Source organism: Eurosta solidaginis, chromosome 2 (assembly GCF_040869045.1).
Source record: "Eurosta solidaginis isolate ZX-2024a chromosome 2, ASM4086904v1, whole genome shotgun sequence".
Lineage (NCBI taxonomy): Eukaryota > Metazoa > Arthropoda > Insecta > Diptera > Tephritidae > Eurosta > Eurosta solidaginis.
In genome coordinates this window covers 274,487,185-274,559,273 of record NC_090320.1, presented here as the reverse complement: position 1 = coordinate 274,559,273, position 72,089 = coordinate 274,487,185, and the positions used below count along the sequence as shown (strand labels likewise).

The 72,089-nt window shown below is 38.8% G+C and overlaps 2 protein-coding genes across 2 annotated transcripts; both read left to right on the top strand.

Moving 5' to 3' along the window:
- The first annotated feature begins 15,004 nt into the window (after nt 1-15,004).
- LOC137241863 (putative nuclease HARBI1) lies at nt 15,005-16,517 on the top strand. The gene is made up of 4 exons (XM_067769233.1): nt 15,005-15,229; nt 15,300-15,632; nt 15,696-15,840; nt 15,895-16,517. The coding sequence occupies exons 1-4, from the start codon at nt 15,005-15,007 to the stop codon at nt 16,269-16,271; spliced, it is 1,080 nt and encodes a 359-aa protein (XP_067625334.1). The 3' UTR covers nt 16,272-16,517.
- Nucleotides 16,518-26,448: 9,931 nt separating this feature from the next.
- LOC137242797 (apolipoprotein D-like) lies at nt 26,449-60,863 on the top strand. Its single transcript, XM_067770049.1, has 6 exons — nt 26,449-26,574; nt 46,250-46,364; nt 46,489-46,607; nt 48,514-48,593; nt 48,658-48,744; nt 60,568-60,863. The coding sequence occupies exons 1-6, from the start codon at nt 26,552-26,554 to the stop codon at nt 60,735-60,737; spliced, it is 594 nt and encodes a 197-aa protein (XP_067626150.1). The 5' UTR covers nt 26,449-26,551; the 3' UTR covers nt 60,738-60,863.
- The last annotated feature ends 11,226 nt before the right edge of the window (nt 60,864-72,089 follow it).

The following is a 72,089-nucleotide window of genomic DNA, read 5'->3' as shown; positions in this document are numbered from 1 at the left end:
GGACTTGCGTGACCCTGTGATATAGAAAAACTTATGTACCTATGGTCAGAAAAGGAGTGCTCCTTTAGAACTCTCCATGAAACGATTAGGTCACTGGAAGAGTCTGTGACCAGTGTTATGTCAAGGACCTCTTCGCGGTTCCTCGTAATGAAAGTGGGATCATTTCCCCTATTACATATACTTAGATTAGTGCCTAACAGATAGTTAAATAAAGACTCACCTCGGTCATTTGTATCACTGCCCCACTGGGCGTGATGAGCATTGGCGTCGCCTCCGAGTAGGATGAAATCTTTTCGTGGATTTGCCGCTCTCATGAAATCCCCTAAAATTATCCGGTGGTAATGAGCCTTGGTGATTATGCGCTAGGTAGAAGGAAGCAATTTAAAGATCCTCTCTAGCACCTCGACGCTAACCGCTGTCAGATCCACATCGCTAAAATTGGGTAGAAGAAAAACATTAAAAGTAGACTTAGCCAATATACATGTGCGAGGCTTACCCTTTTCCTGAGCGCTATAAAGCTTATACGTTGGTGTCCGCAGGCCACAGATCTTTTTGCCAGCGATCCACCGCTCCTGGACTAGTACGATGTCTACCGCACCTGAAGACAGGTGCAGTAGGAGTGCAGCTGATTCTGCTTTGCAGTGATGAAGGTTTATTTGGAGGTCCCGAATCACTGTTTGTTTGCGCTCTCCTCCGTGATCGTCGCTTCCGAATCGCCATCCTCCAGAAGCTGACCCCCAGAGTACAACCCTCTGAGAACCAAGCTTCCGCTCGAGCCTGACGACTACCACCATGTTGTCTTCACAGGGGGGGGGGGGGGGGGGAGTTCAGCCACCTCCGTACCAAGATTTACCAAGGCTTCAACGTCAGCCATATAAACCTTAAGGCTTATATTTTTGAAGCCGTAGCTTACCCTGAAATCCTGCCTTTTCAACGCTTCGACGCTTGCACTGTCGAGCAGCAGGACTATCTGCATCGTGGCTCATTTAGTTTTCTCCACGTTAACCACCTTCCAGTTTTGGGTCGGTAGACCCGGATTGTACTCCTGGAGCAGCTCCAGGCTATCAGCGGGGTCCGTTGGCGTCACTGGAACCCAGGCTCTCGCCCTTGGTCGTGAGGGGATATCACACGCCGCCACTACCTTGAGGCGCGCGCCCGGATACACCTCCCCTATCAGCGAGACAGCGGCTTTGTAAAGCTTCGCCGACCTGACGTCGTCACACGCAATTAGTTTGATATTGCCCTGGAACCACCCTACATCGGTATAAGAAGGCGGCGGACCAGGGTTATCTTTTTTGACCTTAACGGCCACAGTAGCGAGCACTGCCTCAATCCACTTCCACTGCTGTTTCGGGATCCTGCCATCTTCGCTGCTGTCGTCCATAACACCAATGATCAGCCGATCGTTGACTATTTCGGCGAAAGAACGAGTCCAGAATCCCTGCGTCTTGGCCATTTTCGGCGCCGTAGGGTTGGATTCATCCATAGACCGCTGGCGCTTCGATGCTTCATCGCTCTCGACCCAGTCCAGCCTGAACTGCGGCAACATCTGCTTCGCCCAAGCAAAGTCACGCTGAGCCTTCGCCCAGTCCTCCGCGGAAACTTCCCCCACCCTTATCGGCGAGGAGGTATTCCTACGCAGGATCCGGCCCGCCCAGCGCTTGCCCTGATGACTGGGCTTTTTAACTCCTTTGACCCTAGAGCCGGCCACCCCCACACGCCTGGAGCCCCCAGCAGCCAAACCGTCAGACGCGTGGAAAGGGCTGAGTGCCGAGTGCCAGCCGTGCTGGTGGCTACGAGATGGGCGGCAGCCGCCCCAAGGGCCTCCCGGTCGGTGGCCCCTCCCCGAGAGGTACCGGCCTTTGGAATACCAAGGCTGGATTTTCCCTCAGCCCTTTCCTGCCTAGATTGGCCCTTGGCCAATAGCTGAACCCCCCCCCCCCCCCCCCCCCGCGAACCTCTGAGGAGTATAGCATTTAGCGACTTTATTTTATAAGATTTATAGAAGATTTGCAGATAGATTATAAACGCCTTAAAGTAAAATAAGCATATTAGTAATAGTAGTTTATACAATAAGCATATTTAAAAAAAAAATATATATATATATAATAATAACGGCTCACTTCAAACACAACTTTTAAATTATAAAGATCTAAATTTTAAATTTTTTTAACTATTTCACTCACTCCAAACTCAAATTACATAAATTAAAAACATCTAAAATAAAATTTTTTAAATATTATATATTGTAATATCAATTTTTAATAATATTTGCAAAAGTTGCACTGTGGTGAATAAACCACCCTAACGCTAGCAAACTGGTCCATTCAATACAATACAACAATGCGTTAAAGTTTAAAAAAGAATGTGGTTCTTCTTTTCCAAAGGGGGATGATGTAGTCTCAGTGTTAATTTGCGGTAAACTAGCTGGCAACTCCCCAAATATAAAAAGGCAAAACACTATCAGGCAACTATGCATGTATGCCCTTGGTGAAGGAGTCGAATGACAGAGAGAATTCATATTGGCTGAATCCTCCGTTATTCGACTCCATCATGCAATTTTACCGGTATGCACAAGTTCATAGCGACAAGGTTGCTGTTACAGTTTTCTTCAGTGTGAAGTGGACCGGCCGCCGCGCTAGACGCGCTAATTAAAAAACGAAAAGATAAACTAAATTTGTAATGATACAAGTAAAAAGACTAAAACTAAATCATTATTTATTTATTTGGATTAAAGTCGACATAGACACAAAGCGGTCGATTACTAAGATAACATTAACATAAACTAATTTTACAATTAACAAGTAAGGAAGGTTAAGTTCGGGTGTAACCGAACATTACATACTCAGTTGAGAGCTATGGTGACAACATAAGGGAAAATAACCATGTAGGAAAATGAACCGAGGGAACCCCTGGAATGTGTTTGTATGACATGTGTATCAAATGAAAGGTATTAAAGAGTGGGGTGGACCCCATTTAGGGATATCGCCATAAAGGTGGACCAGGCCTGACTCGAGAATTTGTTTGTACGATATGGGTATCAAATGAAATGTGTTAATGATAATTTAAAAAGGGAGTGGGCCTAAGTTCTATAGATGTACGCCTTTTCGAGATATCGCCATAAAGATGGACCAGGGGTGACTCTAGAATTTGTTTGTAGGATATGAGTATCAAATGAAAGGTGTTAATGTGTATTTTAAGAGGGCGTGGGCCTTAGTTCTATATGTGGACGCCTTTTCGAGATATCGCCATAAACGTGGACCAGGGGTGACTCTAGAATTTGTTTGTACTATATGGGTATCAAATGAAAGGTGTTAATGAGTATTTTAAAAGGGAGTGGGCCTAGGTTCTATAGGTGGACACATTTCGGAATATCGTTATAAAAGTGGACCTGGGTTGACTCTAGAATGCGTTTGTACAATATGGGTATCAAATTAAAGGTGCTAATGAGTATTTTAAAAGGGTGTGGGCCTTAGTTCTATAGGACGCCTTTTCGAGATATCGCCATAAAGGTGTACCAGGGGTGACACTAGAATTTGTTTGTACGATATGGGTATCAAATGAAAGGCGTTAATGAGTATTTTAAAAGGGCGTGGGTCTTAGTTCTATAGGTGGACGCCTTTTCGAGATATCTCCATAAAAGTAGACCAGGAGTGACTCTAGAATTTGTTTGTACGATATGGGTATCAAATGAAAGGTGTTAATTAGTATTTTAAAAGGGAGTGGACCTTAGTTCTATAGGTGGATGCCTTTTCGGGATATCGCCATAAAGGTGGACCAGGGGTGACTCTAGAATTTTTTTGTACGATATGGGTATCAAACGAAAGGTGTTAATGAGTATATTAAAAGGGAGTGGGCCCTAGTTCTATAGGTGGATGCCCTTTCGAGATATCGCCATAAAGGTGGGCCAGGGGTGACTCTATAATTTTTGTGTACGTTATGGGTATCAAATGAAAGGTATTAATGAGTATTTTAAAAGGGTGTGGGCCTTAGTTTTATAGGTGGACGCCTTTTCGAGATATCGCCATAAAGGTGGACCAGGGGTGACTCTAGAATTTGTTTGTACGATATGGATATCAAATGAAAGGTGTTAATGAGTATTTTAAAAGGGCGTGGACCTTAGTTCTATAGGTGTACGCCTTTTCGAGATATCGACATAAAGGTGGACCAGGGGTGACTCTAGAATTTGTTTATACGATATGGGTATCAAATGAAAGGTGTTAATGAGTATTTTAAAAGGGAGGTTCTATAGGTGGATGCCTTTTCGAGATATCGCCATAAAGGTGGACCAGGGGTGACTCTAGAATTTTTTTGTACGATATGGGTATCAAATGAAAGGTGTTAATGAGTATTTTAAAAAGGCGTGGGCCTTAGTTCTATAGGTGGACGCCTTTTCGAGATATCGACATGAAGGTGGACCAGGGGTGACTCTAGAATTTGTTTGTAGGATATGAGTATCAAATGAAAGGTGTTAATGTGTATTTTAAGAGGGCGTGGGCCTTAGTTCTATATGTGGACGCCTTTTCGAGATATCGCCATAAAGGTGGACCAGGGGTGACTCTAGAATTTTTTTGTACGATATGGGTATCAAATTAAAGGTGTTAATGAGTATTTTAAAAAGGCGTGGGCCTTAGTTCTATAGGTGGACGCCTTTTCGAGATATCGCCATAAAGGTGGACCAGGGGTGACTCTAGAATTTGTTTGTACGATATGGATATCAAATGAAAGGTGTTAATGAGTATTTTAAAAGGGCGTGGACCTTAGTTCTATAGGTGGACGCCTTTTCGAGATATCGACATAAAGGTGGACCAGGGGTGACTCTAGAATTTGTTTTGTACGATATGGGTATCAAATAAAAGGTATTAATGAGTATTTTAAAAGAGCGTGGGCCTAAGTTCTACAGATGTACGCCTTTTCGAGATATCGCCATAAAGGTGGACCAGGGGTGACTCTAGAATTTTTTGTACGATATGGGTGTCATTTGAAAGGTGCTAATGATTATTTTAAAAAGGAGTGGGCCTTTTCGACGCCTTTTCGAGATATCGCCTTAAACGTGGACCAGGGGTGTCTCTAGAATGTGTTTGTACGATATGGGATTCAAATTAAAGGTATTAATGAGGGTTTTAAAAGGAGTGGCCCTTAGTTGTATATGTGAAGGCATTTTCGAGATGTTTACCAAAATGTGGACCAGGGTGACCCAAAACATCATCTGTCGGGTACCGCTAATTTATTTATGTATGTAATACCACGTACAGTATTCCTTCCAAGATTCCAAGGGCTTTTGATTTCGCCCTGCAAAACTTTTTCATTTTCTTCTACTTAATATGGTAGGTGCCACACCCATTTTACCAAGTTTTTTTCTAAAGTTATATTTTGCGTCAATGGACCAATACAATTACCATGTTTCATTCCTTTTTTCGTATTTGGTATATAATTATGGCATTTTTTTCATTTTTCGTAATTTTCGATATCGAAAAAGTGGGCGTGGTCATAGTCGGATTTCGGCCATTTTTTACACCAATACAAAGTGAGTTCAGATAAGTACGTGAACTGAGTTTAGTAAAGATATATCGATTTTTGCTCAAGTTATCGTGTTAAAGGCCGAGCGTAAGGACAGACGGTCGACTGTGTATAAAAACTGGGCGTGGCTTTAACCGATTTCGCCCTTTTTCACAGAAAATAATTATCGTCCTAGGAGCTAAGCCTCTACCAAATTTCACAAGGATTGGTTAATTTTTGTTCGACTTATGGTATTAAAAGCATCCTAGACAAATTAAATGAAAAAGGGCGGAGCCACGCCCATTTTGAAATTTTCTTTTATTTTTGTATTTTGTTGCACCATATCATTACTGGAGTTGAATGTTGGCATAATTTACTTATATGCTGTAAAGATATTAACTTTTCTTTTAAAATTTGAATTTAAAAAAATTTTTTTTTAAAAAGTGGGCGTGGTCGTTCTCCGATTTTGCTAATTTTTATCAAGCAGACATAAAGTAATAAGAGTAACGTTCCTGCCAAATTTCATCATGATATCTTCAACGACTGCCAAATTACAGCTTGCAAAGCTTCTAAATTACCTTCATTTAAAAGTGGGCGGGGCCACATCCGTTGTCCAAAATGTTACTAGTTTTCGATTCTGCATCATAAGCTGAACTCACCTACCAAGTTTCATCGCTTAATGCGTATTTGGTAATGAATTATCGCACTTTTTCGATTTTTCGAAATTTTCGATATCGAAAAAGTGGGCGTGGTTATTGTCCGATATCGTTCATTTTAAATAGCTATCTGAGATGAGTGCCCAGGAACCTACATACCAAATTTCATCAAGATACCTCAAAATTTACTCAAGTTATCGTGTTAACGGACAGACGGACGGACATGGCTCAATCGAATTTTTTTTCGATACTGATGATTTTGATATATGGAAGTCTATATCTATCTCGATTCCTTTATACCTGTACAACCAACCGTTATCCAATCAAACTTAATATACTCTGTGAGCTCTGCTCAACTGAGCATAAAAATAATTAAATACAGATGTATATATTAAATTCAACCATACATATGAAAGAAAGTACAAAATATAAGGCCAGACGTGAGAGTATTGAATTATGCAACGCGGTAAACATTCAAAGCTGATGCAGTTATACAAGTTGTTGTAGTGCGAATACCAGTTACGCAGTGGATTATTTTTGGCAAAATTTTTCCGGCAAAGTGGTAAATGAAATGGCACAAAGTGCCTTGACGTTCTACCAGGAACAGCAAAATTTAATCAACTAACAAGATCAGATGAGTCAATCTCCCCCATAATGAGCTTATGAATGAGCGTTGCCTTTAATAAAGTTCTTCGATTTTCTAAAGTTGACAAATTAATAAGGAGAAGCCTATTTCTATATGGTGGCAAATGAACACTTGAATCCCAGTTAAGACCACGTAGTGCAAATACAATGAGTTGCTTCTGTACCGACTCAATACACTTTATAAAGTTTTGATACCCTGGGCACCAGACACACGAACAATACTGTAAGATTGGTCGTATCAACGATGTGTAGAGCGTCTTAGTCAGATACGGATCATTAAACTCCTTAGCCCGTCGCTTCACGAAAGCGAATATAGCCGTTGATTTGATTACCATTGATGAAATCTGCGTACCAAAAATTCAGTTTTATATCAAAAAGTACGCCCAGATCACTTGCAACAGATATACGCTCCAAAGGCATGCTGTTCAGTTTATACGATGTCAAACTTGGCTTCACTCTGTGAAAAGTCATTAGTCGAGCAGTTCAAAACTAGTAGATTTGCAGTACACCAGCATTGAAATGAGACCAAGTCTGCCTGAAGAAACTCCACGAGGGGCGACTCCGAGTGCAGGTATGAGTAGCAAAGTTTAACATCATCCGCATACATAAGAGTTCGGGAATGTACAAGCGTTTGTGGTAAGACATTTATAAACGAGGTAAAATGTAATAAACCCAAATGACTACCCTGACGCATGCCAGACGTTACATCAAACAACCTTGAAGGACTGTTTTTAAACAAAACTTGTTGAGTCCGATTCGCGAGATAGCTTTGAAGCCATACAAGTAAAATCAAGTTTGTAAACTAAAAGCGCATGACTGACAGAGTCAAACGCTTTACTTAAGTCGGTATAGATCATATCCGTTTGCCTATTGTTTAAAAATCCATCCATTACAAAAGAAGTGAACTCTAGCAAGTTGTTAGTGGTTGATCTACGCGGCACAAAACCATGCTGGCAGGGCGATAATATAGAGCTACACAAGTGTTGAAGTTGACAAGTAATTATTTGCTCAAATGTTTTGGGAATAGCTGAAAGCTTAGCTATACCTCTATAGTTCCCGATACTAGACCTACTACCTTTTTTGTGCAAAGGTATAATAAATGATTTCTTCCAAACCCAAGGGAAAGTGGCAGATTCCATAGATATTTGGAATAATTTATATATCGGCTCAGATAAATTAACTGCACAGTATTTGAATACACAACTAGGAACACCATCTGGACCTGGAGAAAAAATTGGTTTCAAACCTAGAAGGCTCTGAAGGACAGTATTGTTATCAATTGCTGGAATAGGAATACAATTGAAACTTTCCAAGTTGTACGAGTATTGGCCGGGTTGAAAAGGTTTGGATGAGTAAGTCGACTTGAAGAATTCTGCAAATAATTCCGTAATGTCATTATCAGAACTGGCATTCTTGCAACCAAAAGAAAACGTAGCTGCAAAACCAGACGTTTTGCTCTTAGAATTAACGAAACTGTAAAATCTTTTCAGATTGTTGAAAAATTTAAATTTACAACTGCTTCAGTACAACTTATAACATTGTTTGTTTAGACAATGAAAGTTGCAATGAGTAACTGAATATTTAGAAAAATCGGCAAAATAAAAACTTAAAACATTTAATTGTACAACAAAAATAAAAGTGAACTTAAATAAAAAGAAACTAAAGTTAAACAAGTAAAGGTGTCTAAGTTCGGGTGTAACCGAACATTATATATTCAGCGTGAGCTTCAATTGTACATTTCATTTCAGATAAATTACTTTTATACATAACACGTGACACTGCCCGTTTAAAAAAATGTCTCCCCATTTCCTCTTACAATAAAACTTGATAAGTGAAATATCATTGATTCCAAACTATTTTTGCTAAGTTATAGCTTATTATTCTAGTCTACGACCCTTCTAAACATGTTTTATATCTGAGTTGCCGTGGTCTTTAACCGACCGCGTCCATTTTTACTAGAATTATTTTCTGCTATAAGGAAAATATATGTATACAATTCCATTACGATATGTTAGTTTTTCTTCGAGTAATGGCTCCCGAAATATAGAAAATTGCTTAGTCATAAAAGGGGCGTTGCCACACCTATTTCCAAATATTTTAGTGTTTTTCAATTGTATGTTATAATTCAGTTTATAAAGTAAAATTCTATTGCCACAAAGCTCTTTCTTGCTAAGATATAGCTTATTATTTTCGATCACGACCCATTTAAATATCTTTTATATAAAAGTGGGCGTGGTCTTTAACCGATCTCGTCCATTTTTCATAGAAATATTTCGTGCTATAGGGAAAATTTGTGTACCCAATTTTATTACGATCCGTTAATTTTTCTTCGAGTTATGGCTCCCAACATAGAAAATTGCTTAGTAATAAAGGGGCGGTGTCACGCCCATTTTTTTAAATTTTAAATTTTTCCTATTTATTTTTATAAATCCATATGGGAAATGAAATATCATTGATGTAAAGCTCTTTTCTGCAAAGATATAGCTTATTTTATTCGTCCTCGACCCTTTTAAAAATCTTTTATATAAAAGTGGGCGTGACCCTTAACCGATTTCCTTAATTTTTCTTCAAAGCATTACTTATAGGAAAGGCAACCTCTGCCGAATTTTGTTACGATAGGTTTAACGATTTATAATTTATGATTAATAATATTTGTAAAAATGATTTTATCAAAAGTGGGTGGGGTCACGCCCATTTTAAAAAATGTTTCAAAATGTTTATCAAGAGTCTCAATATCAGTCCACATGTCAAATTTCAACATTCTAGGTGTATTATTTACTAAGTTATCAGGTTTTTTGTGTTTTCCAAAATTTTATATATATAAAAAGTGGGCGTGGTTATCATCGGATTTCGCTCATTTTCAATACCAATCTACTCTGGTTCCAGATAAGCTAGCCTACCAAATTTGGTGAAGATATCTCAATATTTACTCAAATTATCGTGCTGACGGGCGGACGGACGGACATGGCTCAATCAAATTTTTATACTCAGTTGAGCAGAGCTCACAGAGTATATTAACTTTGATTGGATAAAAGTTGGTTGTACAGGTATAAAGAAATCGAGATAGATATAGACTTCCATATATCAAAGTCATCAGTAACGAAAAAAAATTTGATTGAGCCATGTCCGTCCGTCCGTCTACCCGTTAACATGATAACTTGAGTAAATTTAGAGGTATCTTTATGAAATTTGGTATGTAGGTTCCTGGGCACTCATCTCAGATCGCTATTTAAAATGAACGATATCGGACTATAACCACGCCTACTTTTTCGATATCGAAATCGATTCGAAAAATCGAAAAAGTTCGATAATTCATTACCAAAGATGGACAAAGCCATGAAACTTGGTAGGTGAATTGAACTTATGAGGCAAAATACAAAATGAGTAAAATTTTGGACAATAGGCGTGGCACCGCCTACTTTTAAAAGAAGGTAATTTAGAAGTTTTGCAAGCTGTAATTTGGCCGTAGTTAAAGATATCATGATGAAATTTGGCACGAACGTTACTCCTATTACTATATGTATGCTTAATAAAAATTAGCAAAATCGGAGAACGACCATGCCCACCTTAAAACAAAAATTTTTTAAGTCAAATAAAAAAAAAAAGTTAATATCTTTACAGTATATAAGTATATTATGTCAATATTCAACTCCAGTAATGATATGGTGCAGCAGAATACAAAAATAAAAGAAAATCTCAAAATGGGCGTGGTCACGCCCTTTTTAATTTAATTTTGCTAGGATACGTTTAATACCATAAATTGAACAAAAATTTACCAATCCTTTTGAAATTTGGTAGGGGCTTAGATTCTAGCACGATAACTGTTTTCTGTGAAAAAGGGCGAAATCGGTTGAAGCAGCGCACAGTTTTTATACACAGTCGACCGTCTGTCCTTCCGCTCGGCCCTTAACACGATAACTTGAGCAAAAATCGATATATCTTTACTAAACTCAGTTCCCGTACTTATCTGAACTCACTTTGTATTGGTAAAATTTATGGCGACATCTCGAAATGGCGTCCTCCTATAGAACTTAGGCCCACTCCCTTTTAAAATACTCATTAACACCTTTCAGTTGATACCCATATCGTACAAACAAATTCTAGAGACACCCCTGGTCCACCTTTACGGCAATATCTAGAAAAGGCGTCCGCCTATAGAACTAAGGCGCACACCATTTTAAAATACTCATTAACAACTTTCATTTGATACCCATATCGTAAAGTCACCCCTGGCCCACCTTTATGGCGATATCTCGAAAAGGCGTCCACCTATAGAAGTAAACCCAAGCCGTTTTAAAATACTCATTAACATCTCTCATTTGATACCCATATCGTACAAACAAATTCTAGAGTCAGCCCTGGTTCACCTTTATAGCGATATCCCTAAATGGCGTCCACCTATAGAACTATGCCCCACTCCCTCTTAAAATACTCTTTAACACCTTCCATTTGATACACATGTCATACAAACACATTCCAGGGTTACTCTAGGTTCGTTTTCCTACATGGTGATTTTCCCTTATTTTGTCTCCCTAGCTCTGAACTGAGTATATAATGTTCGGTTACACCCGAACTTAGCCTTCCTTACTTGTTTTTCGATACTGATGATTTTGATATATCTATCTCGATTCCTTTATACCTGTACAACCAACCGTTATCCAATCAAAGTTAATATACTCTGTGTGCAAAGCACGCTGAGTATAAAAAATACAATAGTTTAATTGTGCGTGTGTGTGCGTGCGTGGGGCTGCATGCCCAAAAATGTGTGGCGTTAAATGCCCACTTTATAGTTCGTGTCCTGCGCTCGCCAGGTTACGGCTCCAATTCTGGCTTTTTTTATACTCAGCTAAGCAGAGCTCACAGAGTATATTAACTTTGTTCGCGTAACGGAAATCCGTAACGGTATAAATTAATCGAGATAGATATAGACTTCTATATATCAAAATGATCTGGGCGAAAAAATAAGTTTATTTAGCCATGTCCGTCCGTCCGTAAACACGATAACTTGAGTAAATTTGAAGGTATCTTGATGAAATTTGTTATGTAGGTTCCCGGGCACAAATCTCAGACCGCTATTTAAAATCAACGAAATCGGACTATAACCACGCCCACTTTTTCGATATCGAAAATTTCGAAAAATTCAAAAAGTGCGATAATTCATCACCAAAGACGGATAAAGAGATGAAACTTGGTAGGTGGGTTGACCTTATGACGTAGAATAGAAAATCAGTAAAGCTTTGGCCAATAGGCGTGGCCCCGCCCACTTTTGAAAGAAGGTAATTTGAAAGTTTTTCAAGCCGTAATTTGGTAGTCGTTGAAGATAACATGATGAAATTTGGCAGGAACTTTACTACTATTACTGTATATGTACTAAATAAAAATTAGCTAAATCGGATGAAGAACATGCCCACTTAAAAACAAAAAAAAATTAAATTAAATTAAAAAATTATTGATAAGGAAAAAATGGAGATGGTGAGATACACACTTGAAAGCTTACACATTTTAAACAACAGACAAAAGACGGACAGCGACAATATAGCCGCTGCATATATGCTATGCCTGATTAAATAAATTAGTAAAGACAAGACTACCACGCAGGGTGGTACCGATTTTTTACATTTATATGTATGTTCATATTGTCCTATATTGTTGTAAGTGTAATTTAATGTTTTCATGTTAACTTCTATGTGTTGTGACATTTTATTTCTTTATTTATTTGAAAATAAAAATAGTGTAGCCCCTGAAGAGGCTGAAATGTTCAGCGAAACGTCGGGCGAAAGGTAAAATAAATCTTTATTTGTACCAGGAAATATTAGATCAGACTAGCCTACGCAAAAAATACAAGTACATAATCGAACTGATCGCAAAAATACAGCTAAAAAAAAAATTAAGTCAAATCTTAACAAAAAAGTTATTATCTTTACAGTATATAAGTAAATAATGTCAACATTCAACTCTAGTAATTATATGGTGCAACAAAATACAAAAATAAAAGAAAATTTCAAAATGGGCGTGGCTCCCCCCTTTTTCATTTAATTTTTCTAGAATACGTTTAATTCCATAAAAAATAAATAAATAAATGTAAGGCGCGATAACCTCCGAAGAGATCTAAGGCCGAGCTTCTCTTCCAATTTGCGTCGTGCTTCTCTTGATTTTCCCTACAAATTGGCCGGACGGGACCTACATGTTTTATGCAGAAATACACTCGGAGCGCTTGCCAAACACTGCCGAGGGTTCACCCCGCTTAGAAAATTTTCTTCTAATTGAAAAACCTTATTTCTAAAATTTGTGATGTTGCTTTGCAAGGGGTGTGAACCCAGGGCATACGGTGTGGCAGGCGGAGCACGCTACCATCACGCCACGGTGGCCGTAATGCCATAAGTCGAACAAATATTAACCAATCCTTGTACAATTTGGTAGGAGCATAGACTCTATGACGATAATTATTTTCTGTGAAAATGGGCGAAATCGGTTGAAGTCGCGCCCAGTTTTTATACACAGTCGACCGTCTGTCCTTCCGCTCGGCCCTTAACACGATAACTTGAGCAAAAATCGATATATCTTTACTAAACTTAGTTCACGTATATCCGAACTCTCTTTATCTTGGCACAAAAATGACCGAAATCCTACTATGACCACGCCCAATTTTTCGATATCGAAAATTACGAAAAATGAAAAAAATTCCACAATTCTATACCAAATATGAAAAAAGGGTTGAAACATTGTGACTCGATTGGTTTGTTGCCGCATAATATAAATTTAAAAAAAACTTATCCTTCCTTACTTTTTTTAACTGTTTTTATTGAAGAACTGTTTTTATTGGTAATGAATTTTCGCACTTTTCGGTTTTTCGAAATTTTCGTTATCGAAAAAGTGGGCTTGGTTATAGCCCGATTTCAATCATTTTAAACAGGGATCTGAAATGACGGCCCGGGAATTTACTTACCAAATTTCATTAAGATACCTCAAAATTTATTCAAGTTATCGTGTTTGTGGGCAGACGGAAGGACGAACGGACATGGCTAAATGAATTTCTTTTTTCGCCCAGATCATTTTGATATATAGAAGTCTATATTTACCTCGATTAGTTTATGCCGCTACGGGGTACCGTTATACGAACAAAATTAATATACTCTGTGAGCTCTGCTCAGCTGAGTATAAAAAGAGTCGCCGTGTGTAAATATAATTAGCAACTCCAAAACGAAGTTGCCGGTAATCAGCATCCAATTTAATTATCGCTTTTGACAAGCCGTTTTTATTGATCTGACCAAATTAGTGGTCAAATTCAACCAAGTGAAAACCAAGCATAGATTGTTGTAACGTTAATTTAGTCATTTACTAAAGAATTTGATGTTGCGAATAGGTGAGATTTTCGAAAGGTTTAATGCCACTATCTTTATTTTCTAAGAATTGGTTCTTTGTTTATATTTGAACAGGTGAAAAATATTTTAAAAACATGTTTTTGTTTTTTAAGCAAATAGGTGATTAATTTAAAAACCTAATTGAAACCATAATTAATGTGCTTTGTTTGCTTTGTATAAACAAACGGCAAAAACTAGAGAAATAATAACTTAACAAGTAAGGAAGGCTAAGTTCGAGTGTAACCGAACATCACATACTCAGTTGAGAGCTATGGTGACAACATAAGGGAAAATAACCATGTAGGAAAATGAACCGAGGGTAACCCTGGAATGTGTTTGTATGACATGTGTATCAAATGGAAGGTATTAAAGAGTATTTTAAGAGAGAGTAGGCCATAGTTCTATGGATGGACGCCATTTAGGGATATCGCCATAAAGGTGGACCAGGGCTGACTCTAGAATTTGTTTGTACGATATGGGTATCAAATGAAAGATGTTTCTGAGCATTTTAAGAGGGAGTGGGCCTTAGTTCTATAGGTGGACGCCTTTTCGAGATATCGCCATAAAGGTGGACCAGTAGGCCGATTCTGTAACAAATTTAAACAACATTTCTTGTTGTTTTCTCTGTTTAGCAAATTTTTTTGTTGTTATGTGATTCTGTAACATTTTAGACAATACTTGAACTTGCTTATTGGCAACAATAACAACCAGCTGATTTTCTTTGTTTATTTTTGTGGCTAGCCTAAAGACATTTCATTTTGTGTTGTTAATGACATTTGCATTGTTTACACAGTTTTGAGGATATAAAATAAATAATTACAAATTTTGTGAATATCGTGAAAAATGGCATTCGAGTATATTGGATTGCATCTGTCCCGTAATGAGCAACTAAATATGCTTACTGTTGACCGGCGCCAGCTTCGGGAAGTTGATGATCCATTCGATTTAACTTCAACGGAGTTCCGTAAATTGTATAGATTGAGTCCCGGTATAGCTAAGGATATAGTGTCGCAGCTGAATATACAGTTAAAAGGATCAAGAATAACAGCGCTATCACCCGATAAGCAGGTAATAGGTCCTATAGGCTATAAACTTATTTTTATACATGCATTATATGTGATATTTAAAATGGTGATAGGTTCTAGCAGCGTTAAGGTTTTATGCCCCTGGATGCTACCAGCGCCCGGTGGGAGAGCAGTGGGGAATTTCCATGAGCCAAACCTCAATAAGCCGTTGCGTACATCGTGTGACTGATGCAATAAACAATTCGCTGTTTTTCAATCACATAAAATTCCCTATGACCCAAATAGAGCGCCAGGCGGCAAAGGAAATTTTTGCATCAGCGCCTTCACCATTTGTACCGGGCGCTATCGGTGCAATCGATTGCACTCACGTGTCAATTTTGGGTCCAAAGGATAATGAATCGAATTACGTCAATCATCATGGGTACCATTCGATCAACGTGCAAATGGTAAGAATAACACAGTTACCCGAAAGAACTTTATCAATAGTGCCTGCTTGTTAAAATTTGCAGATATGCGATCCCCACCTTAGAATTTTAAACGTGAATGCGAAATTTCCTGGAGCAAGACATGACTCGTTTATTTGGACCTCCTCTGCAGTGCATCGGGTATTGCAACGCTCATACGAAACTGGAAATTTAAACACGTTTTTGATAGGTAAGTTGTTTTAATTCCGTTTGACTGTGCAATATCAAAAGCAACAAATTACAGGCGATTCTGGATATCCGTTGGAGCCATGGCTGATGACACCTCTACCAAACGAGACTGAAGGAACGCCTAAATTTCGGTACAACGAGGCGCTGTGCAAAGCACGCAATCCTATCGAGAGACTCTTTGGCGTCCTTAAAAGTACATGGCGGTGTTTATCCCGCCAAAGAGTACTCCTCTATAAGCCTAGTTTTGCCGGAAAAATAGTTAATGCGTGCGCAACATTGCATAATATACAGCTAAGCGATCAGACACCCGACTTCGACGATAGGATTGTTTATGATCCCGAAATACAAATACAAGTTGGTTCCGATGCTGGTGTGCCAAGTTCAATTGCAAAACATGTCCAACAACGGATAATTGCAAACTTTTTTTTATAAGTAATATTATTTTTACACTCGCTGGATATTCTCCAAGGATTCCCAATGTTTTCCCTTTACTATTAAGAGACCTTAAAAACGGATAATATTGACTTGAGATATGATTTTGCTGAGAAACTTTTTTTTTTACTGAAATTCCGTGATACAACTTTTAAACATATCCGCCCAGTTACTCCTTTTTTTATATAGGGTAGATCGATATGTTTCTTGTTTTTTAAACATTTTTTTATTTGAAGTTTAGACATATTAAGCCGGAAATTCGAAACAAAAATCACTTCGAAATTTCTAAAAAAATGTTCTTCATTCCGAAGCCTTAAATTCCTAATTAGATATCGAATTAGGAAAAAATAATATCAATATGTAACAAAAAAAAAACGTTTCTTACACTAAAACATGAAAATTTGAAAAAAAAAACAATGGATTTGTATTAGTTAAGTTTCTGACCAAAAACCGTGTGAACACTTTCGAAAAACTTTTTGAGCTAAATAAAATTTGGCTTTCGAATTTCGATTTTCTTGAGAAGCCTTTATGGAAATATGTTAATATTTAAAAACGTGTTTTCAGGTATAACAAGTAAGGAAGGTTAAGTTCGGGTGTAACCGAACATTACATACTCAGTTGAGAGCTATGGTGACAACATAAAGGAAAATAACCATGTAAGAAAATGAACCGAGGGAAACCCTGTAATGTGTTTGTATGACATGTGTATCAAATGAAAGGCATTAAAGAGTATTTTATGAGGGAGTGGGCCATAGTTCTATAGGTGGACGCCATTTAGGGATATAGCCATAAAGGTGGATCAGGGTTGACTCTAGAATTTGTTTGTACGATATGGGTATCAAATTAAAGGTATTAATGAGGGTTTTAAAAGGCGTGGGCTTAGTTCTATAGATGGACGCCTTTTCGAGATATCACCATAAAGGTGGAGCAGGGGTGACCCTAGAATTTATTTGTACAATATGGGTATCAAAAGAAAGGTGTTAATGAGTATTTTAAAAGGGAGTAATCCTTAGTTCCATAGGTGGACGCCGTTTGGAGATACCGCCATAAAGGTGGACCAGGGGTGACTCTAGAATATGTTTGTACGATATGGGTATCAAATTAAAGGTATTAATGAGAGTTTTAAAAGGGAGTGGTGGTAGTTGTATATGTGAAGGCGTTTTCCAGATATCGACCAAAATGTGGACCAGGGTGACCCAGAACATCATCTGTTGGATACCGCTAATTTATTTATATATGTAATACCTGCCAAGATTTTAAGGGTTTTTTATTTCGCCCTGCAGAACTTTTTCATTTTCTTCTACTTAATATGGTAGGTGTCACAACCATTTTATTATTTTTTTCTAAAGTTATATTTCGCGTCAATAAACCAATCCAATTACCTCACGATGTTTCATCCCTTTTTTCGTATTTGGTATAGAATTATGGCATTTTTTTCATTTTTCGTAATTTTCGATATCGAAAAAGTGGGCGTGGTTATTGTCGGATTTCGTTCATTTTTCATACTAAGATAAAGTGAGTTCAAGTAAGTACGTGAACTAAGTTCATTAAAGATATGTCGATTTTTGCTCAAGTTATCGTGTTAACGGCCATGCGGAAGGACAGACGAACGACTGTGTATAAAAACTGGGCGTGGCATCAACCGATTTCGCCCGTTTTCACAGAGAACAGTTAACATCATAAAATCTATGCCCCTACCAAATTTCAAAAGGATTGGTTAATTTTTGTTCGACTTATGGCGTTAAAAGTATCCTAGACAAACTAAATGAAAAAGGGCGGAGCCACGCCCATTTTGAAATTTTCTTTTATTTTTGTATTTTGTTGCACCATATCATTACTGGAGTTGAATGTTGACATAATTTACTTATATACTGTAAAGATATTAAATTTTTTGTTAAAATTTTACTTTAAAAAATTTTTTTTTTTTTAAAGTGGGCGTGGTCCTTCTCCGATTTTGCTAGTTTTATTAGGCGTACATATAGTAATAGGAGTAACGTCCCTGCCAAATTTCATCATGATATCTTCAACAGCTGACAAATTACAGCTTGCAAAACTTTTAAATTATCTTCTTTTAAAAGTGGGCGGTGCCACGCCCATTGTCCAAAATTTTACTAATTTTCTATTCTGCCTCATAAATTCAACTCAACTAGATCAATTGGTAGAAACATACTCCTGTAAAAGCCAAACAAAACGATGGCCCGTAGCTTTGTTGAGCAATATGATTGATACATATATCTGCTCTCAGTGGATTTGTTTTGTGGACTGAAGTGAACCCCGAATGGAATTCGTCCAAAACTTATAAAAGGAGGCTTTATTTAGAAGAGCTTGGATTAGCTCTCGCGTTTGAGCATATGCAGCGTAGAGATCGTGTTCCAAGATCACAAGCATCGGCACCATTTATCCAAAAAACGAGAACCGAGTCTGAGCAACCAAACACACCAACGACTGATCTTAGCCGTAAAAGGAAAGCGAGTCAAAGAGTACCTTGCGCTATCTGTCCATCGGGTGAACGACGGAAGACTTATGAGCACTGTAAGGTATGTGGAACTGCTGTATGCCCTCAGCATCGGACTACGGTCTCTATCACAACGTCTTATTGCGGAAACCATGCTCCATAAACTTAAAAATAATTTCTTTAATGAAATAATATGAAACCTTTTTATTTTAATGTGTTTAAACATGAATTCAATTTTTTTTAAACCTATGTTATAATTTTTGGACTGAAATATATGCGTGGTCATTTCTTGAACTTAATGACTAATTTATAAGTTTTTCTTAATAATGCAGAAGGGTTAATATGGTAGGTGTCACACCCATTTTGCAAAGTTTTTTCTAGAGTTATATCTTGCGTCAAAAAAACAAATGAATCACTATGTTTCATCCCTTTTTTCGTATTTGGTATAGAATTATGGCATTTTTTCATTTTTCGATATCGAAAAAGTGGGCGTGGTCATAGTCAGATTACCCCCATTTTTATTACCAATATAGATTGAGGTCAGATAAGTATGTGACCTAAGTTTAGTAAAGATATATCGATTTTTGCTCAATCGTGTTAACAGCCGAGCGGAAGGACCGACGGTCGACTGTGTATAAAAACTGGGTGTGGCTTCTATCGATTTCGCCATTTTCACAAAATCCAGTTATCGTCATACAAGCGACACCCTTACCAAATTTCACAGAGAATTGGTAAATTTTTGTTCGACTTATGGCATTAAAAGTATTATAGACAAATTAAATGGAAAAGGGCGGAGCCACGCCCATTTTGAAACTTTCTTTTATTTTTGTATTTTGTTGCACCATATCGTTACTAAAGTTGAATGTTGACATAATTTACTCATATACTGTAAAAATATTAATTTTTTGTTGAAATTTCTCTTTAAACATTTTTATTTTTAAAAAATGGGGGTGTTCGTCATCCGCTTTTGCTAATTTTTATTTAGAACACATTTAGTAATAGGATAAACGTTCCTGACAAATTTCATCATGATATCTTCAACGGCTGCCAAATTACAGCCTGAAAAGCTCTTAAATTACCTTCTTTTAAAAGTGGGCGGTGCCACGCCCGTTGTCCAAAGTTTTACTCATTTTCTATTCCGCGTCATAAGGTCAATCCACCTACCAAATTTCATCGCTGTATACGTCTTTAGTAATGAATTATCGCACTTTTTCGGTTTTTCGAAATTTTCTATATCGAAAAAGTGAGCGTGATTATAGGCCCATTTCGTTCAGTTTAAATAGCGATCTGAGATGAATGCCCAGGAACTTGCATAGCAAATTTCATTAAGATGCGTCGAAATTTACTCAAGTTATCGTGTTTACGGGCGGACGTACGGACGGAGGGATATGGCTAAATGAATTTCTTTTTTCGCCCAGATCATTTTGATACATAGAAGTCTGTATCTATCTCGACTAGTTTATGCCGTTACGGGGTACCGTTATGCGAACAAAATTAATATACTCTGTGAACTCTGCTCAGATGAGTATAAAAAGGGTCGCCGTGTGTAAATATAATTAGCAACTCCAAAACGAAGTTGCCGGTAATCAGCATCCGATTTAATTTTCGCTTTTTACAAGCCGTTTTTATTGATTTGACCAAATTAGTGGTCAAATTTTACCAAGCGAAAACCAATCATGGATTGTTATAACGTTAATTTAGTTATTTGCGAAGCATTCGATGTCGGGAATAGGTGAGAATTTCTGCAGGTTTAATGCTACTTTATTTATTTTCCAAGTATACTTCTTTGTTTACTTTTGAACAGGTGAAAAATGTTTTAAAAACAGTTTTTTTTTGTTCGAATAGATGATTAATTTTAAAACCTCATAGTTGAAACCTTAATTAAAGTGCTTTGTTTTCTTGGTATAAACAAATGGGAAAAACTAGAAAAATAATAACTTAAAAATAACAAAATATATCCCAATGAACCCATAGCAAAAAAATAGTTTTACGGTCAGTGACTAAAGTTGAAAGGGTTTCGGAACATTCTTTTATTTTTTTGTATCCTTCGAATGATCCTTTACTGTACGAATGAATTAGGTATATTAACTAAGCAAATGTAACCCAAGATACTAAAGCATCGAGCTCCGGGAATTCCCATCCCTTCATAGCCTTCTTTAATAATAGATACCCAAATAGAACTTTGAATGGCACCCGTAAGAAATTGCATTATGGTTTTTTTATTGAACTTTCGCTGACAACGCACATTCGTATGTATTACTCGCAATCTTGCATTGTTTCGTGGCTGACCCAGAAGTAGGATTTGCGTCTTGTCATTGCGATAGTATCTATGCATATATTTATGAAATTAATTAAATAAATAAATTAAGAGAAGTATTATTTTTCCACAAATAAAAATGTTTTCTGTGTTAAATGCGCTGAAAATTTCCTGAAAATTTAAATGAAAAAAAAAAAACAAAAGCAATTGAAAAACAAATCAAGACAAACATATTTGATGCTTGTTTTTCATTAGGTCAAAATGACTGACATCAAAACTGCCTCAAGCTGACCCTGCGGTCAGTTGGGGTCAAAGGCGTTTCATTGTGACGCATTACTAACTCAAAGTCGATAAAGAAGTTCATGGTCAAAATCCAAGCTAGATTTTGTGTTCATTTATCTCACAGCCTATTTCATTATTTTCCGTTGTTTTACATGCTGTGTTATTATATGATGAACGAAAATAAAATGCCAACATGTTAGCAAATGAAATTTTAATGGTAAATGGGCAACGGTAGTTTTCATTTATTGATGAACTTAGTTGTCACTTTGTAGTCAAAATAGACGGCAAACCACATTTGACGTTGTATAAAAAACCTTTGAAATGGTCAAGCATTACAATGGTTTTCAAATTCAGTTGAATTGCGGAAAAGCGAACTCACTTAAACTTGATTTCGTCATGGCTTAACTTTTAAAAAAAATCACTATACATATGGGATAGTCCAAATCCGTATTTTCTTTTTCATTTTATTAGTTAGCTTGCACCTACTTCAACAGAACATAAGGTTGTTGATTTACGAATCACACAATCATATTTCTTTGTCACTACAGTACTGTAAAAAAATTTAAAGTTAATTTTCCTCTTAAGTAGCTATTTTATAGAGCTACATGTAAGGTTGTTTAAAAGCAAGTTGCAATCTAATACGTTAAGTAGTGTAAGAGATTACATCTTTCAAAAAATTCAAGACTTTATTATCTATCTATATCTATAAATCTTATAAAAAAGGCCCTAAGTGTCATTGTACGCCCATCACTTCACACAGAATGCTCCGCTTTAAAACGGGTTTTTGCATTTGAAAGCTTAGCAACGTGAGATAGACATTTTCGATATAGAGTGATGCTATATATTATAGGGGCGTGGAAAATTGCCAAAATGTCAGGATAACGCAACATAAATGGTTAAAAGTCATCATAACTTGAAAAACACTCTTTCGTTAAAAATTTGTTTTGTAATGTTTGTGCACTAAGGAGAATTATTATATCTATAAATATACATATAAAGAAGCATGTATGTTTGCAGGCAACTTGTGGACTCCAAAATCACTCTCCGATCAAATTTTGCAGGGTCGCTTGATGGCAGACCTTTTACTTCCCGGAAAGGGGACCCGGGGACGATCTATTCGAACAAATTCTATTCGCGGTTGGTTTTGCCTGGAGTTTGGTATTGATGCTTTGTTGTTGATACTTTGCATGGATTAGCATTTACGAGACTTTTTTCTGCAAATCGGACCAGGGACCGATTGGGTCAAGGAGAGGGACTGGAACTGGGACTGGGACTCTAACTGGAAATGCGACTGGGAATAAGGGATGCATAAGATAAGAAATGGAAAGAGAAAAGAGTGACGGAGAAAGAGACTGAGAAAGAGATGGAGTTAGACGAAGATAGATCGGAAAAGACGGAGAGGGAGAAAGAGATGCATAGAGAGAGAAATGCAGAGGGAGGAGATTCTTGAGGACAAGAAAGAGTGGGAGGGAGAGTTAGAGATAAAAACTTCTTCAAATTTATGTAGATAGAAAATTTATGTAGTTAGGGCAGAACAATGTCTGCCGCGTCTGCTATATTTATAGTTAAAAGAGATGGAAATTGATTTTTTCACCTCATAGAACTTTTTATGTTCCGCTTGCTTGGCTCATTTTCAATATATGCAAAAAAGTGTACGACTGAGATAAATTAAACATTACGTGTCTCTTAAAGGCAAATAATTTATTTTTGAAGCTTATAATTGCGTTTTCAAAGCACTTTAAGGAAACCAAAGTAGTATTGTGTGTTATTGAATCATAGCAATTAAGGAAGGTTAAGTTCGGGTGTAACCGAACATTACATACTCAGTTGAGAGCTATGGTGACAACATAAGGGAAAATAACCATGTAGGAAAATGAACCGAGGGAAACCCTGGAATGTGTTTGTATGACATGTGTATCAAATGAAAGGTATTAAAGAGTATTTTATGAGGAAGTGGGCCATAGTTCTATAGGTGGACGCCATTTTGGGATATCGCCATAAAGGTGGTTCAGGGTTGACTCAAGAATTTGTTTGTACGATATGGGTATCAAACGAAAGGTGTTAATGAGTATTTTAGAAGGGCGTGGGGCTTAGTTCTATAGGTGGAGGCCTTTTAGAGATATCGCCATAAAGGTGGACCAGGGGTGACTCTAGAATGTGTTTGTACGATATGGGTATCAAATTAAATGTATTAATGGTGGTTTTAAAAGAGAGTGGTGGTAGTTGTATAGGTGGCCGCCTTTTCGAGGTATCGTCATAAAGGTGGATCGCGGGTGACTCTAGAATTTGGTTGTACGATATGGGTATCAAATGAAAGGTGTTAATGCGTGTTTTAAAAGAGAGTGGGCCTTAGTTCTATAGGTGGACGCCTTTTCGAGATATCTTCATAAAGGTGGACCAGGGGTGACTCTAGAATGTGTTTATACGATATGTGTATCAAATTAACGGTATTAATGGGGGTTTTAAAAGGGAGTGGTGGTGGTTGTATAAGTGGCCGCCTTTTCGAGATATCGGCATAAATATGGACCAGGGGTGACCGTAGAATTTGTTTGTGTGATATGGGTATCAATGAAAGGGGTTAATGAGCATTTTAAAAGGGAGTTGGCCTTAGTTCTATAGGTGGACGCCTTTTCGAGATATCGCCATAAAGGTGGACCAGGGGTGACTCTAGGATGTGTTTGTACGATATGGGTATCAAATTAAAGGTATTAATGGGGGTTTTAAAAGGGAGTGGTGGTAGTTGTATAGGTGGCCACCTTTTCGAGATATCGGCATAAAGGTGTACCAGGGGTGACTCTAGAATGCGTTTGTGGGCCTTAATTCTATAGGTGGACGCCTTTTCAAGATATCGCCATTAAGGTGGACCAGGGGTGACTCTAGAATGCGTTTGTACAATATGGGTATCAAACGAAAGGCGTTAATGAGTATTTCAAAAGGGTGTGGGGCTGAGTTCTATAGGTAGAAGCCTTTTCGAGATATCGACCAAAATGTGGACCAGGGTGACCCAGAACATCATCTGTTGTATACCGCTAATTTATTTATATATATAATACCACGAACAGTATTCCTACCCAGATTTCAAGGGTTGTTTATTTCGCTTGCAGAACTTTTTCATTTTATTCTACTTAATATGGTAGGTGTCACACCCATTTTACAAAATTTTTTTTCTAAAGTTATATTTTGCGTCAATAAACCAATCCAATTACCATGTTTCATCCATTTTTTCGTATTTGGTATAGAATTATGGCATTTTTTCATTTTTCGTAATTTTCGATATCGAAAAAGTGGGCGTGGTCATAGTCTGATTTCGGCAATTTTGTATACCAATACAAAGTGAGTTTAGATAAGTACGTGAACTGAGTTTAGTAAAGATATATCGATTTTTGCTCAAGTTATCGTGTTAACGGCCGAGCGGAAGGACAGACGGTCGACTGTGTATAAAAACTGGGCGTGGCTGCAACCGATTTCGCCCTTTTTCACAGAAATAAGTTATCGTCCCAGAATCTAAGCCCTTACCAAATTTCACAATGATTGGTAAATGTTTGTTCCACTTATGGCATTAAAAGTATACCAAACAAATTAAACGAAAAAGGGCGGAGCCACGCCCATTTTCAAATTTTCTTTTATTTTTGCATTTTGTTGCACCATATCATTACTGGAGTCGAATGTTGACATAATTTACTTATATACTGTAAAGATATTAAATTTTTTGTTAAAATTTTACTTTAAAAAAATTTTTTTTTAAAGTGGGCGTGGTTGTTCTCCGATTTCGCTAATTTTTATTAGGCATACATATAGTGGTAGGAGTAACGTTCCTGCTAAATTTCATCATGATATCTTCAACGACTGCCAAATTACAACTTGCAAAAATTTTAAATTACCTTCTTTTAAAAGTGGGCGGTGCCACGCCCATTGTCCAAGCTTTTACTAGTTTTCTATTCTGCATCATATGTTCAACTCACCTACCACGTTTCATCGATTTATCTAAATTTGGTAATGAATTATCGCACTTTTTCGGTTTTTCGAAATTTTCGATATCGAAAAAGTGGGCGTGGTTATAGTCCGATTTTGTTCATTTTAAATAGCGATCTGAGATGAGTGCTCAGGAACCTACATACATAAATTTCACCAAGATATCTCAAAATTTACTCAAGTTATCGTGTTAACGGGCGGACGGACGGACATGTTTCAATCAATTTTTTTTTCGATCCTGATGATTTTGATATATGGAAGTCTATATCTATATCGATTCCTTTATACCTGTACAACCAACCGTTATCCAATCAAAGTTAATATACTCTGTGAGCTCTGCTCAACTGAGTATAAAAATCAATAAGTTTTAGAACAAAAACGAATACCCAGCAGAAAAAACGAACAGATGCTGAACGGAAATAAATCGGATGAAGAGCGCGACATTTAGTATTCACACTTGTACGAATAGCACTTAGGTTCGAGCTAGGTATATACATATATTTAAATAAATTAATCAAGGGCTGCGACTATTTCACCACCTGCGATTGAATTAGTTAACGACGCGTTCAAAGGGAAAGTTCAGTGTAGCCTTTTTAAAGCGTTCCTAAATGGTTCAGTCTTAGGTGGTTCTGAAATAGTCGCAAACTTTTATTTATTAATTTAAATCCATATTCTTAAGGCTTCAGCGTTGTTAATACAAGTGTGGCTACCCACTATCCCGATATGCATCCGATTAGCACCAGTTCGGAAATAGTCATTGAGGGCCGCTTTACCATCTCCAGTTAAATTAGATTTAGATCTGGAGGATAGCTACGATAAGTAGCTTCATTTGACACTTACGTTTTCAACCAAGCAAGGGTTAAATCGATAAATTTGACAATTTTTTAGAACAATGCGTCTTTTGTGAATACACGAAAATTGGCCAAACAGCTTACTTTTTTTTTACACTGTGCACATAACAGAGACGAGAGTATGTGGAAAGTGGAAATTTTTATATGTATCTTAGAAAAAAGTGGCGGACCTAAACCTATTGTGTAACTGTCGCTTTGCGTGACTGTCTCGTTTTTTCTATAGGGTATGTACAATGTTACCCGAACTTAGGCTACATACTGTTCTTGATTTTGTATTTGGAATGGTATAATGTGCTTTGTGTGTGTGTGGAGTTTTCGCTGAAAAAATCGGCTGAGAGTCAAGTATAAAAGGTGTGAAAAATTTTAATATCACATTGTCATTTTTAGTGTCGAAGACGTAAGTGATATTTTTTGATCTTTGTGGTTTGTGATTTGTGTTTTCTTCAACATAATACTATAGAAAATGCTGAAACATCAGTTTGATATGTAAGTACCCAAATTATATTATCCTTTCAGAAAAAAAAAATATTGTAAATTAAAAGATATCTTAAGAGTCAAATCGATATATTAGTAAACGACATACTGCTATAGGTCTTTAAATTTTGAGCAACGTCTGCCGCGTATGCTTATATTTATAGATAAAAGAGATGAAATTTGAATTTTTCACTTTTAGAACTTTTTTTGTTCTGCTTGCTTGACTCATTTTCCATACATGCAAAAAAGTGTACGAATGAGATAAATTGAACAATACGTGTCTCTTAAAGGTAAATAATTTATTTTTGAAACTTATAATTGCCTTTTTAAAGCACTTTAAGGAAACCAAAGTAGTGTTGTGTGTTCTTGAACCATAAAAATCAATAAGTTGTAGAACAAAAATGAATAGCCAGCAGAAAAAATTAACGGTGCTGAACGGATGCTAATCGGATGAAGAGCGTGACATTTAGTATTCACACTTGTACGAATAGCACTTAGGTACGAGCTAGGTATAAATATTTAAATAAATTAATCAAAGGATGCGACTATTTCAAACCACCTGCGATTGAACTAGTTAACGACGCGTTCAAAGGGAAAGTTCAGTGTAGCCTTTTTAAAGCTTTTATTTATTAATTTAAATCCATATTGTTAAGGCTTCAGCGTTGTTGATACAAGTGTGGCTACCCACTCTCCCGATATGCATCCGATTATCACCACTTTTGAGGTAGTCATTAAGGGCCGTTTTACTATCTCCGGTTATGCTAGATTTTATCCGCAGGATAGCTACCTATCAGATAGATTCATTTCACACTTATATTTTCACAAGGGTGACAAACCAAAGGTTAAATCGATAAATTGTAAAATTTTTTAGAATAAACCGTCTTTTGTGAATACACGAAATTTGGCCAAAGAGCTTACTTTTTTTACTCTGTGTTAGGAAGTGCACGTAACAGAGACGCGTGTATGTAGAAAATGGAAATTTGTATATGTATCCTAGAAATTAAAGGCGGACCTAAACCTATTGCGAAACGGTCGCTTTGCGTGACTGTCTCTCATTTTTTCTGAACGGTATGTACAATATTACCCGAACTTAGGCTACTTACTCTTTCTGTTTTTATACTCAGTTGAGCAGAGCACACGTTGTTGTACAGGTATAATAAAGGAATCGAGATAGATATAGACTTCCATATATCAAAATCATCAGTATCGAAAAAAAATTTGATTAAGCCATGTCCGTCCGTCCGTTAACACAATAACTTGAGTAAATTTTGAGGTATCTTGACGAAATTTGGTATGTACTCATCTCAGATCGCTATTTAAAATGAACGATATCGGACTATAACCACGCCCACTTTTTCGATATCGAAAATTTCGAAAAATCGAAAAAGTGCGATAATTCATTACCAAAGACAGATAAAGCGTTAAAAAATTTTTTTTTTAAAGTGAAATTTTTATAAGTAAATTATGTCAACATTCAACTCCAGTAATGATATGATGCAACAAAATACAAAAACAAAGGAAAATTTCATAATGGGCGTGGCTCCGCCCTTTTTCATTTGATTTGTCTTGGATACATTTAATGCCATAAATCGAACAAATATTTACCAATCCTTGTGAAATTTGGTAGGCGCTTAGACTCTAGGATGATAACTGTTTTCTGTGAAAAAGGGCGAAATCGGTAGAAGGCACGCCTAGTTTTTATACACAGAAAATCGTCTGTCCTTCCGCTCGGCCGTTAACACGATAACTTAAGCAAAAATCGATATATCTTTACTAAACTCAGTTCACATAAAAAATGACCGAAATCCGACTATGACCACGCCCACTTTTTCGATTTTGAGAATTACGAAAAATGAAAAAAATGCCATAATTCTATACCAAATACGAAAAAAGGGATGAAACATGGTAATTGCAATGGTTTATTGACGCATAATATAACTTTAGAAAAAAACTGTGTAAAATGGGTGTAACACCTACCATATTAAGTAGAAGAAAATGAAAAAGTTCTGCAGGACGAAATCGAAAGCCCTTGGAATCATGGCAGGAATACTGTACGTGGTATTACATATATAAATAAATTAGCAGTCATGGGTCGCCATGGTCCACATTTTGGTCGAAATCTGGAAAACGCCTTCACATATACAACTACCACAACTCCCTTTTAAAATTCTTATTAATATCTTTAATTTGACACCCATATTTTACAAACACATTATATAGTCACCCCTGATCCACCTTTATGGCGATATCTCGAAAAGGCGTCCACCTATAAAACTAAGGCCCTTTCCCTTTTAAAACACTCATTAACACCTTTCGTTTGACACCCATAATATTTTACAAACGCATTCTAGAGTCACCCCTGGTCCACCTTTATAACGATATCCCGAAAAGGCGTCCACCTATAGAGCTAAGGCTCACTCCCTTTTAAAATACTTATTAACACCTTTCATTTGATACCCATATCGTACAAACAAATTCTAGAGTCACCCCTGGTCCACCTTTATGGCTATATCTCGAAAAGGCGTCCACCTATAGAACCTAGGCCCACGCTCTTTTAATACATTCATTAACACCTTTCATTTGATACCCATATCGTACAAACAACACATTCCAGGATTACCCTAGGTTCATTTTCCTACATGGTGATTTTCCCTTATTTTGTCTCCATAGCTCTCAACTGAGCATGCAATGTTCGGATACACCAGAACTTAGCCTTTCTTACTTGTTTCATTTGGAATGGTATAATGGTATAATGAGTTTTGTGTGTGTGTGGAATTTTCGCTGAAAAAATGGCATAGAGTGCAAGTATAAAAGGTTTGAAAATTTTTAATATCACAATATCAGTTTTAGTGTCGAAGACTCAAGTGATATTTGGTTGGGATTTCTTCAAGATAATACTATACAAAATGTAGGAGAATCAGTTTGATATGTAAGTAACTAAATTAATCTTATCCTTTCAGATTTATTGAAAATACAATAGTGTTGTAAATTAAGAGATATTTAAGGGTCAAATCCATATATTAGTAAAGGCCAAACTGCCATATGCCCTTTAGGCTTAAACTTAGAGAAATATACACATCCTGTTTTTGAATTTTTCCTGTGTTTAAATCGGATCTTGAAACTGCTATTTGGTATAGGTCCTAGAATGCTTTATCAAAAGGACGGAGTCCTGGTTTTAAATATTACTTCTCAGTTTGGTCGCTAAACAAACACAATGGACGGATATAAGTAGTCCATGTGGGTTCGGGTCCTAACGGACCAGCCAGATCACCCTAACATGACCTTATTGAGCCCGATGATTTCTGATAGGATATTGTCTACATTCACACTCAAACAAAATTAAAAAAACCAAGAGGATCGATCCGGCTACGTTATCAATTCAATAGTTTATTTCTGCCGTCGGTTGAAAAACATATCAAAGTTCCCCTGCCAGAAATTATTAGATAATTTCATCGTCTATCTCCAAGAAGTAAATAAGTCAATACGGTTTGCAGGTACTAAGGCGATATAAATATTCATTTCATAAACAGACAATAAATACTTTTTAGAAATTTTTCCTTCATGCAGATATCATCAGCTGCAGCGATTAGAATTTTCCTTCGTTATTAACAGGCTTTTATTAACTTGGCCTGTATGTAACGGAGTTTTTGAGCATAATTTTCACCGTTTTCTGGAAGTCTGATTAATTTGAAACTTTGCATACGTATCAAGGATCGATGACAATGCATTAATGTGGTGGTGTGGTGACATAAGGTCAACGGCCATAAGGTCAATTGGCCTTATTTCCACTTTGAATGGCCATAAGTTTGATTGCAACTTTGCACACGTATCAAGGCTCGATGACAATGCATTAATATGATGGTGCGGCGACATAAGGTCAACGCCCATAAGGCCAATTGGCCTTATTTCCACTTTGAATGGCCATAAGTTTGATTGAAACTTTGCACACGAATCAAGGCTCGATGACAATGCAATGATGTGATGGTGCGGTGACATAAGGTTAACGGAGATAAGGTCAATTGAACTTATGACCACCCCAAATGACCATAGATTTGAAACATTGCACATAATGCGAAAAACGCATTCCTTTATTAATGATAGAAGTGGATGCATGGCACATCTGCGAAAGAGCATACTGGAGCCTTTTTTAACACGCTTTTATTAGCTTGGCCTGTATCTATCTGTGTATCTATGTATCCATGTATGTATGTAACGGAATCTGGAGTGGAGGCGAGAGCCCCGGTAATGCAGAGCTCCGAACTCTTTCGCGCCTTTTGAATCAATTTAAGGTAGGTACTTTTAGATAGTGCAGGCCACCAGACCAAAGCACCATAAAAAAGAATCGGGCGCACAATGGCTGTGTAAATCCAGTAGGTCACCTTAAGGGAGAAGGACCAGGAGGTGCCAATTGCCCTCTTGCAGGTGAACAGCTCTGCTACTGCCATCTTTGATCGCTCCACTATATGGTCACTCCATAATAGCTTCCACTACCTTGAGGCGCGCGCCCGGATATACCACCCCTATCAGCGTGACGGCGGCCCTATAGAGGTTTACCGACTTGGCGTCGTCACAGGCAATTACCTTGACATTGCCCTGGAACCACCCTGCGTCGGTGTAAGATGGCGGTGGACCAGGGTTGTCTTTCTTAACCTTAACGGCCACCGTAGCAAGTGCGGCCTCGATCCACTTCCACTGTTGTTTCGGGATCCTGCCATCTTCGCTGCTATTGTCTATAATGTCAATGATCTGCCGACCCTTGGTAATTTCGGCGAATGACCGCGTCCAGCCTCCCTGCGTCTTGGCCCTTTTCGGTGCCGTGGGGTTGGATTCATCCATGGACCGCTGGCGTTTCTAGGTTTCATCACTCTCGACTAAAACTTTTAAAATTATTTGAACTAAAAAATTTAAAATAAATAATAGTTTAAAAAAGCTAAAAAACACACTTTTGTAGCTCACAGAACTAAAAAATAGAAAATAATTTTTCAGTTAAAAAGAGTTTATATAATAGTAGTAGAAGGTCAAACAATCATTTATAGTTAATCACCTCAAAATAAAATTATAATAAAATTTAAGTTATTAAGAGAATAATTTAATTCACAGTAAAAAGCGTGGGGTGCTTGATGTTGAATGTTACAATCATTCTTAAAATTTTGGCAAATAAATATGTGCAAGAGTTTTATTTCCTCGTTTTGATGCTTTTCCATATATATAGTTGTCTTCTAAAAATTTTGCTAATTTCAAATAATCTTTGCCCCATTGCTAATAGCTTCAAAATATTCTGGAATCTCATCAGCGGGAACAAAAGCAAGAGCCTTTAGTTGTCTTATTTGAAGTGCAAAAACTTCATCCGTTCCATATTACCTTTCCAGTTTCTCTTTTTGAAACCTACGCTATAATATCTAGCCAAAATGGAAAAAACAACCTTTATATTTGGCATCTGGAAAATATGATTGAAAAACTTTAACGCTTACTCATTCAAAAACAGAAAGAATAAGGTTGGGCTGAAGGGCAATGTTATGACTTGAAGCAACATTTAAGAGTTCATTTACGAACTCAAAATAGCACTGCTCGGTCTTCTCCGACATTAAACAATAAACTAATGGAACTATTTCATTGCAGTTATCGGAACCAATTCGCCCTTGAATGGTAAAAATTTGCCTTAGTAATGATGGCACAACTTTAAAAGTACCATCAATAATCCATATATTGGATTTCGACAGCAAACGTATGTTCTCGAAAGTAGCCATTAAAATGATGCACTGGCAATCAAATTTTTCCACTGACAAAATAAATAATTTTTCGTTGACACATTTTAAATGGTGCGGTATTTCTAGCTCTTCAATGCATTGTGGGTTCCTTAATTGCAATTTTTGTCGCGATCTATATATTTTTTGTTGTTGTGCACGCGCTGAAGGCAAATATTTTCTGCTATGTTGTTTGCACTCGGCGGTTATGGTGGAAATTATCTAACATGGTTTTGCTATCGAATCTGGCAGCCTTACCAACATCAAGATCATGGCTGTGTTCCAAAATAGAATTAATTAAAGTGTGCTCTCCATTCTAATCAATTAAGGTAGTTGCTCTACCTATGCAGAAATTAGTCTTGCGTTTGTCACAACACCAATGCACTCTGCCATCTCGTTGTGTGTCTACATGGTACATATAACCATTAACTCCGAGCGTGATTCCTCCTTTGTTGGATTTTATAATAGTCACTTCGTCCATTATTGCTCTGTAAAAGTATTTATCCTGAATAAGTTATGAGTATGGGTTTTAGTTTGCAGGCCGTGCCATATATATTTACCTCAATTACAGAAATTACCAAAATATCAGCTCAAATTTTATATATTATTTCTTTTTTGTAGCAAATATCAAACTAAATTTATTTCGAGAACTTTCGAAGTAATGGCATTTTTCTGATAAGTATTTATGTTAAAACCATATTTAAAATTATAAAGTTATATATAGTGATTTAGGGTAAAGTGTAACACTAGTAACAATTTATGCGACGTGCAATAACGCCAGTGGAATCAAATGGGGCCGCCTACGCAGAAATACTGTAGATCGCGTAGCCGGTGTTGGGTCGTTTAAGGGTTATATTTATGAAGCGCGGCCGAAGGCCTCCTACGCAGTAAAGTATTTTACGCAGATATAATGTGGATCGCGTAGCCGGCGTTGGATCGGCTAAGGGTTATTTTTTTAAAGTGCGGCCGAAGGCCGCCTACGCAGAAGGGTGTACTACGCAGAAGGACATCACCGTGGCGGTAGCCACGGTTATACCACACACCCGGACTTGGCATAGCGTAGGCCAGGGTTATTTTTTATAAGCGCGACCGAAGGCCGCCTATGCAGAAAGGTGTTCCACGCAGAATTACTATGCATGGCGCAGCCGGATTGGATCGGCTAAGGATTATTTTTATGAGTCTCGGCCGAAAGTAGCCTACGCAAAAGGGGTGCCTAAAATAATAGAATAATACCGAAGATGTGTATTTTTTATGGAATCGTTTTATCACTGAGTGAAAACTGAATCCAGCTTATTCAAAAATACTAACAAACTATATAAAAAATGTTAAAGCACCAATTTACATATTGTCGGGATTTTTTTGTCGGGATTTGGTCGTCTCGGCATTATGTGTTTCAGGATTTAGTGTTTCGAGATTTTGTAAGTTGGATTAAGTTATACACCCATCAGTAAAACGAAAAAAAATTTAATTTCTGTCAAAGATGTTTTGTGTTAAACCGTTGACAAACACATATTTTCGGTTTGGTGAAAATGTAGCATTAGCCCTACATTAATCAATTGTTCAAAGTAAAAATAATTTTTTAATATAGGTTAGGTTAGGTTAAAGTGGCTGCCTCCGCTGTCCGAGCGAAGACTCGCGTAGGCCGTTGTGGCCCGTTTTGCTACCACGCGGGGCCCCTATTTCCTGTTACCCTACTTTTCGAAGAAGAAGAAAATTTAGACCCCAGTGAGGCTAAACCAACGCGTTTGCCTATTGAAACGCAAGATGTCGTTTGGGTTTATAGATTCAAGCTCCGCAAGGCACCCAAAGGAGTGTCTGTGGAAGCATTGGTACCGGGTTTTTGACAGTGCGGGACAGTGGCACAGATAGTGCTCTACGCTTTCTATCTCCTCCTCGTCCCTACAGCTGCGGCAGAAGTCATTTGTCTGCAGGCCCATATAGGCACCGTGAGTGCCCATGAGACAGAGACCTGTAAGAAGGCCTACTAGTGGGCTTATAGAGATACGGTTTAACAATATCACCGCTTGCGATCTCTTTCCATCCAGCTCAGGCCAGATTGCAATTTTCAGCTAGTTTTTTGAGGGTTTATCTGCACTTCAATGCCACTGGTGACGAGGTGTTACTGCATTGCAGGGATTTTATGGCAGCTTGGGTGTCAGAGAAAATTGAAATAGAATTGGTCACCTGCAGGTTAGCAAGACAGAGGGCTGCTTCCCAGATAGCTATGAGTTCAGCCTGAAAAACACTGCAGTGGTCGGGTAAGCGAAAGCTCTCACTTAGATTGAGCTTCTCCGAGAATATTACGCTGCCGGCTCTGTTGTTTAGTTTAGAGTCATCTGTAAAAACAGAGATTTCGTGAGATCCCGGCTCCACGCCGTTTGCCCACTCGTTCCTCTCTGGGATTCTTGTGGAAAATTTGTTGTCCCAGCAAGGGGACGATGATGCTTCAGGATACGGGTGTGATCAAACCTGCAGTCCCTCCATGGTACGATAGCGTTGAGCCATGCCGCGTTGCAGGAGGCACAGTATCTACCATATAGATCAGTTGGGAGAAGGAATAATATGGTTTCAAGAGCTTTGGTGGGAGTGGAGGAGAGGGCACCGCTGGTAAGCATTGCCGCCATCCTCTGTACTCTCGTTAATTTGCTCTTGTTAGATTCGATATCGAGTGCCGTCCATCATACGGTGACGGAGTAGACGAGTATGGGTCTCACCACTGCCGTGTAGATCCAATGGACTATGCGTGGCTGGAGGCCCCACCTTTTTCCAATTGCCGACTTACAAGCGTAGAGAGCCATTGTGGCTTTTCTGTATCGTTCCTCCACATTTCGCTTCCAGTCAAGCTTCCTGTCTAGAATAACTTCGATATATTTAACCTCGGTAGAGAGTTTGATTTCCATCCCATTTAGGGACGGGAGGGTAAATTCCAGTATAATGCGTTTGCGGGTAAAAAGCACCATCTCAGTTTTTTCACTGCTGATGCTGAGTCCACATTCCCTAGACCAAGTGTTTGTTAGATTACGAGCATTTTGCAAGAGTTCGCCAAGCAACGGAAGGTGTTTGCCGGTAACTGTCAAGGCTATGTCGTCGGCATATGCAATGACTTGGCATCCGGCGGGCTGTAGTATAGATAACAGAGCGTTCACCGTCAGGTTCCATAGTAGTGGAGAAAGAACGCCCCCATGGGGAGTTCCTCTGTTGGTATGCCTTATTAACGATGAGTTGCCCAGCTCGGAGATAATGCTTCTCTTGTTTAGAAGGAGCTCGGCGAATTTCACACGAGGATCTTCCACCCCTAGTGAACGTAGAGATTTTGTGACCGCTGCTGGGAGAACGTTGTTGAAGGCTCCTTCTATGTCGAGAAAGATACCCAGCGTAAATTCTTTAAAGGCAAGACCCTTCTCTATCTTAGTAGTGATAGCATGTAGAGCTGTCTCTACGGATTTGCCCTTAAAGTAGGCGTGTTGGTTGTTGGATATTAGTGCCTTATTTGCCGATCGTCTAATATAGGCGTCCAGAAATCGTTCTAGAACTTTTAGGAGGAAGGAGGTCAGACTTATTGGTCTGAAATCCTTTCGACAGTTGACCGATATCCTGCCTCCTTTGGGTATGAAGACTACCTTTGCCTTGGTCCATTCCGTGGGGATATAGACCAGATTGAGGCAGGCCTTGTAGATTTTAGCTAGCAGCGGGCTTATAAGATCGCTTGCAGCTTGCAACTCAGCGGGAAATAGTCCATTCATTCACTGAGATTTGAAGGGTTTAAAGGACATGATTGCCCATATTACTCCTTTTTCGCTAACTATGTGGTCCAGCGGTCGAAACGGCCCTGGGTTAGATTGCGTATTTAAGAGGTATGGTTGAGAGGTGCAGCCTGGAAAGTGAGTGCTGACCAGGGTATCTAGAATTTTCGTACTAGAAGTGGCCCATTCGCCGTTCGCTGCGCGAATACAGCTGGGAGGTATGGGGTTTTTGGAGAGGACCTTTCGTAGGCGATTGGCCTCTGAGACTTCTTCGATGTCATTGGTGAAGTTCTTCCAGGAGTCCCTTTTGGACTTCTGGATTGACTTCTTGAAAGATTTTAAGGCGTCCTTATAATGGGACCAGATTCCAGTGCGCTTAGCCTCGTTAAACAGTTTTCTGCTGTTTTTCCTCTGCTCGTAGATTTCTTGATTCCACCAATAGGGTTTCTTTTTGCCCCTTACCGTAACCTCCGGGCAGGCTGCTGGGAAGGCAGCGTTACAAGATTTGGTGATAAGATCTACTGCTTCTTCTATTTTGGACAATGAGTCTAGCTCACCGAGAGAAGCAAATGTTGTGTCTAAAGGAGGCGCTTCATCAGTTCTTAGCGGTAGGCTCGACCTACCGTGAGAAGCGTTTCTTAGGAGAGTAGAGGATAGGACTTTTTTATAAAGGTTCCAGTCCGTACGTCTCCTATTCCTGTAAACCACCCTAGGCGGTGTATGCAAAGGCATATTAAAAGTGATATACATATTATCAGAGTAGGAGTTTTCGAAGGAAACTCTCCAATTTTTGACAAGGTCAGAGAATGGCCCTGAAACTAGAGTAATATCTAGAACCTCCTTTCTCTTTGAGTTGATAAAAGTTGGTTTGTCTCTAGAGTTGCATATATTAGATTGTTGTTAATAATAGAATCAAAAAGAGACTCACCCCTAGTGTTAATGTCGGTAGAGCCCCAAGCGGTGTGATGTGCATTGGCATCGGCTCCGATTCGGGCGGTGTCACCAGCTGGTAGGCCTTAGAATAGAGCCAAAAGACATTGCTGCCAACGACCCAAGGCTCCTGGACTAGAACGACGTCCTCATCTGTTGCGCTGACGCGTAAAATTAGAGCATCCGAGGCTGCCTTAGAGTGGTGCAGGTTTATTTGAAGTACCTGCGCGCCCGTTAAAGGTCGGCTTCAGCATCGACGTCCATCCTCTGCTGATCCGAAACGTCGGATGCCTCCTCTACGATAGTATCGTCGAATTCGGCATCCGACGGGTCCGACTCCAGCAGAAGCTGCTAGTCCATTCCAGTAAAGAACTGGCCCACAAACTCAAATACCGAGAGTGTATCGCTCTCGGCATCCGGAGTGCTGCGTGCCAGTTCGATATCGGACCCATGTTCACTCAAGGTGATGCATGGGTCCCCGATATTCGTTGTGGCGGTTGCGGATTCACTCGAGGCGGTATCCCCACCAACCATATCTTCCGACGCGGAGGTCGTTCCTTCATCAGGGCCAGGGGCAGCAGATCCACTCGGGGTGTTTCCATCTAACTCCTCGCCCTGAGGTAGAGGCTCACCTTCGTCCGGTGCTTCTTCGTTAGTACCATCCTTTCGAATCTTCAACGTGATGGAGTAGAAGCCGTAGCTTAAAACTCCACCGCATTCGTCAAGCCAAGGGAGAGAAGCCTCGTTTATGATGAAACCAACATAACGCTGCTTCGCCCTCGTCTCGCCGACCCGGACCACCCTCCAATCACTCGAAGGTAGCCCCTTATTCGATTCTGCGATGGTTTCTAAAATCTCGCCAGGATCCGCTAACCCGTCTGGGACCCAGGCTCAAGTTCTCGGTCTCTTCGGAATTTCTTCCAAACCGACCTCATCCAAGCTGGCCCCAGGCCACAGCTGTCCTAGCGATGGCGAGTTTGTAGAGCTTGCAAGAGCTCTCATCGGCGCAGGAAACAAGCTTGACCCTGCACTGGTGCCAGCCGGCATCACGAATAGTGGGAGCCGGCCCCGGATACTTGGTCATGATGTCCTTAAAGATCTTGAGAAGGCCGTTAAGGACATCCTTCCAGTTATCCGGGGTCATGTTCCCATCGGGGTGACCGCGGTTCAAAACCGCCAGCGTAAAGTTGGTCTTAGCCACCTCGCTGAAGGTTTTGGTCAGGGCAGGGGTAGTAGTGGCCGAAGGTTTGTGCCTTTTTGGAACGCTCGAGGCATTTCCCATAGACCTTTGTCTTTTAAGGGCCGGCATCTTCGGGCCAGAAGATTGTTTGATGGCAGAAGAGGTAGTCCCAGTACCTTGGGGGATGGGGTTGTTATTGCTGCTCTTCTTGGCAGCAAAAATCTTCCTGGCCCAGGCTAGAGAACTTTTTGCTCTGCCGTCAATTTGCCGCTGGGAGAGTTGCCAAATCTCTCACCGATTTTGGCGGCGTTGCGGATGTTCCGCTGGTTGCGGACCTAAATCGGGATTCGCTTGTTTGCCTTGGAACCCTCAAGGGGTTCAGCCGGCTCTCCAGATAGCTTTGCAGCGGTAGAGGCATTACTTTTGTCCGTGTAGGACTTAGTGCTGTTTCCACCCTGATAGCGAGAGTTGCCCGGTACGGACATGGGACGGGCCTCCTGTGCTTGCTCAGTCGGACGCTGCTTTCCCTCTTTGGGGCTAGCTCTGCCGGCTGCCGCGGGATTGGACTTGCTCTCAAGGGGTTTAGTCCTTCCACTAGCTTGCACAGGTGGCCGAGAAGTATTTTGAGGCCGTGGAGGCCTGGTCGCCGCCGTCTGTGCGGTTCCCGACGGATTGGTTGCTTTTTTAACGCATAGTCGAAGGGCGGCATCTTTACCCGTGCAGGGCCCCGAGGCTTGGTTTTTTGGCTTATTCATATTAACTGGTTCGTCGGCCGCCTACTAAGATGAGGCCGTTCGGCAGCCTGAAAAAAAGGGAAATTGGAACAATGCGGTCGACTGCGGTAGAGCCCCATGCCGCAGCAAGTCGCCGTTACTCCCAGAGGTGGACCGGTATCCGGGAGGCTCCGTAAAAATACAGTCGGATACCCCTGACTGCAAACCATCCAATGGGCACGGAAACGCATAACACCCTGGATTAGGGGTGGACCACCTTTTCAACTGGGCGTGGTCCGGTTCCCACCCTGACACCACGTTTAAAAACCATTTCCATATGCCTGAGCTATTAAGGATCTGGGGCACAGATGGAAATGATTCCCAAACTTAGCTAGCACTCCCCTGGAAGAGGAAACTGTTGACTTATTACCAGCCGGCAACGTCTGGGAGGGTTCAGCCCAAGGATTTTCGCCAGCCCATTTTTTAATATAAAAAAATATTTTAACGAAAAAAGGTACTAATATGTGTACTTAATATGCCCGAATTATACAAACAAAGCTTAAAAGGTAAATAAAAAATTAAAAAAAAAGTTTTAAGTTAAACGGTTTTATTGAAAACAATACTTAGATAAAGTAATAATAATACTAAAAGCTAGAAAATAATTAGGTAGGTCCAAGGTACTAGTCTTCACACTCCTCATCAATCTAGGGCGTTGATCAGACAATTAAATAAAAGCATTGGGCGCGTGAAATTTCTAAAAATGTGAGGCGTAGTATAACCTGATTAAGGTTCAGTTGGTCTTATATATGATTATCAATAGAAATTTGACGCGTCCAACGCTTTTATTTAATTGTCTAATCAACGCCCTAGATTGATGAGCAGTGTGATGACTAGTACCTAGGACCTACCTCATTAATTTCTAGCTTTTAATATTTTTATTACTTCATGTAAGTATTGTTTTCAATAAAACCGCTTAACTTAAACATTTTTTTTAATTATTTTATTTTCAAGTTTTTAGTCTTTATTTAATTGCCTATTATTTCTCATTATATTTAGTTCATTTAGAGGCTCATTGTTACAAGTACTTTACTCGACTCTGCGCCACGTTCTTGAACTCCAAAATATTTTGATATCACTTCTACCGGACCATATGTAATATTTCTTCCAAATACGAGCCAAATTGAACATCATAGGTCGCTTTCTATTGATGTATGTATTACGTGTTCCAAATATGAGCCAAATCGGACGACAAATACGATTTTTTTAAATATCTCGATGCTTGCGCTACCTAGCGGCGATTTTTTTCACATGTCGATGTCTATTCATGTGTGTATTATGTGTTCCAAATATGAAAAAAATCGGACCACAAATACGATTTTTTGAAATATTTCGATCCATGCGCCACCTATCGGAGTTTTTGCTTATTATTGTATTGTCATCGGTTTCTGAACTATATTCCAAGTTTCAAGCTTGTAGCTTCTCGGGAAGTTACTTAAATTTCAATTACAAAATTCGTGCCAGCCAGCCAGCCAGCCAGTCAAGCTAGATAAAACCGTTTAAAAATAAACTTTATCGGACTAAAGGTAGCGTGAAGATGTGTAAATGTGTGTTAAGTCAATCAAATAGCATCGTGATCAAAATGACTACAGAGTAGCACTTAAATTGACTATTCAGTGAAAACCACAAATTGACCAAAGCTATAGAAAATATGGCTTTTAAACTTTATTTTGCCAACACGTTGGCAATTTTCGTTCGCCAACTGACGTCACACCAATTTAAAATGCCACAGCATGTGAAACAAAGGGAAACTGCGAAACAAATGGAAATTGTGAAGCGGGTTTGTAAATAAATTAACACACAAATTTTTAGTTTGGGCAGTGCGCAGCCAAAACCCACGTTAAAATCTTATATTCATTTATTTCATAACCCAATTACACGCTTTGGCATTATTTATTTATTGGAGGACTTTGGGCAAACGAAAATAAATTGGCAACATGTTAGCAAGGGAAATTTGAATGTCAAATATGCTGTACCATTGGACAATAGCTTCAAGCCAAAGAAAAAGCAATATCAAACGCTTTAGAAAAAAGTTTTATTTAATCAGAAAAAAATTTCGTTTATGTTGATTTGACTGTTGAAACACTTAATTCAGAATCAACAACTAGTGCGAAGTTTGTTCAACAGCTAATTGTGATGGATAAAAATGTACAACTATATCGGTTGCAGGGACGTGTAACTCGGTTGATTTTACCAGCTTTTTCTTGAAGAAAACTTCTTTGATCAGTGTTGCCGTTATCACAGAAATTTAGAATTTTCATACGTTTTCTTCTAAATATTGTATTCGGTGACTTGAGTAACTTTTTCCTAAAGAGCTGTCAATTTTGAGACTTATTTTCTCTTTTAAATAATATTTTTTTGAAAAATATCATTAATTTAAAATGCTTAATATTCTAGTGAAAAAAAAAATACGCAAACTGATATCAATTCCAGCTTAAATTTCATTAATATTTGAAAAATCCAAAATTCACCTCTGGTACTATTTGGATCAAGATTTATTAAAATAACAAACAAACAAAAAAAAATGAAGTGTCTTTATTATATTGTCACGGATATTAGCATCACTAAGTTATCCCATCACTAATGCGATGCTAAGGCCATGCCAAGCAGTATTTACGTTAATAATCAAATCAAGTATACACATATATAAGGCAGCCCAGAGAGATGTCACACACAGATGCATTTACTTATACGCCTCTGTGCGCGCGAGAGACTGTAAACTACAAACATTCACATCAATAATTCAATCTTTATGTATCTACATAAACGAATAAATAATTGCGTCTACACATATGTACCATGTACGAATACGAGCAGCGGAGAGTCAATGCGCAAACACATGCATATATCTGAGAAGTTTGAGAGCTACTGGACTAGTGAATTCTGGAAGCGCCTAAAAGATGTATAAAATTGTGCAATTTTAGTTATAGCTGAGAAGTTTGAGAGCTCATGGACAATGCTAGTACATTCTGGAAAAATGCGAACGAGGAAACCAAAGGGTATAAAAGGCAACAGATGAAGAGGCGCTGTAATTCAGTTTGATTTGAGTTGTCAAGCAGTTACGACTAAGACGATATCTAGCGAGCAATAGCAGTATTATTTTGAAAGTCAGTTTCATTCAAGCTATTAGTTTGGTTATTAAGCTATTCGTTGCACAGTTTGAGTGTTATTGTGAAGTATTTTAATAAAGGCCATTTTTCCATTATTCAATATTGGAGTTATTTATTCAACAGTTTAGCGATACGAACCTAGCAAAAGGGCAAATAAGAGGATTTGCAGCAAATTCGTTACAATATTTTATTGTTTGACTTTTAAATTTTAGCTCTCTTTTTGTTTCTATACCATTTTTTTTCAAAATAGCTTTTTTTCTTAAGTTGATACTAATTTTAAATTTTTCTTCTTTTGAGCATTGAGGAGTGATATATTAAAAATATTTAGACAATCAAAACTGATAATGAGACCAGTTCGAAAATCGGCAAAAATTTGCGATTTTTGATGATGTGCTTCAATATCAAACGTATTCCAATACAAGAAAAAGGATATACAGATAATGAGTTATCCAAATGTGTTAAGCAATTCTTGTTTATTATTTGCACAATCTTCAAAATTACCAGACAAACATTCAAACGAGTTCATACTTTACCAAAATTCGCAAAACAGATTTACATTTTTGAATAATATTTTAAGGATTATATATGTAAGTCAACTTGCTTTTATGTGTTTGCGGTTACAAAAAAAAATTAAAATAGCGCGAATTTTAAATTTTTTATATATACAATTTGGCGGACCCATTCCTACATGCCTTATGCCGACTCCGAAAGGCATTTGCAAGCAGATATATAAGCTTGTAATGGCAGAAACACTAAATTACTGCAAAGGGGTTGCACCGATTGTTTCTATGAAAATCACTTATTTTAAAGATTTTGAAGCTGCATTTTACTGTCCTTAACCACATCCCCTTGTGGGTTAGGGGTTAGAATATGCCCACCGTAGGTATACCGGTCGTAAAAGGCGACAATAATACCATGGCTAACCAATCCATGAGTAAGGTGATTTTACTCGAAAGGGAGCAGGGTGGGCGCTGGTATCACCCTGTGGGACCCTAGGCATTGTATTTATAAAAGCTGCTAACGTATGTCTACCGTCAGCCGAAAACAGTCGATAATTGTACGAGTGGGCCGGTGCTCATCTTGTCTTTTGAGATGTTTGAAGCTGCTTTAGACTGCGTTGCGAATAGGAGGCGTTCGCAGAATGGTTGGCCACATCCAAAAAAATGTGGCAGATTTGACGTTATCAAATCACTGCAGTGTGGCCGACCGCATTTGCAAAGATATTGCTGAGGCGGGAAAACCCCCCAACACAGTTATATGGTTGGAAAGGTTGACCACAGCCCTAAATTGTGGATAAACGGAGCGTAATTTTGATGAATAAAGAGGAAGTTTATACAACAAGCGAGTTTATTAGAGTTGTATGCCACAGTAGCAAATAATGATGAATATGTGGGCACGTATAAATATCAAATAATGAAGATAACAGCGACATGATCTTAAACGCACAAGTACCTGTGACTAACGAGATGTGGTCTTGATGTTTAGTGAAGATGTATCTTGAGAGTGTTTGTGTCGTAAGTACTAGTGAATATCACTGTCTGTCCTCTACCGCACACATAGTTTTATTCACAAGGAATTATATGACGCTCTCACTCTATGGAACATTTAAACAGCTATTCATTCTTAAGGAAATATACTTGCGCTGATAGGTTATATCGGTAATTGGTTCACGGCGAACGGACGTTTTAGATCATAACAAGATGGTGCATAGCGTTGAATGGGGGGTGCCACCTTCAAGTAATGTCTGAGCAAAACTAGTACTGTATATCGTTGTGACACTGCAGGACAGAAAAGGTTGGTCACATTCCTAAATTGCAACAAAAACACAAGATTTCAAAATAAATGAAAGAGGGATACTGATGCAAGCACAGAACTCGCGGTGGAGTTGCCGTGCAACCGGGTGCCATTTAGCCGAAATGGAAGGGGAGGGTGGATAGTCCTCCCCGGCCAAACCAAGGCTGGTCGACTTGAACACCCAGCTCACCGATTGGTACCAACTTGTTAGGCCGAAGGTCAACAGACATTGATCTGTGTTTAACACCGTGGGATAGGTCTTCTAAGATAGGTTCCCATGTTAAGCACTAATCGCCTGTCTTTAACCACAAGATCTTCGATGTGGTAGGTTAGCACGTTACCATCACACCACGAACCATAAAATAAATAAAAATAATATAAAATAGAAGCTAAAAAAAATATAAACAAAATAGCATAAACTAAAGTAAAATGAAATAAAAACAAGTAAGGAAGCGACTCTCATCGACTGTGCCGAGGACTTCATACTTTTCATGAAAGGGGCTGAACAATAATCTTATCCCACTCTTAATATCCAAATAATCGGCTTATAAGATATGAAATATATGGTGAACATATGTACATACCTAAGCGTTTTTTAAGATAAATTTAAATAAACAAGTAAGGATGGCTAAGTTCGGGCGTAACCGAACATTACATACTCAGCTGAGAGCTTTGGAGACACAATAAGGGGAAATCACCATTTAGGAAAATGAACCTAGGGTAACCCTGGAATTTGTTTGTATGACATGGGTATCAAATGGAAGGTATTAAAGAGTGTTTTAAAAAAGTGGGCCTAGTTCTATAGGTGGACGCCTTTCGAGATCGCCATAAAGGTGGATCGGGGGTGACTCTAGAATGCGTTTGTATGATATGGGTATCAAATGAAAGCCGCTAGTGAGTGTTTTAAAAGGGAGTGGGCCATAGTTCCATAGGTGAACCCCTTTTCGAGATATCGCCATAAAGGTGGACCAGGGTTGATCCTAGAAGGTATTGGTACGATATGGGTATCAAGTTAAAGGCATTAATGAGGGTTTTAAAAGGGAGTGGCCCTTAGTTGTATATATGTAATATATGTAATACGACGAAGAGTATTCCTGCCAAGATGCCAAGGACTTTTGATTTCGCCCTGCTGGACTTTTTCATTTTCTTCTACTTAATATGGTAGGTGCTACACCCATTTTACAAAGTTTTTTCTAAAGTTATATTTTTTTGCCTCAATAAATCAATCCAATTACCATGTTTCATTCGTTTTTTCGTATTTGGTATAGAATTATGGCATTTTTTTCATGTGTCGAAATTTTACATATCGAAAAAGTGGGCGTGGTAATAGTTGGATTTCGGCCATTTTCTACGCCAAGATAAAGTGAGTTCAAAAAAATGGTTTTTTGCTCAAGTTATCGTATTAATGACCGAGGGGAAGGACAGACGGTCGACTGTGTATAAAAACTGGGCGTGGCTTCAACCGATTTCAGCCATTTTCACAGAAAAAATTATCGTCACAGAATCTATGCCCCTAGCGAATTTCACAAGGATTGGTAAATTTTTGTTAGACTTATGGCATTAAAAGTATTCTAGACAAATTAAATGAAAAAGGGCGGAGCCACACCCATTTTAAAATTTTCTTTTATTTTTGTATTTTGTTGCACCAGATCATTACTGGAGGTGAATTTCGACATAATTTACTTATATACTGTAAAGATATAAAATTTTTTGTTAAAATTTGACTTTTACAATTTTTTTTGTTTAAAGTGGGCGTGTTCTTCATCCGATTTTGCTAATTTTTATTTAGCACACATATATAGAATAGAAGTAACGTTCCTGTCAAATTTCATCATGATATCTTCAACGACTGCCAAATTACAGTTTGCTAAACTTTTAAATTACCTTCTTTTAAAAGTGGCCGGTGCTAAGCCCATTGTCCAAAATTTTACTAATTTTCTATTCTGCGTCGTAAAGTCAACCCAGCTACCAAGTTTCATCGCTGTATCTGTCTTTGGTAATGAATTATCGCATTTTCTTGGTTTTTCGAAATTTTCGATATCGAAAAAGTGGGCGTGGTTGTAGTCGTATATCGTTCATTTTAAATGGCGATCTCAGGCGAGTGCCCAGGAACCTTCATATCAAATTTCATTAAGATACCTGAAAATTTACCCAAGTTATCCTGTTGACGGGCAGACGGACGGACATGGCACATTCAAATTTTTTTTTGATACTGATGATTTCTATATATGGAAGTCTATACCTATCCATCTCGATTACTTTATACCTGTAAAACCAACCGTTATCCAATCAAAGTTTTAATACCCTGTGTACAAGTACAGCTGGGTATAATAAAATGCAATAAAATAATATACTTTGCCAACCATTCCTTTTAATAATATAATATAATTTTTTAATTAATTTCACTTTTTTTCAGTGCCCCTTTGTCAATTTTAATTTTTTTGACATCATCATGTTTGGTGGCCGGACAAGTTGTAAATCCAGGTCCGTGTCGGAAAGATATAAACTATTTGTGCGTGGACTCAACAAGGGTGAGTATTAAGTTCTATATATCTAAATTAATTAATTGTCAGCTCTATAAAGCTAGGCCAGTTTTATAGTACTATGTATAGAGTTTAACATCATTTTATAAGCTTATGTTTTAATTATTTACAGCTCGAAGGAACCTGGTATATTCAATATAGTTATCCCGTCTGGGTGAATAAGGATTACCGCTGCCAACAAACTGGGTTCACTCATGGTCATATAGTAAGCAGCGAAATAAGTAATGTTGAGTAAGTATTTTTAATTGCAGGCAAAGCTTTTGGTTTTAGGTGAAAGTTATGTTGCCTTTTGTATTGTTGATTTTTCAACAGGGTGTAAAAGTGAAGACTTTTGTGTCAAAAGAAATTTTTTTCAAATTCCAAGTGCATAGGTAAAATATTTGTTTCCCTTTTCGTTCTCAAAAAATAACACTGAAGATGGCACAACACCGAAGACGGTTCGTATTGAAATCAAATTTGACAAAGAATGATGGAAAATGGTTCCAATATACATCAATTACTTGAATTGGAACCATTTTCCGTTGTGCCATCTGCCATGCAATTTATCGATAACGAAACAAGAACGAAAATTTAACTATAAAACTTGATTTTGAAAAAATAATTCTTTCAACCCCAATGGCTACACTTTTCTTTATATTATACATATGGCCCGAACCAATAATTTTCAATGCAAGAGAATTGTCGCAGCGGAGAGGGGTGAGAGTAGAGTACAGTATGCTTTACACTGGGACCTCGAAAACAATTGCTGCCAAATGTTTGCCTGCATAGATGACCTAGACATGCTGGTTAGGGGTAAAATTCTTGTAAAGTTAAAAATTGAGCCACAAATCAGCCAAGCAAACACTGGACTGGAGAGCTGGTCTGCCGAAATGATTGATCTCATCAAGGCTCATGCAGCCCTGATGATTAGGTCTCCGAAAATATTGAATAGGGATCTGACGAATACTCAAAACCTCTTCGTGTTGAAGCTGCATTGAAGACGATGAGATTAAATCAAGGGTTCAGAACTTTTTTCGGCGCTAGGTCATAGTATTTTCTTCACAGTTTAATCAGATCTCCAGAGTATATATCCGTGGTCTAATTTAGTGGTATTTGAAAACACATCTTCGCTACAAATGAGTTCTAAAAGTGGAATTCACTAACTCTAGGTTTTACTTGCTTAATTTGTTCTCAACCGATTTCACAGCTTTGGCCGTCCAAAACGTTGCTCCATTCGATTTTTCATTTGACTGACGGAATTTAAATGGTTTTCCATCTGGTCCTTCCAGCGCAGAGGGCCGCCCTGTCTGAGATTTCCTTTAGTTTTGAGGCACTGTACTTCCCGATTTTAGCTATGCTAAAGGTGTTGCTCAACGTCAATTTGCACAGCCGTATAAATTTTCGGGGGAAACCAAATGCAGACATGACGTATATAGGCTGCTCGTTTTCAAGTTTTCGAAGGCGGTTTTAAAATTGACTAAGAGGTAATGTGTGTCAATTCTTTTTTCGCGATTTTTTTTTTAAGATTTGGCGCATAGTCAAACTCTGGTCGATTGGGGATTTACCAGTTTTGAAGCTGCAGTTTCCAGTATTCCACTTTGTGTAGACTGGGCAAAGACCACTTGGATTCCAAGCGTCAGACTTGCACTCGTCCGATCATATTTCGCACATCCGATGGTATTTCGCAAAAAGGGTTATACATGCGCCTTTTATCAACTCCTCGTTGCCACGCAGGGAAACCATTAACGCCCGCGGACTTGCTGTTTTTTAATCCGGTTATTGATATTCTGATTTCGTCACAGTCGGGTGGAGGAACATAAATTCCATAAATTCATCGATTGAGGGCTCAAAGTCATCATCTTCCTTGGGCGCTAGGTGCATCGCTACTATCGGGACGTTGGTTAAAAGTCACCGGTTTCATTTTAAAAGTATTTTACCCCGGACTAAGAACCTTTCATCTGTCGTCGAATTGTTTGCTAAAATTTGCAGGCGTCATTCCTGGCGACTAAAAGCTCATGCTACTCGCACTCATGCCTTTCTGTCTATTCTTTTTTCCTCCTGCAAAGGCGTCTCACTTCCCCTCTCAGCTCACAGTAGCGTTCACATATTCTTCTTGATGTTTACTTTGAAAATATACACATTTTTTCACATTTATTAGCGGCTCCGAAAGGCTTAAAACCGGAACACTAACATTCCTTGAGGATGGACAACTTCAAATTAAATATAATGGAGAAGATGGTATGTTATTATAATGATATCTTTCTATGAAATTTAAACTATAACTTTTATTTATATTTTGCAGCTCTTTTTTTCAAAGTTCTGAGTGTTGTTTACAACAACTATATTGTCATGTACTCCTGCCTTGATTTACCATCGGGTAACCACGCCGGTTAGTAATTTTTTTTTTGAGTAAGCATTTCGATTTGTGTCTATGTCCAAACGCCGCCGACCGAAAGCGAATGGTGAGCGATATAAGTATAAATAGAAGCGGGTCTCTTATTGGTGGAAAATCAGTACCAGTGAAAACCTTTTCGAATCTCAAGTTTTTTGGATAATGTCTTATTTTACTAAAAGTTATTTAAGCCGACTTGTTCTCATTCCCTATGCCATAAAGGCAGTAAAGAAGATATAGGAGCAGACGCTAATGCGACTCTCTCACATACAGGACATGTATTTTAAAATGTATGGCAATGCATAGTTGATCTTGCCGATCCGTGCAATGTATGGAGTAAAAAAAACTGTTTCTACTAATTTTTGTTTTAATTTTATTTAAGAAATATTTTTCATAATTTTTTTTATTATTTAGTTTTGGAAATTTTTTTCACTGACTTCTTTTACTAAATCTTTCTACTAACTATTTTTATTTTTATAAGTTTTTTTTTCTAAATTATTTCTCTCTTTTTTAAATATTTTTTTTTGCCAATAATCTTTACTATATTTAATGAAATCAAGTTTTCTATTTTCTTACCTTTTCACAAATTTTGTGAATTTTTAAAATTTTTTTGCTCTTGTTACTAATTACTTATTTTTATTTTTTATACACATTTCACAAAAATGGGTTTTTTACTAATTATTTTCAAAAATTTTCTTTGCTTATTTTTTTTAGTAGTTCTAAATAAAATGTTGTTTTCCAATTCTTTATACTCAGTTGAGCAGAGCTCACAGAGTATATTAACTTTGGTTGGATAACGGTTGGTTGTACAGGTATAAAGGAATCGAGATAGATATAGACTTCCATATATCAAAATCATCAGTATCGAAAAAAATTTGATTGAGCCATGTCCGTCCGTCCGTCTGCCCGTTAACACGATAACTTGAGTAAGTTTTGAGGTATCTTGATGAAATGTGGTATGTAGGTTCCTGGGCACTCATATCAGATCGCTATTTAAAATGAACGATATCGGACTATAACCACGCCCACTTTTTCGATATCGAAGATTTCGAAAAACCAAAAAAGTGCGATAATTAATTAATTGGTAGGTGAGTTGAACTTATGACGCAGAATAGAAAATAAATAAAATTTTGGACAATGGGTGTGGCACCGCCCACTTTCAAAACAAGGTATTTTAAAAGCTTTGCAATCTGTAATTTGGCAGTCGTTGAAGATATCATGATGAAATTTGGCAGGAACGTTACTCCTCTTATTATATGTATGCCTAATAAAAATTAGCAAAATCGGAGAACGACCACGCCCACTTTTAAAAAAAGAATTTTAACAAAAAATTGAATATCTTTCTTATCATAATAAGTAAATTATGTCAACATTCAACTCCAGTAATGACATGGTGCAACAAAATACAAAAATAAAAGAAAATTTCAAAATGGGCGTGGCTCCGCCCTTTTTCATTTAATTTGTCTCGGATAATTTTAATGCCATAAGTCGATCAAAAATTTACGAATCGATATATCTTTACTAAACTCAGTTCACGTACTTATCTGAACTCACTTTGTGTTGGTATAAAAAATTGTCGAAATCCGACTATGACCACGCCCACTTTTTCGATGTCGAAAATAACGAAAAATAAAAAAAATACCATAATTCTATACCAAATACGAAAAAGGAATGAAACATGGTAATTGGATTGGTTTATTGACGCAAAATATAACTTCAGAAAAAAAATTTGTAAAATGGGTGTGACACCTACCATATTAAGTAGAAGAAAATGAGAAAGTTCTGGAGGGCGAAATCAAAAGCCTTTGGAATCTTGGCAGTAATACTGTTCGTGGTATTAAATATATAAATAAATTAGCGGCACCTGACAGATGATGTTCCGGGTCACCCTGGTCCACAGTTTGGTCGATATCTCGAAAACGCCTTCACATATATAACTACCACCACTCCCTTTTAAAACCCTCATTAATACCTTTAATTTGACACCCATATCATACAAACCCATTATAGAGTCACCCCTGGTCCACCTTTATGGCGATATCTTCAAAAGGCGTCCACCTATAGAACTAAGGCCCGCTCCCTTTTAAAATACTCATTAACACCTTTCATTTGATACCCATATCGCAGAGTCACCCTTGCTCCACCTCTATGGCGATATCTGGAAAAGGCGTCCAACTATAGAACTAATCCCACGCCCTTTTAAAATACTCATTAACACCTTTTATTTTATACCCATATCTTACAAACAAATTCTAGAGTCAGCCATCGTCCACCTTTATGGCGATATCTGGAAAAGGCGTCCACCTATAGAACTATGACCCACTCCCTCTTAAAATACTCTCTAATACCTTCCATTTGATACACATGACATACAAACACATTCCAGGGTTACCCTAGGTTCATTTTCCTACATGCTGATTTTTCCTTATTTTGTCTCCATATGTATGTAATATTCGGTTACACCCGAACTTTGCCTTCCTTACTTGTTTTTATCAAAAACTTTTCTTTTTTTCTTTTTATTAACAAATTTTAAAATTTTTTAAATTTTTTACTTTATGAGGTAGGTTTGGTCAAAGGCTGAGGGCTCAAGTCAATCCAGAGTCGGATGGAGGTCCCACTTCCCCCACCTAAATAAATACCCCCGTAAGCCCCGTCTTACTCACAGGATATAATTACAAAATATTATGGTTGCCCAATAGGTCGGGGGGAAAGTACCATCGGCAAAACCGACCTTGTAACTTTACTCCCCGTCGACCTAAAAGTAGTCCCTGGAATAAGTGTTAGGGCTGCCCAATAGGCCGGGGGGGAAGTACCATCGGCAGAACCGACCTTGTAACTTTACCCCCCGTCGACCCAGAGGGGGTCCCTGGAATGCATTTATATTGGCTCGGGCAGTCTGCCAGGGTAGTGGGGAAATCCGCCCCGCCACTGGCGAGAAGGCTGTTCGTGCATTACCTTTCCAGTCGATGGCGGCCGACACGCACTTCACTTACCTACGGCGAAGTGTGCCTGGTATATTCCGGCCAATCATTATATTCATATGTAACTATGAACACATTGAGAATTATGCTCGCATTGTCGCGCACAGCGCGCCACGAACGAAAATTCCCAAGCATTGTGCGTTCACCATTGCTGGCTTGCCTAGTGCTTGCGCGATGGTTGTTGGGCCAGTATGTATGTATATGTATGTCGGTACATACAATACTAGGGGCGGGCAGTAAATGAAAAATATCACGTTAGGGGTGGGCGCTAAATGGGAAATAGATATTGTGGCGTAGCATTTGCTACGTTACAGTCCCCTTCCTACTTCGGGGGACGAAAGGTTTTGGTATTCTAGAGTTTTGGCCGAGAGGCCTGCACTTCCATGGGCAGGGCCCAGGTAAATTTTACCATCGGTTGAATCCGATGGCGCGGCCGACATGCGTGTATATGTGTTCGTTGATGTTTTTATTATTATGATTGATTTTTTTTTTCCTTCTCTTTTTTCAACAATAATGTGTGCATTTCATTTGTGTTTAAATTTACATTGCAAGTACGATATTCATTTTAAATTTACATTTCAAGATTAAGGTATATACATATGTATGTACATTTTTATATTACATTTTAAATTTACATTTCAAAATTAAGGTATTTACATTTCATGTATAGAAAACTTATCAAACTAAGTCGGATCTTGCTTCTCCTCAGTCAGCGTATCGTACCATCTTGGAGTGACCTTTCAGCTTGATTATGGCGTGATCTTCGTCCCCCTACGCGCCGTGTTACACCCTTTTGCGATTTAGCCATAGTCCGGGCGAAGGAGTCTGGGGCGTGGTTTCCATTAGTAGTATCGTGTGGCTCTCGGGTTGGTGCATACGGTAACTGTCACCAGTGGTTGGTTTGTCGCATACGATGGCGTTTAGATGGCCGGCTATTAATGGCGGGCCCCAGAATGCCTTAACGTCCAGTATTCGTGGCTTATTTAGCGGCCACGGTACTGCGTCGAATGGAGGCGTTCTTCGGGCATGGCATCTTTTGTTCGTGCTTCTCTCGGCCCGACGACGTTACGGTTAAAATTTATTTCGGCGGTTGATGTGTGTGTTGATTCTGATAGTTCTTGGTGCCAGTTCCGATGGTCTTGTTTTGTACGTTGTGCCACCCTTGTTTTGATAACCCGTTCGGTAGGATTTTTGTGGGAGGCATACACTACAGTAAATCGTCCGGTGATGTTATGATCCCTCAGGATCGTTGCCGGGGCGTTAGTGACGAGTTGCTCACCATTATCGCTGAGGAGGATGGCCGGGTAATAACGTTGTTTTAGTGGTGTGTTGTGTTCTGCGGCAGTGTCTGACCCCTTTAGGTGTGTGCATGCTTTTTTATGTGTTTCTGTGAGCTCTAGGTGTTCTCTCTTTCGCTCTTCGTTGAGGTGTTCCGCTTCACTTATGTAATGCAGGGTTGCGGGTGCGTTTGCCTTCGTTGGACCGGCTGAGGTAAGGGGCTTTCCATCCAGTGAGACGGTAATGTTGCGCTTTGCCAAAAAGTCCATACCCAGTATAACACTCTCGGCCAAATTAGGGATAATGGATACCAACGTACTGGCTGTTTGAGCATTGTATTTAACCTTGACCGGGTAGGAGTGGGTACTCGCAATGCATGATTGGTCGGCGAGTTGCACGTTGCGACGATTGGATAACGGTGGAATCTTTCGTTGTTCCAGATGCCTTTTCACGTTGATATATGTCACGGCGGCCCCAGTATAGATCAGGGCGCGGCACATCAATCCTTCGATGAACACCTGTATGTAAAACGGCCGTCGTTCCCCTTCCCTTTGGCTACGGATGATAATATTGCGGGTGTTATCGAATTACTTCGGCTCATTCCGTAGCATGCACAATCCCTGGAAAGCGTTCCGTCTCGGCCGCATGTAGAACAAAAAAGTCGTCTTTTATTGGTGCAATGGGAGCGGCGGTGGCCGCGTTTCTTGCATCGCCAGCAGGTGTTTCCTGCATCGTAGCGGTCAGTGAGTGTGGACAGGGAGTGCGTTATTTGATCATTCTGCTCCTCCAGCTCCTCGATTACTACTGTGCTTAAGCTATGTGCTAACAGTCGGCTCTGTTTGGCTTCTTCGCTCCGCTGTAGTTCGTACTCGTCGGTGAGCTCCATAAGCTGCTCTATCGTTTGGAACTCGCCACGCTTCACAAAAAGTCGATACTCCACCCGTAGCTCGTCGTATATGCGTTCTAGATGATCTTCTTTGCACAAAGTCGGGTGGCGGAGAATCATCGTCTGGAGGGCGAGGATATAGTCCTTGGCCTTTTCTCTGCTCGTCTGTTTTCTTTGGCGGATAGCGTCCTCTAGCTGGCTAATATATCGCTTCGGCAAAAAGATTTTTCCGGCTTCGGAGCGGAAGTCAGCCCATGTGTGCGAAATATTAGGGTTGCCCAATAGGCCGGGGGAAAAGTACCATCGGCAGAACCGACCTTGTAACTTTACCCCCGTCGACCTAAAGGGAGTCCCTGGAATAAGTGTTAGGGCTGCCCTATAGGCCGGGGGGGAAGTACCATCGGCAGAACCGACCTTGTAACTTTACCCCCCGTCGACCCAAAGGGAGCCCCTGGAATGTATTAATATTGGCTCGGGCAGTCTGCCAGGGTAGTGGGGAAATCCGCCCCGCCACTGGCGTTGGGACGGGTTTCCTTCCTACCCGAGAAGGCTGCCCGTGCATTACCTTTCCATTGAGTAATAGGGGGTGTAAATCCCGTCTTACTCACCGGAAATGTGGGTAAACCGGCAGGGCGGCCGACAAGCAGGGGGCGTACCATCGGTGGAACCGACCTTGTAAATTCACTTACCTACGGCGAAGTGTGCCTGGTATATTCCGGCCAATCATTATATTCATATGTAACTTTGAACACATTGAGAATTATGCACGCATTGTCGCGCACAGCGCGCCACGAACGAAAATTCCCACGCATTGTGCGTTCACCATCGCTGGCTTGCCTAGTACTTGCGCGATGGTTGTTGGGCCAGTATGTATGTATATATATGTATGTCGGTACATACAATACTAGGGGTGGGCAGTAAATGGAAAATATAACGTTAGGGGTGGGCGCTAAATGGGAAATAGATATTGTGGCGTAGCATTTGCTACGTTACAACTTCTTTACCAATTATCTCATAATTATACCTTTCACGAACATGAAATGGTATATTAACTTTGGTCCGATGTTTGTAACGTTGGTAAATATAGAAAATAGACTCACCATTAAGTATACCGAATTGATCAGGGCGACGAACTGAGTTGATATAGAAATATCCGTCTGACCGTCCGTCCGTCTATCCGTCTGTCTGTTTGAACGCAAACTAGTCCCTCAAATTTTGAGATATCTCAATGAAATTTGGCACAAGGATGTATTTTTGTATTATATTAGACAATTGTCGGATCGGGTATAACATTTATCTCCCATACAACCCATCGTTCAGATAAGACGATTTTGGTCATTCCTGCCGCAATTTAAAAAGTATAAACGTGAAACTCGGTGATATATATTTTAATATATCACAGAAGATATCCTGAAAAAAATCACTTTGGTCGGAGCTATATATAGTATATATCCCATACAACCGATCCTTTAGACAGAAAGATTTTTGGCAATTTCTCCCTTAATTTAAAATATAAAAACGTTAAACTTTGTGATATTTATTCTAAATATCATAGACGATTTCTGAAAAAATCATTTCAATCGGAGCTATATATAATATATATCCCATACAACCGATCGTTCAGATAAGGGGTTTTTTTGCCATTTTTTATTTTATATTTATCTTAAAAATCGTTTAGGTATGTACATCTGTTAACTATATATTTCTTATCGTATACATCCGATTATTTAGAGATTACGAACGGGATAAGATTATTGTACAGCCCCATTCATGAAAGGTATGAAGTCTTCAGCACAGCCGAAGACAGTCCCGTTCTTACTTGTTTTTTTTTTATATTAAAACTTTTATATTAAGAATTTATTAATTTATTTGCTAATTTTCTTACAATTTTTATACTCAGTTAAGCAGAGCTCACAGAGTATATTAAGTTTGATTGGATAACAGTTGGTTGTACATATATAAAGGAATCGAGATAGATATAGACTTCCATATATCAAAATAATCAGGATCGAAAAAAAATTCGATTGAGCCATATCCGTCCGTCCGTCCATCCGACTGTCCGTTAACACGATAACTTGAGTAAATTTTGAGGTATCTTGATGAAATTTGGTATGTAGGTTCCTGGGCACTCATCTCAGATCGCTATTTAAAATGAACGATATCGGACTATAACCACGCCCACTTTTTCGATATCGAAAATTTCGAAAAACCGAAAAAGTGCGATAATTCATTACAAAAGACAGATGAATCGACGAAACTTGGTAGATGAGTTGAACTTATGACGCAAAATAGAAAATTAGTAAAATTTTGGACAACGGGCGTGGCGCCGCCCACTTTTAAAAGAAGGTAATTTAAAATTTTGCAAGCTGTAATTTGGCAGTCGTTGAAGATATCATGATGAAATTTGGCAGGAACGTTACCCCTATTACTATATGTACGCTTAATAAAAATTAGCAAAATCGGAGAAGGACCACGCCCACTTTAAAAAAAAAATTTTTTTAAGTAAAATTTTAACAAAAAATTTAATATCTTTACAGTATATAAGTAAATTATGTCAACATTCAACTCCAGTAATGATATGGTGCAACAAAATACAAAAATAAAAGAAAATTTCAAAATGGGCGTGGCTCCGCCCTTTTTCATTTAATTTGTCTAGGATACTTTTAATGCCATAAGTCGAACAAAAATTTACCAATCCTTGTGAAATTTGGTAGAGGCTTAGATTCTAGGACGATACTTGTTTTCTGTGAAAAAGGGCGAAATCGGTTGAAGCCACGCCCAGTTTTTATACACAGTCGACCGTCTGTCCTTCCGCTCGGCCGTTAACACGCTAACTGGAGCAAAAATCGATATATCTTTACTAAACTCAGTTCACGTACTTATCTGTACTCACTTTGTATTGGTGTAAAAAATGGCCGAAATCCGACTATAACCAGGCCCACTTTTTCGATATCGAAATTACGAAAAATGAAAAAAATGCCTTAATTATATACCAAATACGAAAAAAGGGATGAAACATGGTAAGGTTGTTTTATTGACGCGAAATATAACTTTAGAAAAAACTTTATAAAATGGTTGTGACACCTACCATATTAAGTAGAAGAAAAAGAAAAAGTTCTGCAGGGCGAAATAAAAAACCCTTAAAATCTTGGCAGGTATTACATATATAAATAAATTAGCGGTATCCAACAGATGATGTTCTGGGTCACCCTGGTCCACATTTGGTCGATATCTGGAAAACGCCTTCACATATACAACTACCACCACTCCCTTTTAAAACTATCATTAATACCTTTAATTTGATACCCATATCGTACAAAGTCATTTTAGAGTCACCCGTGGTCCACCTTTATGGCGATATCTCGAAAAGGCGTCCACCTATAGAATTAACCCTCGCGCCCTTTTAAAATACTCATTAACACCTTTCATTTGATACAAATATATTCTAAAGTCACCCCTGGCCCACCTTTATGGCGATATCTCAAAAAGGCGAACACCTATATAACGAAGGCCCACTCCGTTTTAAAATACTCATTAACTCCTTTCTTTTGATACCCATATTGTACAAACAAAGTCTAGAGTCAACCCTGGTCCACCTTTATTGCGATACCCCGAAAAGGCGTCCACCTATAGAACTAAGGCCCACTCCCTTTTAAAATACTCATTAACTCCTTTCGTTTGATACCCATATTGTACAAACAAATTCTAGGGTCACCCCTGCTCCACCTTTATGGCGATATATCGAAACGGCGTCCACCTATGGAACTAAGGATTACTCCCTTTTAAAATACTCATTAACACCTTTCTTTTGATACCCATATTGTACAAACAAATTCTAGGGTCACCCCTGGTCCACCTTTAAGGCGATATCTCGAAAATGCGACCACCTATACAACAACCACCACTCCCTTTTAAAACCCTCATTAATACCTTTAATTTGATACCCATATCGTACAAACAAATTCTAGAGTCACCCCTGGTCCACCTTTATGGCGATATTTCGAAACGGCGTCCACCTATAGAACTAAGGCCCACTCCCTTTTAAAATACTGATTAACACCTTTCGTTTGATGCCCATATTGTACAAACAAATTCTAGGGTCACCCCTGGTCCACCTTTATGGCGATATCTCGAAACGGCGTCCACCTATGGAACTAAGGACTACTCCCTTTTAAAACACTTATTAACACCTTTCTTTTGATACCCATATTGTACAAACAAATTCTAGAGTCACCCCTGGTCCACCTTTATGGCGATATTTCGAAACGGCGTCCACCTATAGAACTAAAGCCCACTCCCTTTTAAAATACTCATTAACACCTTTCGTTTGATGCCCATATTGTACAAACAAATTCTAGGGTCACCCCTGGTCCACCTTTATGGCGATATCTCGAAACGGCTTCCACCTATGGAACTAAGGATTACTCCCTTTTAAAACACTTATTAACACCTTTCTTTTGATACCCATATTGTACAAACAAATTCTAGAGTCACCCCTGGTCCACCTTTATGGCGATATTTCGAAACGGCGTCCACCTATAGAACTAAGGCCCACTCCCTTTTAAAATACTCATTAACACCTTTCGTTTGATGCCCATATTGTACAAACAAATTCTAGGGTCACCCCTGGTCCACCTTTATGGCGATATTTCGAAACGGCGTCCACCTATGGAACTAAGGATTACTCCCTTTTCAAACACTTATTAACACCTTTCTTGTGATACCCATATTGTACAAACAAATTCTAGAGTCACCCCTGGTCCACCTTTATGGCGATATTTCGAAACGGCGTCCACCTATAGAACTAAGGCCCGCTCCCTTTTAAAATACTCATTAACACCTTCCGTTTGATGCCCATATTGTACAAACAAATTCTAGGGTCACCCCTGGTCCACCTTTATGGCGATATCTCGAAACGGCGTCCACCTATGGAACTAAGGATTACTCCCTTTTAAAACACTTATTAACACCTTTCTTTTGATACCCATATTGTACAAACAAATTCTAGGGTCACCCCTGGTCCACCTTTATGGCGATATCTCGAAACGTCGTCCACCTATGGAACTAAGGATTACCCCCTTTTAAAATACTCATTAACACCTTTCATTTGATACTCATATCGTACAAACGCATTCTAGATTCACCCCTGGTCCACCTTTGTGGCGATATCTCGAAAAGGCGACCACCTATACAACAACCACCACTCCCTTTTAAAACCCTAATTAATACCTTTAATTTGATACCCATATCGTACAAACACATTCTAGAGTCACCCCTGGTCCTCCTTTATGGCGATATTTCGAAACGGCATCCACCTATAGAACTAAGGCCCACTCCCTTTTAAAATACTCATTAACACCATTCGTTTGATGCCCATATTGTACAAACAAATTCTAGGGTCACCCCTGGTCCACCTTTGTGGCGATATCTCGAAACGGCATCCACCTATGGAACTAAGGATTACTCCCTTTTAAAATACTCATTAACACCTTTCATTTGATACCCATATCGTACAAACGCATTCTAGAGTGAACCCTGATCCACCTTTTTGGCTATATCCCTAAATGGCGTCCACCTATAGAACTATGGCCCACTCCCTCATAAAATACTCTTTAATGCCTTTCGTTTGATACACATGTCATACAAACACATTCCAGCGTTTCCCTCGATTCATTTTCCTACATGGTTATTTTCCCTTATGTTGTCACCATAGCTCTCAACTGAGTATGTAATGTTCGGTTACACCCGAACTTAACCTTCCTTACTTGTTTTAATTTGTTTTATTTAATTTTTTTTGTATTATTATTTTAATTTATTTTTTTAGTAACTAATTCTTTATACAAGTTTTTTCTGCTATTTCTTTTAATAATTTAATTAAATTCATTTGTTTAACAATTTTTTTTACAAAATATTTTTATTAATTTTTTTCAAAAAATATGTCAAATACATTTTTAGTAATTTTTCAAACTACTAACTATTTCCCATTGGAATCAATGACCAAATTGATAGGTAATAAAAATTAAATTTAGTTTGTGGAAGCCTTCCGTAGCATAGCAGAGAAGAGAAAAGTCAAGTAGCACCAATACTATTAAGACATTTCCTAGGAAGCAACAGAACAAAATTCTCAAAAGTTGTAAAAAAATTTAGTTCGAATATTTATTTTCTGCATCGTTCATCTTTAGAGACCAAGCACTATTTTAAAATTGTTCAGATACGTCAAACATTGAGCAATAGACAGCTGTTTTGTTGGGCTTCGTGTATTTGTATTTGCAATAGGTTTTAGCTAATTTTTATACAAAACATTTACACTTGCCGATATCACTGCAAGATAAGAGATCACTGCATCCGATGACGAAGGGATGATTAATGCAGTTGGTTTGTTGATTTTTATACACGATGGAAAAACAAGGACACTGAAGATGGCCCAACATCGTAATAATTTCGTAAACAAACCAAATACCAAAAGGGATGTGGGTAAATCATTCCCACATATATCTTCAACATAGTCCCTGAAGCAAAAGTCTACGTAATGAATTAGAGTTCAACAATCCATTTGTACCTTTAATAAAATTCGAAAAATACATGACAAATGGACGAACATAATCACAATTCTACATGTCATTCAAAAGTCAAATATAAACATATTTATAACATTATTTTTTCTTCCAAATTTAGAATTCGTTTTTATTCATACACGAGAACCTAAATTTGACCAGGAAGTTTATGAACTTTACACGGGTGCTTTAAAAACCCAAGGGATTTCCACAAAAGAACTCGCATGGACCAATCAAGAGAATTGCGAAAATTTTGCACAGCAGCAGAGTAAGAGACGTAGATGGTGTTAAATATATTTGATTAATATCTACTTTAAATTTTCATATACTAGTTGTATATTATAAGCATCTAGTTGTCATTTGTAATTGTCAGATATTTTATTATAAAACTGAAAATTTTTGAATCTGAGTACAATATATAGAATTGTTTTATTACAAGTTAATATTTTTACAATAGGTTATGGGCCTGCATTGTGATATTTTTATACTCAGTTGAGCATAGCTCACAGAGTATATTAACTTTGATTGGATAACGGTTGGTTGTACAGGTATAAAGGAATCGAGATAGATATATACTTCCATATATCAAAATCATCAGTATCGAAAAAAATTAGATATTAGTTTGACGACCTTTCTATTTCATAAATTTTTATTTGCCGGCTTGAGGTCTGATGTTTTGGAAAATAAAACACAGATGTTTTAAATTTTAATTTTTGTTGGTGTATGCTCACGGCGTGCCTTCCGTTTTTGTATATATTAGTTTGGCGACCTTTCTATTTCATTATTATGGTAAGTGTCATCTGTAATATTCATCATTCGTCTTATACAGCCCATTGCCGTATTTACGATCATGTTTTTGGCATAATTCTACCCGATGTTATGGACTTCTTATACCACATTAACTTCAGTTGATTTCCTCGTCGTATTACTATTGAATCTGGATAGGGTAATTTTCCGTCGTCCTCGAGTTCCGTAGTGAATTTAATATTTTTGTCAAAAGAATCTAGTGCGTCAAGTATGTTTTGTACCTCGTTTTCATTGATTATTGCAAAAAGATCGTCCACGTATTTAGTTAATAATCTTGGTTTTCGTGCTAATTTGTTCATCGCATTGTCCAACAGTTCTTCCATTACAATATCTGCAATTATTGTGGAGGTTGGTGATCCCATCGGTAATCCTTTTAGTTGTTTATATATTGTTTCATTATATTTAAAATACCGATTACCTTTAATGCAGATCTTTAATATTTCTATGAACATTTTCTTAGGTATTTTCGTATATTTTTCTATTGTTGTCCACTTATTTCTTATTATGTCAAGTGCTAGATGTGTCGGTATACTAGGGAACAATGAAACTGCGTCAAAGGATATTATCTTTTCATCGTCATAAATATAAGAGTTATTGATATTTTCTTTAAAGTCTTGTGTGCTCTTTATATTATATAATGAACTGGTGGTGACGTTTTTTAAAATATCTGCAACGTATTTGCAGAGTGCGTGTGCTGGTGATCCCGTGGCCGAGCATATCGGTCTTAATGGTGTTCCTTCCTTGTGGATTTTCGGCAATCCATATATCCGTGGTGGTAGTGCCGTTGTAGTCGTAAGTTTATTTCTATCTGCCTTCGAAATTAATTCCATTTTAAAAAAGTTTATCTACAAGACTATTATTTTTATTTTGTAATTTTAAAGTGGGATCTTGTCTCTGAATTCTATGCATCGTCAGGTCATTTAATATTTCATCCATTTTATTGTTATAGTCATTGGGTTCCATTGCTACTGTTTTGTTTCCCTTGTCAGAAGTTAAAATACGAATCTTGTCATTTTTATTTAGAAATTTACGTGTCCGTCCCACTGTATCTAGTATTGCACGATCTATTGCACTTTGCCGTGTTGTTGTTGTATGATCTTTTATCAATATTGCTAATTTTGTTCGAGCTTCCACTTGTTGGATTAAATTCTCACCGTCAGCTATGTATTTGAATAATGGAAAGCTCTTATTTTCTATTGGGATCGCGAACTTTGGACCCTTCGATAATAGAGCTTTTATATCAGCTGGAAATTCTACTTTGGTTTTGTTTACAAACCACTCGTCGCTTTTGCTGCTGTTGTTAACCAAGATGTAATTTCGTTTGTTTCGGAGTTTATCGTGTTTTGTTTCTTGTTTATTTTTCAGTTTCCTTGTCAGTTTGTTGGCAACATTATCTTCTCTCATCGCAACATTATCTTCTCACTTCTGAGCATTTTGCGCAAGTCTCGCAAATTAATCAAACTCGGTCCGCTGGGTAGCTCTTGTACTCATACAAAAAAGGTTGTTGAAGCACATACTGAAACGCATCACTCGATTAACTCGGTGCATCGTCGTACAGATAGTGCCTTCGCGCTTTACTAACATGCGTAAAATGCCTACATACTACACTAGCACAACACTTTTTTTCGCATGATCTGGAAGTCTCCCATCCACAGTACTCTACCGTAGGACATAGATGTAACGGGATTCAAGGGGTTGTGCAGCGCAATATATAGCTTCTCAAACCCAATTGTCAGCCTCACCTTCGAGCGGCGAATCCCGTTTCATTAACAGACGAGGCTCTGGCGACCCCAAGCTCCTCATGGAACTTGGGGGTGGGGAGGGAGGGATGGCCTGAAGGTTTAATGTGGCCATATAAATCGTTCCCGAGATGGTCGGGCCAGCACCTTAATGGTGCTTTGTTACCGGAGCGTATCGGATCTGTATCCGACAAAGGACCATCACATCGATAACACTCCCCAAAGCCTTCGGGGAGTAACCTAATCGCTACAACAACAACAACAACAACAACAACATAGATGTAACTATTCTAGATTGCATAGTTCAGAAGACAATTATAAATATTTTAAAATATTTTTAAGTTAGGTATAGGAAAGCCGTAATAAATAAATAAATAAATAAATAGTCGGGCTTGCACTCGCCAGACCATATTTTGCACAGGAATTGATGCATGCGCCTTACAAAGTCCTCACCGCATTTGAATAGCTCCGCAGTCAATCCATCAGCTCCCGCAACCTAGGTGTTTTTTAATCTGGTTGTTGCTATTCTGACTTCCTCATAATCGGGTGGTGAGAAGGGGGGCTACATTAATTTCATCATCATCAATTGCAGGTTCGCGTTCATCATCCCTTTTCGGTACGTCGCTGTCCCCATTTAGGAGAGCATAGAGGTGTTTCCTTCATAATCTAAGTACTCTCGAGACATCGGTTTCAAAGTCGCCGTTTTCGTCTTAAGAAGTTTTCCCCGGACTTAAAAAGTTCCGACCGTCACCGAGTTTTTGGTAAAATTTTCCAGCGTTATTCCCGGTGGCAGCTCAAGCTCCTCGCACTCACGCAATTCTCACTCAGCTTTTTTCCTCCTGTAAAGGCGTCTCGCATCCTTTTTCCACTCGTGGTAGTGTTCACACACTCTTTGTTGTTGCACTCGCTTTTAATGTCGCCCTGCAGGCAGTGTCTTTTCTTTAGGTTGCTACGCGGCACTCTTGTTGTTGTTGTAGTAGTGCTTCGCCCCATACAATAGGTGCGACCGATCACAAATTGTCATCAATATTCTCTAACGGGAGTCATAATACCAGTTATTTTAAAGTGGCCGTCTGCATCCAACTTTTTCCTCGGCGGCGGTACGACGTGCTTTGGAGATATGCTCCAACTGCTCCTGCATTCCGTCGTGTTAACTTGTGTTCTCAGAGGGCAAGAGTTAGAGTTGATTCGCGAAATCATTGGCAGTCTGTTGTGATAACATAACATGGAACTCGTGCTGCAAATGACCATGGAGCACCTGCGAAGTCGATCAGTATTAGTGTTTTAGGAGAGATTTCATTGTGGTAGCTGAAAATTCTAATCCAAAAAGGATATGACCACTCTGGCTTTAAAGTCGCCATGCACGACTTTTTAGAGAATGCGGCGCCACCGTCGGTGCTTGAATGCAGATGAATGATATACTAGAAAGTTGTTCGACGAGACGTTTTTCCACAGTCGCAAAAGTCTGTACTTGACGACAAAGTTTCTCTACCACCACGAATCCAGCACTGAAACTGCGCATATTTTAATTAAACATCGCCGCCAGGTGGCGCAAGGATCGAGATATTCACAAAAATCTTAGTTGTGGTCCGATTTGGCTCATATTTCGAACACATAATACATAGGTGAATAGAAAGCGACCTATAAAAAAATCGCCGCTAGGAGGCGCAAAGATCGAGATTTTCAAAAAAGTCGTATTTGTGGACCGATTTGATCCATATTTGGAACACATAATACATACATGAATATAAAGCGACCTATGATGTCCGATTTGGCTCAATTTGGAACAAAGTCATTGCAGCAATGAGTCACTAATTGAACTAAATAGACTAAGAAGACTAAAAACTTTAAAATAAAATAATAAAAAAAAAATTTTAGTTAAACGGTTTTATTGAAAACAATACTTACAGGAAGTAATAATAATACTAAAAGCTAGAAAATCATTAGGTAGGTCCTAGGTATTAGTCATCACACTGCTCATCCATCTAGGGCGTTGAACAGACAATTAAATAAAAGCGTTGGACTCGTAAATTTCTATTGACAGATTAATGAGGAGTGTAATGACTAGTACCTAGGACCTACCTAATTATTTTCTTGCTTTTAGTATTATTATTACTTCATGTAAATATTGTTTTCCCACCTAGCGGCGATTTTTTATAGTCTTTTTCTATTCGTGTACTTATGAGTTCCAAAGATGATCCAAATGGGACCACAAATACGATTTTTTTGAATATCTCGATCCTTGCGCCACCTAGTGGTGATTTTTTTCATAGGTGGCTTTCTATTCATGTACGGTTGTCCTGCGCTCCGCCAACCGGCGCCAATTGGTCACACCAAGGGAGTATAAATCGTTTCCACCTGGTCTTTCCAACGGAGTGGGGGCAGCCCTCTACCTCTGCTTCCATAGGCGGGTTCGGATAGAAACACTTTCTTGGCCGGAGCATCATCTTTCATTCACATAACATGGCCTAGCCAGCGCAGCCGCTGCGTTTTAATTCGCTGGGCTATGTTGATGTCCGCATATAGCTCGTACAGCTCACCGCTAAATCTTCTTCGGTACTCGCCATCGCCAAAGCTTAGAGGTCTGTAAATCTTTCGAAGAACTTTTCTCTCGAACACTCCCAGAGCCGTTTCATCTGATGTTGTATTGGACCATACTTCTGCCCCATATAGCAGGTCAGGTACGATAAGTGACTGGTAGAATATGATTTTCGTTCGCCAAGAGAGGACTTTACTTTTCAATTGCCTACCTAGTCCAAAGTTGCATTCATTGGCAAGATTGATTCTTCGCTGGACTACAGTGCTGATGTTGTTTCTAGTGTTTATGCTGGTTCCCAAATAAACGACGTCCTTTTCTATTTCGAAATTATGGCTGCCAACAGTAGTGTGGTTGCCAAGGCGCGTATGCGCTGACTCTTTCCGCGATGACAGCAGGTACTTCGTTTTGTCCTCATTCACCATCAAACCCATCTTTACCGCTTCTTTTTCCAGTTTGGAGTAAGCAGAACTAACAGCGCGGGTGTTTAGGCCGATGATATCAACGCCTTCAGCATATGCCAGTAATTGCACGCTTTTATAGAATATTGTTCCAGTGCGGTTAAGTTCTGCAGTATAGTTTTCTCCAGCATCAAATTAAAGAAATCGCACGATAGGGGGTCACCCTGTCTGAAACCTCGTTTAGTTTCGCACGGCTCGGAGAGGTCCTTCCCAATTCTGACTGAGCTGATGGTGTTGCTCGATGTCATTTTGCACAGCCGTATAAGTTTTGCCGGGAAACCAAATTCAGATATAGCGCCTTACCAACTCCTCGCCGCCGTACTTGAATAGCTCCGCAGGCAATTCATCAGCGTCCACGGCCTTGTTGTTTTTCGTTATTGCTATTCTAACTTCGTCATAATCGGGCGGGCGACATATATTCCATCGTCATCGATTGCGGGATCGGGTTCGTCATCTCTGCGCGGTGAATCGCTGCCTCCATTTAGGAGAGCAGAGAAGTGTTCCCTCTATAATCTAAGCACTCTCTGGACATCAGTTACAAGGTCGCCGTTTTCGTTCCTGCAGGAGTTTGCCCCGGTCTTAAAACCTTCCTGTATGTATTATGTGTTCCAAATAGGAACCAAATCGGAGCACAAATAATATTTTTTGAAATATTTCGATCCCCGCACCACCTATCGGAGTTTTTTCTCATTACTGCATTGTCATCAGGTTCTGAACAAGTCGTGTGTTTTTTTTTTTTTTATCTATAAACGTTTCCGCTTAACCCCCAAGCAGGCGAATTTTTATTACGGGGGGCTACGATGTTGAAAAAATTCACCTAGACTAATTTTACATAGAGGAAAACGGAAACGGGACCATTTTCGGCGCTTGGTGCGTATTTCATCGAGGAAACCGCTTATAAGAGGTCTTGCCTGATGAAGGCATAAATTGGGTAATAATATGATATATTCTCTGACAACTGTATCACTCCTAATAGCAGGAGTCTTATGCGGCAGTTACTCACGAACGTACGTACCAAAAACGTGTCAGCTGACACGACCTATCTTATGAGTGTGCAATGTAAACGAAAACTCACCGACGTGCAACGCCCGTACGTACGTAGCCCGGAACGTAGAAATCAAAACAATTTTGATTTTTTCCGTAAGAACGTGTCAGCTGATCGCTCTCTCACTAGACAGAGTTGCCTAGTAAACTTTTGTGCGCTAATTTTTGACCGTTTGCAATTTTATGCAAAAACACCTAATTAAAGTTTGAAAAATTGTGAAAATAATTCGAAATAATTATGTAAAAGTGCTGATTATAAATATGTAATCTATTTATAATTATTTAATATGTATTCCGGCCTTTTACAATATCAAAAATTATATTGGAAAAAGTTGATGTTTCCATAAGCATACATGCAAAATGGTCAATGGCAACAGTGCTTATCTGTAAACAATACACACACAAATATGTTGTGTACATGTACACAGACACACACATTGATTCCTACGGGCTTGAGAGTTCGGTCAAACGTGCTTCGTACGACAAACGTCCGTACGTACGGCACACGTCGGTGGGTAACTGCCGCATTAGCCTGGCAAGTGCAGGGCACGAGCACAGAACGTGCTCGATTGTTTCCTCCTCCAACCCTCACTTCCTACATCTTCTATCACTGACCAAGCCTAATTTAAAGGCGTGTGACGCCAGAAGGCAGTGTCCAGTCAGAATACCCGTCATGAGTATACAGTCCTCTCTTTTTAATGATAAAAGCAACTGTGTTAGTCTAAAGCAGACATAGGCATTTAGTGGCACAATTGTCCACACTCAATTCACACATATTCTTATGCGGCAGTTACTCACGAACGTACGTACCAAAAACGTGCCAGCTGACACGATCTATCTTATGAGTGTGCAATGTAAACGAAAACTCACCGACGTGCAACGCCCGTACGTACGTAGCCCGGAACGTAGAAATCAAAACAATTTTGATTTTTTCCGTAAGAACGTGTCAGCTGATCGCTCTCTCACTAGACAGAGTTGCCTAGTAAACTTTTGTGCGCTAATTTTTGACCGTTTGCAATTTTATGCAAAAACACCTAATTAAAGTTTGAAAAATTGTGAAAATAATTCGAAATAATTATGTAAAAGTGCTGATTATAATTATGTAATCTATTTATACTTATTTAATATGTATTCCGGCCTTTTACAATATCAAAAATTAAATTGGAACTAACACATCTGCATTTCCAACTTGCCGATGCCTGCTTTAGACCAGATGTGTTAGTGAGTGCGCGATAATCGCGCACATCACTTGATGCACCGGTCTACTTAGTTCATTCCCTTATTAGCAAGCAACAAGACAAAATTGTTTGTTATTATATTTTTTATACGCACAATGGGAAGCTCATAGAAAATTATGTCAAAAAGCTGCAACTAAATTTAAATCCTATTTTTTTTTGACTATGATTATGCGTCATTGTGTTTGCGCAAAAGGGTTGGTCAACATTAAATATTTTTGGCTTGTGCGAATTGAAAGAATTAACAAATCATGTTTGCTTGTTGCTTGCTAATAACATTCGTCAACATTGCCAGCGACGCACACAGTCGATGTTGCTGCGCCAAATGCTCAGTGACTACTAAACTAAAGAGAATAAGAATATGTGTGAATTGAGTGTGCACAATTGTGCCACTAAATGCCGATGTCTGGTCTAAAGCAGGTATCGGCAAATTGGAAATGCAGATGTGTTAGTGAGAGCGCGATAATCGCGCACATTACTTGATACATCGGTTTGCTTGATTCATTCGCTTATTAGCAAGCAACAAGACAAAATCGTTTGTTATTATATTTTTAATGCGCACAATGGGAAGCAAAAGGTTTATATAATTAAATACATTAGGGGGACTCATGAAAGCATATAAACTTATAAGGTGTAAAATTATATCCAATTACACACGCTGTTATATGAACGCACCTAGTAATATTCTGGATTAACTTAATTGTTTATCAGCTGTATTATTATCAAAAAAATCATTTTTGATTGTTATACAAATTAAAAAATGGCAAGATTAGGTGAAAGATCAAAACTAAAACGTCCTTACTAAGATATACTTGTAAATGACTTGCTGATGTTGGAGATTTCTGATGAAAATACTTGCTGTAATGTCTTCGAGGTTGCATTCCTTTGAGTTTACCGCTTTTACACAATGAAATGTTCGCGTAAATTTATAGAAATTGTGTAAATGATTTTTCATACAAAATTTGACAGCTTTTTTACGCACTGGATAAACTTATATGTTTACACACTTTATAAGGCATTTATAAGATTACATGAGTCCCTCTATTGTATTTGCGCAAAAGGGTTGGTCAACATTAAATATTTTTCGCTTGCGCGCATTGAAAAAATCAGGCATGCTTAACCAACGAAGCGATATCATTTCGTTACGATAATTAACGTTAATAAACGAAACAAAGTAATTTCGTTTCGTTTATTAACGTTAAGAATGTAAAATTAACGAAATGATTTCGTTTCGTTTTCTGCCATATCAAAGCGAAATCAAATCGTTTATGTTGATTATTAATTTCAAACTATGCTGGCAAAGCTGATTGATGGCGGAGTTATTAAAGGTGAAAGTATTAGCCAAGCTGATTGCAATTTTTCTCATGAATTTTGACAGTACGAACATTTCTCAGAGTATTTTTGACACTACCACCAACGAATTACACAAACAAATTACATGGAGTTTGTGTGTGTATGTGCGCTCGTTGTTACCACCTTACAGCTTCACCATGGCTATAGCATTGCCAGCACAATTCAAACATAAAGTATCACGTTTTTGTTAACGTTTTTAACGTTAACGTAAGCTTTTCGTTTCGGTTAAAAACGAGATACAATTTATTTTGATAATTTCTTTATCGATAATATGTCGAAGTGTTTCAACGGAAACGGTGGAAATTTTTTGATAAACGATTAGCTTAACGTTAAGGTGCATCCCTGGAAAAAATTAACAAACGATATTTGCTTGTTGGTTGCTAATAACATTCGTCAACATTTCGAGCGATGCACACAATCGATGTTGCTGCGCCAAATACTCAGTGACTACTAAACTAAAGAGAATAAGAATACGTGTGAATTGAGTGTGCACAATTGTGCCACTAAATGCCGAAGCCTGGTCTAAAGTTGTAAGACCTACATATAATCTTCGACGCTTTACAGCCCTGCGCTTCAACCCACGCCTTTCCCGCTTGGTCGATCATGTGCACCTCTCGCCTTCGCTTAATCTCGCCCAGCCTAATTGGGACATCTACGGAGCAAGATTCAAGGCATGCGCCCTCTTTAGCTAGTTCATCCGCTTTTTCATTCCCATATATTCCCATATTCCCTGCGAGCCAATATAGATGTATGCCTCTCCCCGTTCCGATTCTCTCCAGAGACTGCTTACACTCTAACATGCATGTGGATTCTGTGCTACGCGAGATTATTGCCTTAATTGCTCTTTGACTGCCAATATAAAAGTTAGTATGGTTGCAGCTTAAGCTATTCTCTTCCAGGGTTTCTACTGCTTTGGTTACGGCTAATATTTCCGCTTGGAATCCGGCAGCCTGTAAGATCTGTTTATTTACGGATCAGCACAGTATACCGCAGACCCTACTCCTTCCACTACATTGCAACCATGTGTGTACACATGTGTCGCCTCGTCCGTCATTTCGCACTCTTGCGCCGACCGTCCACCTCTATTGTGGCCTTAAGATCTCCCACGAAGCGCAGATAGGGAATCAGGTAGTCTGTTCGTCTTGTGATTGATGACGCTATACTACTATGGCCATAAGGTCGGCGCTCAAGCTGCCCTTTCCTTGCTACCAGGTCTACAGGTGGAATGTGCAGAATGGCATACAGTGCAGCCGTCGGGGTTGTTTTCAGGGCTACCGTAATGCTAAGCATCGATAGTCTGCAAACCCCTTCTACTTTTTTGAGGTATGTTGTTTTTTGTGTGGCTTTACACCAAACAAGAACTCCATAGTATAGAATAGGGCTTAAAATCGCTGTAAAAACCCAATGGGAAAGAGAGGGCGATAAGCCCCACGTACACCCCAGCTTTCCAAGCATAGAGTGCCGTTGAGGCTTTCTTGGCCCTCTCCTCCACGTTGAGCTTCCATGACAGCTTACTGTCAAGGATGATTCCTAGATATTTTGTGCAAGCTTTCTCATGTAAGCTCACCCCTCCTAACTTAGGCCTGGTCCAATTTGGAACCTTGTACCTCTTTGACAAGACGATTTCCGTCTTCTCCACATTGACTTTCAAGCCGACATTAGATGCCCAGGTATGAATATCCCGCAGCGCCCGATCCATAAAGAACTAGTCGTTGGAAGGCACTTTCCACTTATGACAATTGCAACGTCATCTGCGTAAGCCGTAAGTTTTACGGGTCCCTCATAGAATTGCCTGAGCAGTTGGTTGATGACCAGCGTCCACAGCAGAGGTGATAGCACCCCTCCCTGCGGCGTGCCCCTGTCCACTGATTCCGTGGCCTCGTACAATCCCCATTATGAAGTAATCTTCCTACAATTTAACATGCAGCCGATCCATCTGATTAAGGCGGGATGTATTTTAATGTAATTAAGACCATCCATAATCGCCATTTAGAAACATTATTGAAAGCCCCGGCAGTGTTCAAGAAGACTCCTAGAGCATACTCCTTATAATCCAGGAATTTCTCTACGCTAATTACCACCTTATGCAATGCGGTGTCTACCGACTTGCTGTTGGTGTACCCATGCTGTGTTGTGGAGAGCAGTTTTTCATCCACGTTGGACTTTATGTACACATCTATCACCCTCTCAAAGGTTTTGAGCAGAAATGTTAAACTAATGGGTCTATAGTCTTTGGGATACACGTGACCGATCTTCCCCACCTTTGGTAAGAAAGCTACACGAGCAGTTCTCCAAGAGTGCCGCACATGATTCAGCCTTATGCATCCATCGAATATTCCACGACCGCCCTACTTGAAACTTGTAGCATGGCCGGTAATATACCGTCTGAGCCCGGTGATTTAAACTTAGAAAACGTTTTCACTGCCCATTTGATTTTGGTATCGGTCACCAAGCCCGACACTACCCGC

Coding starts and splice junctions, on each gene's coding strand:
- LOC137241863 (XM_067769233.1), top strand. CDS start 15,005: ATGGCATTCGAGTATATTGGATTGCATCTGTCCCGTAATGAGCAACTA. Junction 15,633..15,695: donor ATTCGATCAACGTGCAAATG/GTAAGAATAACA, acceptor TAAAATTTGCAG/ATATGCGATCCCCACCTTAG. Junction 15,841..15,894: donor TTTAAACACGTTTTTGATAG/GTAAGTTGTTTT, acceptor AACAAATTACAG/GCGATTCTGGATATCCGTTG.
- LOC137242797 (XM_067770049.1), top strand. CDS start 26,552: ATGCTGAAACATCAGTTTGATAT. Junction 46,608..48,513: donor AGCGAAATAAGTAATGTTGA/GTAAGTATTTTT, acceptor CACATTTATTAG/CGGCTCCGAAAGGCTTAAAA. Junction 48,745..60,567: donor ACCATCGGGTAACCACGCCG/GTTAGTAATTTT, acceptor TTCCAAATTTAG/AATTCGTTTTTATTCATACA.